The 72089-nt window shown below is 40.5% G+C and overlaps 1 protein-coding gene and 2 long non-coding RNA genes across 4 annotated transcripts in view; 2 read left to right on the plus strand and 1 right to left on the minus strand.

The window, feature by feature from the left end:
- Positions 1–1181: 1181 nt before the first annotated feature.
- On the minus strand, positions 1182–15950 carry LOC130737979 (protein RRP6-like 2). Its single transcript, XM_057589852.1, has 15 exons — positions 15221–15950; positions 14388–14543; positions 12694–12852; positions 12535–12618; positions 12073–12152; positions 11878–11928; positions 8859–8967; positions 7945–8027; positions 7654–7699; positions 6373–6460; positions 6104–6273; positions 2598–2660; positions 2366–2503; positions 2177–2275; positions 1182–2080 (listed from the first exon to the last, which is right to left on the minus strand). Exons 1-15 carry the CDS (start codon positions 15866–15868, stop codon positions 1439–1441), a joined length of 2616 nt encoding a protein of 871 aa, XP_057445835.1. The 5' UTR covers positions 15869–15950; the 3' UTR covers positions 1182–1438.
- Positions 15951–30638: 14688 nt separating this feature from the next.
- On the plus strand, positions 30639–32532 carry LOC130735374 (uncharacterized). Of its 2 annotated transcripts, XR_009018420.1 has the most exons (4): positions 30639–30682; positions 30771–31291; positions 32023–32165; positions 32473–32532. It is a non-coding gene; the product is annotated as an uncharacterized LOC130735374 (long non-coding RNA). The 2 variants fall into 2 exon arrangements; XR_009018419.1 differs by lacking the exon at positions 30639–30682 and having other exon boundaries at positions 30694–31291.
- A 38089-nt stretch (positions 32533–70621) lies between these two features.
- Positions 70622–72089, plus strand: part of LOC130735375 (uncharacterized) — a 1711-nt gene continuing 243 nt past the window's right edge. Inside the window, exons 1-3 of the long non-coding RNA XR_009018421.1 lie at positions 70622–70645; positions 71020–71084; positions 71999–72089. The exon at positions 71999–72089 is cut by the window's right edge and continues 243 nt beyond it. This is a non-coding gene — a long non-coding RNA (uncharacterized LOC130735375). The remainder of the gene's footprint in view (positions 70646–71019; positions 71085–71998) is intronic.

A 72089-nucleotide genomic window follows, 5' to 3' on the forward strand; every position in this document is an offset into this window, starting at 1 on the left:
GAAAGTGAGGGAGTTTCATAAAGTAAAAAAGTGAAAGGGTAAAAGAGGTTTTATAGGGGAGAAGAGGAGAAAGAATGAGTGGGATAGATAGCGAAGAGTCGTGGGATTTGAAATTTAAAAAAATTTTAAAAAGGTGCGAAGTGAAAAGGTATAACTCCTCAAGACAGACAAATGGAAACTGCATTCATGGCAAATGATGACGAATCCCGGAAAACAAGGATCGCGTGTGTCAGTTGAAAATACTTGATTGACGGTTGAGACAATGGCGACATATCTCTATAAACATGAAAAGTGGCGGCGTAACAACAAAACATAAAAAGTGGCGGCATATCAACGAGTACGGAGAGTGGCGATATAACAACAAGCGTGAAAAGGGGCAATGTAGAATAACCAATACATTCACAAATAACTTCGCCAAAAATCACTCAATGAGTAGTGAAGGCAGGCGACAAAATAGTATATTGAAGACATTTCAACTCAATCTACCTGAGCCTCATGTCTTGGGGGCATGTGGACTGGACGGGACATAAAGACCTCCATGCCCGCCCAATACAAACAATCAGCCGGACGGAGGAAGACATGGCGGGAACTGGCGGAATACCGAAGATTCTCGCCCTCCCCCTTTAAATGGACCTGCAAGTCAGCTGGAAGATTCTTTTGGATTTGTCTTATGTGCATAGGGATTTGGGCCCTGGTTGTCAGGCCCAAATGTAGGAAAAGTCAATATCATGACCATACCCTCTATAAAAGGGAAGGTCATCATCACCTTGTACCAAAAACTTTTTGACACTTAATGAGAATATATACCCTTTGATTACATCTTGACTATTTTAGTGCTCTGCTAGGGTTTGCTTTTTGTACCTTTTCTCACTTAAGCTTACCTTAGAACGCAACAACTTAATACAAATTTGACCACAGTCTGACAAACCTTGAAATGTGAATCGATGCATCAACCGGTTCAATAATTCATCCGGTTGAAAACGGTCCCTAACAAAGGAGGGGGTCAGGGGTGGATTGCCATTATTTCTCTTCTATCTCTACTTGTATTGGGTTGAAGTACCCCTTATAGTTCATTTCAATATATAAATTTCATTGCTTATAAAAATAAAAATAAAAACAAATGTCTATCCTGATATTTAAACTTAGTTTCAATTCACTGTGGCAAGACTTATTCGTTCATATTTTACGTCATTAAAAAAAATTAGCCTCTAATAATAATGTAAGATAATAAAAACATAAATGGACCATATGGTAAAATCACCTAATGTATAAATTAAATTACAAATTCAAATATAGATGAAACTGGCTTGTAGAACTTTTAGATTTTTCATACTACCCTACGATGTAAATTAATGGCTTTTAGAATTTTAAGCTCCCCTTGTATTCTTTATTTAGCAACTGTATGTTATCATTTTAAATAGCACTTATTTTCATTGTATCAGCGGAACGTTGCACTACGGTTCCCAGAAGCAGGAAACGCCTGACGTCTTCTACCTTGCGGCAGTGGTTTATTCAGATCATCCGTTGATTGTCCCTGTCCTCTGTTTGAACGCTTCTTCTTGCCACCTGAGTCCTCCTCTATCTCTATATGACCATCACCACTCCGGGAAGATGCACGTGCTGTATTTTCCCCAAACTTCATTGCTGCTTTATAATCAAATGGCTTTAACTGAAATAAGCCACTTGGATCAGTTTTCTGGGGCTGTCTGGTTTTAGTATTATGATTGTTTGACTGAAAGCACTTCTGAAAGTTTGATGACAATTCGGAGAGAGACATTGGCACATCTTCATCCTCTGTTCCGGAAGTTGACACAGTAGATCGGTTCTCCCTGTTCTCAATTGGGTCTTCTAGGTTACTCTGCTCCAAATCCTCCGCAGCTATATCAGAGTCTAGCAATATGATCTCATCTAGAGTGGAGGTGGAAACTGGATCAGAGGCAGGTTTGTGTAGGTCTGACATTTCTGATGCTAAACTAGGAGCTTCTACTATAGGTTTTGACTTCTCACTGCTACCCAAAAATGAATGGAAGGGAAGACTGACTGAAGATCTAATCTGCTCTAGTTTGATCTCTTCCATGCCCTAAGAAGAAATCCCAGAAAAGAACTATAAAAATTAGAGACAGAAATAGGGTTAGGACAAATTTACATACAGCAAATGTTTATGAGGAAAGCACACCTTATCAGGATCATGCTTCCTCTTTGAAGCTGAATTTCCCAGCAGTGCCCCAAAAGCACCAGCAGGCTTTTTTAGCACCTGAACTGTTGCTCCATTTCCCTATCAACAAATTAGCAAAAATTAGATTGATACTGCTCACTAGGAGGCCAAACATGGAAATAACATAGAAAGTAGTTTAAAATTTCTAACCTCTAACGTAGAGAGTGCACCAGTATTAGCATCCTTATTCTGCTCAGAAACAGTGAGACTGTCCCTTGGGAGCTCAGATGTGAGGCTATTGGACTTAAGTTTTATTTGTATATCTGTATCTTGATGCTGAAATGATTCCTGTTTATAGGTTAAAAGAACAAATGGTTACTTCTTAGAGATATTAATACCGGTTGCATTCAATTCTAATACTTCATCTAACTTCATTCCCAACCTTCGAATTTTGTTTATGGAGGGTACTTTCAGTTCCATTGAAGACAGGTACTACATCTGATGCCTGTATAGTGGATGTCATACAATTTAATCAACTGATCAGAAGTTAAAACCAAATAAAATTAAAAATTCAACCAACAAAGCCGTTTAAGTACTAATTAATTCCCACATAATTAAAACACCAAAGGAGGCCTTAATTCCCACAAAATCTAGAGCAGGATTTTAAATAAAGTAGTTAACTAATGTACATAATCTAAGCTAGCTCAATCATCATTTTTAACACAACTTCTGTAAAAGTTCACAGGATCACTATTAGTAATAAGTAGTAGTACAAGGACTATATTGTAATACTATAGAAGTTTATTGTAAGCTGGCATGAGTTTGTTAGGTTGTTAGATAATTAGCTAGTGTCTAATCTAGCTATAAATAGCTAAAGTGTTGTATCTTCATTCAGTTGAAATCTCAATATATCAAAGTTTCTTCTTCTTCAATCTCTCTCGATCTCTCTCAAGAGTTTTCACATTCTTTGAACTTCTATACAGGAGATTCATAGCAGAAGCTTAGTTGTGGATCCAAATGACGATCCATTTAAAATGTCACAGTTCATTGACAGTATAGGAGGCTTGTTGGGATGATAGGAAGAAGGTAAACTACTGCTGGTAGCAAAAACTGCTTTATTGACCCGAGGCTGTGAGACAAGGGCAGCCTGGTGATGCTGAAAGGAAAGTGCTGAAGAAGACTGACGGGAAGACAAAGAAGCTTGAGTGAGAGGTCTATCAAATGAGTAGAGACCATCTTCACCCACACTTCCTTTGAGAAGGAGCTCAGAGGTGTCCTGATTGCGAACACAACAGTAAGTAGCATGAAAGGAAAAATAAACATTGTTGTCCCTAGCAAACCTACTAACAGAAACAAGATTCTTTGTAATGGAAGGAACTAACAGCAGTTTATTAAGAATAAGAACAGCTTTAGGATTAAAAGTTTAGGGAAGAAAAGCTGAACCTATGGATTGAATAGGCAATCCCTGATCATTGCCCATGTAAATCTGTTCTGAATTGCTCACTGAACTTTTATCAACAAACACAGCAGGGTTATTGGTGACATGGTGGGTAGCACCAGAGTCAGGAAACCATTGTACTGTTACTGCAGCTGAGTAGAAGGAACCTGAGAAGGAACAGTAGCAAGCATTGCTTGAGGTGGTGCTGAGTGGTAGCATGTGGTGCAGTAGGAGGAGTAAAAGTGTAAAACCCCTGGGATAGCTCCTGACTGTTGTTGTGGTCTGCCAGAAAACTGAGCCCCAAGCACCATGTACAGTAGAAGGTGCACACCAAGGACCAAAAAGATTGGGCATTCCAGCTCCAAGTCCAGGATAGGGACCAAAACCCCCAAATTGAGCATTAGGAAATCCCAAATTTCCTCCAGGGAACCCTAAATTGAGTCCAGAAAATCCCAAATTTGCTCCAGGAAACCCTGAATTTGTGTAGGGACCAAAACCCCCAAATTGAGCATTAGGAAACCCCAAGTTCCCAAATTGAGCTCCAGAAAACCCTAAATTGGGTCCAGTAGACGAATTTCCAAAATTGGATTGACCAATAGCACCATTCAAGCCATTCGATGCTGACGCAGGCTTCAACCAGCATGAACTGACATCATGACCAAACTTGTGACAAAAAGTGCACTGGAGATTGCTGCGGCCTCTCCCGCAACCACGTCCACGGCCATAGCTACCTCCATAGTTGCCATTTGCGCTTCCTCCATTTTCGCGATCGTGCTCATCACTCTGCACCGCAGATTGCGACGCTGAAGGTGGCTGGCACGGCGCCGGTGGAGAAGGATTAGCCACTCGTGGTGGCTGCGCTACTGGCGTAGGAATCTGAGAAGGAACTTGAGCAAGAAAAGGAAATGCAGTGGAATCTGCATGGTGCTTCTTCTTCATTCGCTCAAAGCGTGCTTCATGAGCAATCACCATGGCCTCAACTTCAGAGATGGTGAAAAAGGTGTCACGACTGTAAATCACAGTCATCAACGCACTGTACTCATCTGGAAGTCCATCAAAGATGGCGATGATCGCAAAACAGAACAGGCTCACCAATCGAAGTCAGTGTATTGACAAAAGTCTTGATTCTCTTGAGATATTCTGTAGCAGTCTTTGTTCCTTTTGTGATTGTCTTCAATTCTGAACGCAGTTGAGTGGATTGAGCCTGGGAATGTGCGTTGAAGAAAGTGTGGATTTCCTCCCAGATCTGCCATGAATGTCGACACTGAACCACTGTAGGAAGAAGAGGCAGATAGTGTTGAAAGCAACCAAGTAAACAAAATAGAATCTTGTTGCTCCCATTATGAGTATGGTGGATTAACTGTTTCTGTCAATCGAACTTCTTCAGTCAAGAACTGATCTGGAATTTGCAGTGGATCTTGAATGAACTTCTGCAATTTGTGAGCCCTGATCACTCCTTCAACCAGTTGTTTCCAGGAGTAGAAATTTGTGTTATCTAACTTGATGACAGCATGAGTCAAAGCTTTCTCATGTGAGGAAGAAGAAGAAGACGAGGTTAGCGTGGAAGAAGAAGATGAGGGAAGCGTGGAAGAAGAAGCTTCTGCCATTGAACCTAAGCTCTAGATACCATGATAGAAACAAAGAAAGGGAAAGAGAGAGAGAGAGAGAGAGAGAGAGAGAGAGAGAGAGAGAGAGAGAGAAACTGTAACTGAATTTCTATTTTCATTATGCTGAGTATTACAATAGTGAGTAGATGACTTATATAGAGTACTAATAACTTGCTCTGCAAGCTAACTAATCAGTTAACAAATCCTAACTGTCTAACTGATAACAGCTGTCATTACAGCTGTGTCCAGCTGTCATGTGACAGCTGGCGATATTTACATATCCTATTCTACCCTTATACACTTATAGATGGAGGCTACATGAATGTGATTAGGCATTACAAGAGTATCTTCTGCTGGATCTTCTTTATTGAAATGTTTTATATCAGGACACTGTTTTTGGAGAAAGAAACTTAGTAGAATGGAATAGTGTATTGGGGTACTATACCTCAGTTTAGAAAATTAGGAAATAAGGTTATGCGTGTATAAAGTCTTATGGATCATATTTGGATGGGCTTCGAAAAGCTGAACAGCCAGCACTCCAACATCACTGTACCTGAATCAAAGTCAACATAGTGGCCAACTGCTATAATGATTTTGGGGTTGGCCACTATCCAGGACTGCAAACTATGCATGCGGCGCTAAAGGAACCCAATAATAATAATAATAATAATAATAATAATAATAATAATAATAATAATAACCCTAAATAAATATATAAACCTAAGATAACTCAAAAAACTCGCGCATTAATATCATGTGTGTTAGTCGTCATAAAGACCAATTCATTATCCTGTCAAGACTATCAATGCTCGATTGTAAGTGCATATGACAGTGCAGGCATAAAACACAGACTAATTCGTGCCCAGTCATTCAAAAATGAACATTGTTGAACATATTACTTACAGTGGCAGCATGCACTCCTTTCAATTCTTGAGCAGCTACTTCAAAAGCAGCAGCTTTCTGAATAGAATGCCTAATGATGTTGACGACAGTATCAAGATTGTGTTCCACATATGGGTGTTTTGATTTCACCAATCGTCGTAGCTTGCTTGGAATGATAGGCATCTGTTTAGCTTTTAAACAAGTAAAACAAAATAAGCTGGCATGTATAATAGCTAAACTGCTGCATTTAGAAAAAAGAAGATACAAAAGTTTGGACAAGTTTCACTTACCAATTTCAAGAACGGATTTGTTTGGCAGTACATATCCAGTACTCTCATCTTCTGCACGAGCAACAATGTCCCGCCATTCACACAGCCCCTGCAAGCCAAGTAATAAATAGAGTATAAGAACTATAATAGTTGTTGCAACTTAAGAATAAGAAAACCTGAAGTGAATACAATGCAATCAGTGCAATGCCTTTAAATAAAAACCTAATAACACAGAATAAAATCTGATGGCAAGTATGCTTTGAGGGCCATCGTAGTTGTTTTGGTGAGCAGCCCAAATTGGACGCTTCATTCAGTAAGTTAACTATTCTAAAGGGAGTAATGACAGAGATGATGGCACAGTGTTTGGAAAATGCAGCACTATCATAAAAGTAATTGTGCAAAGGTGATAGTGTGTTACAAACAGTAACGAAGGTGGTTAACAATGGCAGCAATAATCATGGTAGTAAGTATCGTACGATACACCGATACGATACGTTTTTGAGGTCTAGCGATACGAATCGTATGTGTGAATCGATTTCTCACTGAGTCGCACTTGAATTGTTTGTATCATATCATGAATCGCTTGAATCGTATCATGAATTGTTTGTATCGTATCATGAATCGCTGAATCGCGACTCCTCCCCTGATTATTTTGAACTTTGAAGTTTATTAAGTTGTAGGATCAAAGCATAGTTTAACAAGTATGGAAGCACTTTGCATTTGTCATGTTATTGATGATTTTGAAGGAGATGAACACTTTCACTTTGTCATCTTTTGATTTCTCTCTGTGTTTGTATCGCACGATGCATAAGACCATACGATTCACGAGTCAAAAGATATATCTTCTGATTCACAATACGATTCACGATTCAACTACCATGGCAATAATCACAATTGAGGTTTTGAAAATGGAGGTGGTAGTGGTCAGACCATCAGAAGAATGGACCACATTGTTTAAGAGACTTACCAAAAGAGATTAATCTAAATAATTCTATGAGGTAAAAGGTCGGGAATTGTTTACCATATTTGTGGGAAATTGAGATTCAAAAGGAAACCATGGCTTCCACGATGTTTAAATTGGATTTCAAAATGAAATATACAGAATTCTAGATTAGGATCATAGAATTGACCAAAATACTTCAAAAACCATCCACCACAATTCATGAACAGGATTGCTTAGTAGAAACCATTTTCCATAGGCACCACAGTAATGGTTGTTGGACAAACTAAAAACCAACAACCTTTTTTTCCCTGTACAAGTAAAGATTGGTACAACAAATAAGAAATTAAAGAGCAGCTTACTGAAACAATGGCAAGCTGTTGAGCATTAAAACCAGCCCCTTGCAACCTGCACAAAAACAGTCATTTGGTTTTGTTTTACATTTCTTGGCACCCATTATATGCAAAAAGGAGAATTAAACCACGAAATTTTTACATGCAAGAGATAAGAAAAAGTATAATAAATTATATATCCAAATTACCTAAAGCTTGTAAAACTTGATAATTACATGGAATGCTAAATTAATGAAAATATATCAATTGAAAGGTAACAAACAATATGACGGAAAGAATTCTCTGTCAAAAGTTTAATACCCATATATATGAAGGTAAGAGTTCTCGGTCAAAAGTTCCTTCTCATATAGCTGCATGCAGACATCATAACTGCGCTTGTAAACCTATTTGTAACAGGAATTCCAGCCCGTCAGACCACAAATAAAGCTCATTGAACAAAACATTTAGTCATGTCGTATCACAACTTGATTAAAGATTTAAGTCAAAATATTGTCCAAAAACACCTAATCTGTAGCAAGAAAATGTCACACAGGTCAAATCAGTAATTCATGATTGCAACATAAGTAAAAGTTCATATAGTTTAAAACTTTAAATAAAAACTGTTAAGGGAAGATTGTTTATTGAACAAGAAACCTCCTAAGCTTGGACTATAGTCTAAGGGAAAAAAGGAGCACCCAGATTGAAAGATGAAATGCTCGTCAAGTTATAGTTTGATCTCAACATGACATCTAGTCAATAACACAAGATTGAAGCAGCTAAAAACTACCACTATGTGCATGATTGGATTAGTCAATTTTGGGAGAGACTTCATCTGTCATTTGAGAGAGTTTTCGTGACAAAAGATAAACCATTATTCCCTTGGTATAAATATAAGCTTTTGCAAACGTGCACCGTACCAAAATGAACAGAAATAAATGAGAAAGCAGCAGAGCTCAGGAACCGAAATGTTACCCCCCGCAATCAGTTAATCTAAATATCTAATAATGCAAAGAACCTGCGGCCGTCAAAAATTACTAGACCTTGGAGAAAAAGGACTCATACAAAGTCATAGAACACAGAACACAGAGGAACATAAACCAGTCAGAATAAAGTTGTCAACTTCATAAAATGGATGCAAGACAAGACTAATGGTCAAGTGGTCAACCAAATCAATTTGATGGTTAACTTAATGCAAGCAATCTGACATCAATTTATTGGGGGTAGTAAATAGTTACCTCCACCAGAGGAGGATCAGAACTGTCAAACTCCTTTGGCAAGGAAAATAACTTGATCCTCATTGAATCATATATATACAGCAGATAGTGAGTATCTTCTCTGGCATATCTGTCATTAGAAACAATTCATTAGACTGTATTAATTACTAATTACTATTTAGCTAGCCCATGACAGTGCAGGAGTAAATATCAAGCTAAAATTATGTTCAAAGGTTAGACATTTCTTTGGAGGGGAGAGGGGGAATGGGGAACTAGACACAGTAATATATCAGCAATGCTTGTGAGTTGCGACGATTTCAATTTTCTTATTATACTGCAGGTTAAATTCAGCAGTGTATCATTTGTAAGATGTGCTATAGGTCAAATAAAATTAGAGGGAAGGGAGAAGAATATAGGGTAAAAGATTGGGAGGAAACTGAAGATTAAAGAGATGGTGAATCGTAGAGAAGGAAATATGAAACAAGCTAGTAATCTCAATTCCAAAACAAAAGTGAGACTCAGAGTAAATAACAATTTTAAAATAGAAAAAGCCTACATACTATGATACTTTTGACAATGGGTCATCAAGTACTACATTTGGTGCGAAGGAATGAAGCAAGTAAGAAAGAAATAACCTAGTTCGCCATTCCCCGAATAATTAAGGGCTTTGAACCCTATTTTAATTTTGATGCAGGTAATGTCTGGAATTTCAAAAACCACCTTGAAAATTTGAGAGGGGTAGTTCAAAAAGAGGCAAATCAAGGATTTATCACACTGTTAATCATACTGTCATCTTATTAAGCAAACTAGCACCACTCTACAAAAAAACAATGCTTCCTTCACTGTGGCATGGTCGCAATACACAATGCAATGCCACTTCCATTGTGGCCAAGATAATAAATCAAAGCTTGTGAAAGCGGCGCTTTTTGGGTGCTGAGGTGCACAGGGTGGTTGTAGGGGCGCAGATAGCCATCACGGTGGTTGCGAGTGAGAACGCGCCCTGAATCGCAGCCATAGTGCCGCTATTTTGCCACACATAGATTAGGGTTCGAGCAAAAGCGAAGGTTCCAGAAAGTCAAAAATGCCCTCACAATTAAAACTAACGGCTACTAGTTGGGGGTAATTTTTGTTTTACAGTTCCATTAGTTGGGGGTATTTTTGGTTTTTTCAGTTCTATTAGTGCCGGTATTTATGGTTTTTTGCATTCTTATAACCCTAGAGAGACCTTGAAAGTCGAATGAAGACTTGTGCTGTCCACCTTCAGCCTTTTTTCTCCTCCTCTTCTTCCTCGCCCTTCTACCTCCATCTTCTTCTTTGTTGTACAAGCCATCCCACTACACCACTATAGCAGTTTTGTGGGCCAGCCCAGTGATATTAAATAGCGGCTATAGCATAACGCTCCGAAGCTTCGCCACTATGTAGAAGAAACGTTATCGGCAAGAAAGCGATCGCAACGACGGATATAAGACTGGCAGAACTCGCGAAAATAGAGGTACTTCCTTCCATTGTATTTTTTCCACATAAAAAAAAACAAGCTCATGAGCTTTTTTTCACTATGAAACCTATAAGGATTCTATAAGTCACCGCATTACTTACGTCCCACAACTTCACTTGCGTAGTTGAGGCTTTCACTCTTCTTCCTCCATCAATGTCTTTCCTCTCCTTCCCCCATAAAATGGATGATCTAACATCCCCAATGGCTCTGATTTGTCTTCTCCAACAAGTATCCAGTGAGTTTTGTCATGCTCTGTTTCAGTTTCATCATGCTCTGTTTTAGTTTCGCCATGCTCTTTTTTTTGGTACTTCCTTCCATTGTATTTTTTTCACGTAAAAAAAAAAACAAGCTCATGAGCTTTTTCTCACTATGAAACCTATAAGGATTCTATAAGTCACCGCATTACTTACGTCCCACAACTTCACTTGCGTAGTTGAGGCTTTCACTCTTCTTCCTCCATCAATGTCTTTCCTCTTCTTCCCCCATAAAATGGATGATCTAACATCCCCAATGGCTCTGATTTGTCTTCTCCAACAAGTATCCAGTGAGTTTTGTCATGCTCTGTTTCAGTTTCATCATGCTCTGTTTTAGTTTCACCATGCTCTTTTTTTCTCTTTCTTTTCCTTCTTTTACGTTTTCCACTTTTTGCTATATTTTGTTTTTCATTTCTTTCACTATTCTTCCTTCCCATGTTTTGTTTCTTCTTTCTCTATTTTCTCTTGTCTTTAAGGTTAGTTTTCCGTGCCCTGCTCTTCTGTTTTGTTCGACAAGTTTTGTTCTTTTCAATACTCTGCTCTATCAATTAAACTTAAAATCAGGTTTGTTTTCTTTTCTATTTTTCGGTTTATTCCCCTCTTTTCGTTTCTGATTTCTATTTTCTCTTTAATGTTTTTCAGTTTTCTTTCTCTTTTGTTGTTAACTTGGTCTGTTCTCTGTTAAAACTTCACATTCTCTGTGTTAACAGCATGGCTGACTAATATAAATTCTGTTGTGACAAGCTGTTTTTATACAAATTTTACTTATTTAATTCGCTATGCGTCTTTAGCTTTTTGCCTGCAACACTATCCGCTATCATAAATAGCGGAGTTTTGGCTTCCAACTATTTTCTGCAATCTGCCATTAACAACACTGGGCAAGCTGCAATGCTCAGCTATACAGGATTGACAAGCCTTGGATACACCACTATACCATGCTATTTATTAACTACACACACATCACCAGTGTTGAAGCCTGAAGGTGCTAACTACAGAACAGAAGCTTCATTACGGATCATGAAACATATGCCTATAAGATCAAGAAACAGTGATTGTTCTTCTTAAAATATACACCAAATTCTTAAGTATCAAGTCAATTGAAGGTAAGCCACACCTAAATACAAGGGATATGGTAAACAGTCTAACCTAAGACAGCTAGAATCCATGTATTCTTTGTTAACAGAACAGTCCTACAAAGCTGGATTACTCATTCCTGGAACTGAACGTGTGCAAAATTTTGGAGATCAACAAAGGGAGGATCAAATGTGATAAATTGAAAATAGAATTGTACCTTATCATCTCATCAGGAAGAGGTCGAAGTCTCCAATCAGCATTCTGATATCTGCAAGGAGTTTACTTGTAAATTTTCCAGAATGTAGGTAGGGGAAAAAGGAAAATCATGCCAGAGGAGTAAAGCATCAGCTCAAACAAGAAAAGGGGGTGGCTAATTCAAAAAATTAAACTGACAAAATTGAAGACAACGTACTCTTTGTTTGCAGTAACCTCCACAAAATGATGCAGAAGATATTCCAAACTATTTCTATCCAATTTTAACACCTTTGAAGCCTAAGAAATGCAGTCAAAGTAGGTTAGTCTTCTTCTGTTCTAAGAAAAAGTAAACAGAGAGAAAGAGAGGAATATAGCCATAAATGTAACTGATAATATGGAACCAAAGAACATAGTTCATTCAAGGAGAGTCGATGGAAGAAAAATCAAAACCGTTTCTCTTTTTTTTTTCATGTCAACGAACAAATCAATTCATCTAGAATACCTAAACAGCTAAACACTAAAATCCTGCATGATACGCAGCATCAAAAAGTCAAAACAAATCTTTCACCCAAAAAAAAAAAAAAAAACTAACAGTATAACTGACTCAACAATTTGTTTCCATGACAAGTCAAAAGGGAATTAATCTCGGTATTGAATAATCAACACTTTTTAAACAAACCTGGCCAGTGTCAAACAAATTACAAATGTATATGCCAAAGTCCCGTTGAAGCCACAAAATATCTCTATCCGCACCATGCATGACCTAATTAACCATGAACATTGTTAACAAAATGAGGCATGTATGTTGAAGTAACAGGAAAACCAAAGTACAACAAACCTTCCTCTTGGTGGGGTCTTTGAAGACCTCCCTAAGATAGGGCCCAATATGAATGCGAAGCTTCAACGTGTCAACAACAAAATCTTCAGTCCTTGTTGAGATTTGCATCAGGCACGTCAAACCTTGGAATGAACGGTACTGATTATGCTCCAAATCTACCTAAGAATTTCAAGTCAAGACAAACAAACAAAATTCAGAATAATGCAACAAAAGGGGAATTGGGAAGTGACTACGGTTACGTTACGGGAGAGGTAAAATATTAGTCCGACAATCAAATGCAATGAAAACTGACATGAACCAATTATTCCGGAAGCATTAGCTGTTGGATAAAGATGCGTGAATGGTTTATACAATATTCTAATATGCCCCCTCATGGAAGAGCCTATTGGGCTTGAAGCATAGACAATGCACATGTCCACCTATCATGTGTTGAAGTTCAACTTTTTTATTAGAACAATGGAGGGCAACAAGGATTGAACTCTAGACCACTTGTCATAGAGACTGTGATACCATGTCATGAACCAACTATCCCAAAAACTTAAGTTGTTGGGTGAAGAGTGATGACACATAAATGGTATTATATTATATTATATTCTAAAAGAAATATACAGCACCCAGAAAAAAAAATTCAAGGGTTGCAGTTACACCTCCATATCTCAACACTAAAATTAACAAGATACACAGACACTAAACAATATCCTCACAATGAGCAGTAGAACACCATATCCAACACAGATTGTGATCACATGAGAAACATAAACAAATAAAATCAGCTACCGCATCATATTTCTTATACAAATTAAGCATACACTACCTTAACAGCTTAACCTGAATAACTTACTGTTAAAAGTAGAACATCAAAAAAATGGCACCCTGACAGTATGCTAAAAGTTCAAGTTATTGCATGAAGGCTGGTCAATGGCTACATTAACAACTTCATTTATGAAACATACAAATAAACTTGAAAGGCAGGAGCTTGAGGGTGCTTGTATTATTATTTGTTTTATAAAAAAAAAATTAATCAAAGAAGTTAAAAAAACACAAGAAACGTGTTTCAAAACAATCATGATAATCATATACAAACTTAAAGAGTAAAAATATCAATAAATATGAAAGTATAGCTTCTCCGAAAAACAAATATTTTAGAATTTATTCTAGCATGACTTAACACACTTGATCTTGAATATGTAAGCATTCATAAAATGTGATGCGCCGGTTGATAATATAAATAATACAGGCTATTTATCGAGCCCATATTGAACAATGTCAAACTCAACAAAATAGCAAGCCTTTTGATAACAGCTAGACAGAAAATCTATGTTGAAATCTCATCCTTAATCAATCTCTGGCATTGATATGCAAGTAAACCCCTGTAAATTCAATGAAAGATGAGCCTTTAACCAAGGAATGGCGACACAGTCCAGCATCCAATTTACATTTTATCCAAAATAAGAAGTTTCTAAGGGAATCTGAAAGTCAGTTGTCAAGAACTGTTCAACAGGCAAAATATTTGAATAACTCTTAAAATTTTCTTTACCTAATCTGAAAGGGGATAAACAGAGGTTTAACAGCGGACTGCCAAAAAATTCTGTTGCGTAAGATTAAGTTCTCAAGTCACTAAGGGATTCTCAATTTTTTATCATGTTATGGAAATAATTTCTGAGTAAAAGTTCATGAATCATGATCATATTTACCGCAAATTCATCAACAGAACGCAGCTTAGCAGCCAGGTCTTTCAAATCTTTGACTTCCTCCACAAGCTTGAAAGGAGTGCTTTCTATTGGGGGAGGCTTCTTTGGCAGAACATCCCCAGGATCTTTATCAACAAAATCCAATACAAAGATCTTTTCCTAGAACGACAAATAAGTAAATTGATTAATACGAGAAAGTAGAGAAGACGACAAAATAAAAAGAATACAGCTCAGTAAGACCACAGAACAACTGCGAGCGAGTTGCTGGTTTGATGAACTTCATGTATACTATGGAACGAGCCGTGAATTAGTTCCAAATATAGCTTAAATTTTTTCCACTTCACGTAAATTTCCCAAAACAAACAGGAAGAAGAAAATCAATGTTGATGGTCATTCACAATATCAAGTTACATCCACAACGCCATTGGGTGAATTATGTTTCGAAAGACTCCATCCCGCTCATTAAATCAACAACCCAATACTACTACATATTAAAAGGACGAAAATGAAAGGGTATCAACATGACAAGGAAAATATCATTCAACCCAAGCTATTGCTTTAAAGCATAACAACCCCAGCAAATAGTAGAGTCTGCACGATTGCTCTGGAGAGTACAAACATCCCACCAAAAAATGAAACTTCAATCGTATCTCCACTTGATTGAAAAGGTCATGCAAGCAAAAATTTGAAGTGACATTATCAAATGTCAAGGAAAATCTTATAAGAACTATCACTATCACAACAACTGCCAATGAAGTCAAATTAACCAGTTGTGAATCAATACACAAAAACAAAACATCAAATTTATATTAACACAGACAGTCTAGGGATCTAACCAGTGGATGAATAAACCTGTCACCATCCTCACTCCTCTGCAACCAAACATGTTCAAAAGGCATGTTGGTATTATTAACCAGAATGTTATACTCATCCTGTGGCCTCCTAATGGTCGGTATATGAAAAGGCACCTTAGGCTTCGGCCCAGTAGTCTTCTTATCTTTCACCGCCACCTTAACGCTGTCCGCCACTGCGGGACTCATCTCCGAATCCGCTTTCACCTTTTCCTCTTTCTTCTTCCTTCTGGAAACCAATTCAAACCCGTCCTCCACCACCGAACCCGACCTCGCTGCCGCTTCCTCCTCTTTCCGAACCCTCCGAAACTCATCGGTGGAGACGTCAAACCGCTCCAGAACGTCGTCGTTCACGCTGACCAGCCAGTCGTAAGCAGCGTCGTCGTCAGCGGGGAACGCCACCTGAGCCGCGGCGCCAATGGCCTCGAGCATCGAGTGCGATTCACGCGCGATTTCTTTGAGCGGGACCTTGAAGTCGTCGAAGTTGCGGTAGAAATAGAAGTCCCTCTCAGAAGGGATGCACCGCGAGGAAGCGGCGAGCTTGGCCACTGATGAGGAGAGAGGGCCCGCCGTAAGCGACTGTAGGGTCTGGGCCTCAGCCGCGGTGTGCGGTGGATCATGATCCACGTCCATGGCGTCGAGAGATTATGAATGTTTGAGATTAGGGATTTTTGGAGTCTGTGTTGAGTTAGGGTTTTAGGATCTTGAAAGGGACCCCACAACTTATTTTCCGTTTTTCCTTTTATGTGAAAACAAGTGAGAAAATTTCAGTATTGCGGCTGTCTTTGAACGTACCTACCTGCAGAGTTATAAAACTCGGCTCGAACCGGCCGGTTCGACCGGTTGAGCCGGGAACCGGACCCTAAGCAGGTTCGAGCCGAACATCGGATCGGCCATGCAATCCACCTGCTGCGAACCGGAAAAAACCGGCCGGTTCAGTTAAAAAATCGGTGACTCGGTCCTTACGGTTGGACCGGTTCGCTATTTAAAAAAAAATTGAAAACTCAAATTCTAAAACAGAACAAAACTACGTCGTTTCTTTTTCAGGATAAGGGTTTCAAACGTTCTCAGTTCTCACTTCTCACGTTCACGATTCACTCTTCTTCTTCTTCAAAGCCTTCCGCCGTCGCCGCCGTGTAAGCCCGTCGCCGCCGTTCACTGTTCGCTCTTCTTCTTCTTCGTGGTTAGCTTCTTCTCCTTTCTTGGTGATTTGATGCGTGCGTGCGTGTGCTATCTGCAGACCAAAATCCAATTTTGAAAGACCCTGTTTCTATTTTCTTCTTCTGCACCACGTTTCCTGTTTCTATTTTAATATTTTTCTCTATTTCAGAACCTGAACAAGAGAGAAGAAGAGAAGGTGTAAAAAGGGGAAGATAAGTAACTGATGGGAAAAAAGATTGGAATTGATTCCCATCTATGACCTGATTCCTTTCTTTCTTTTAAATTCTTTTTCTAAACATATGGAAACCGTTTTTGTTTGGCCTGCGAAAGAAAAAAAATCTCTCTATTTCAGTATTTTGTTTTGTTTTCATTAGTTCCTTTTTTTTCACTTGTATAGTTGTATTGCTTAGCTGCTGTATTATGTGAAGTTTGACAGTTTGATTTCTAATGAACCCGTATTGTAGATGTATCTTTTTCTATTTCAGTTAAATTTTCAATTGTGAAGTCTTGTATAGTTGTATTGTGATATTTTGTTATGGTATTTTGATTTTTTTTATTGTCAACCGAGTCAAACGGTTCAACTAGTGACCCAGTGGTTGAACCATTGACTCATTGACCCAGTGCCTCAACCGAGTCGATCACCGGTCCGAGTCTGATAACACTGCCTACATGTACTCACTTGAGACTATCTGGGGTGCGATCAAAATTGTGAGAGCTTAGAGGAATATTTTTGAGGATTTGTAGGTTTTTATCACACGTATTATTGATGAAATTCAAAAAATGTGTGTCCATAACTTAGAATAAAAAAATGGTGTGTCCATAACTTAGAATAACTTTAAAAAAAAAATGATGCACTGACGGTTAAAAGTTTTTTTACATCATCAACCAATCAGATAAGGATGTGTCACGTCAATTTAATGAAATTAAATAAAATGTATTTTCTCACATCCTTGAAATTTGATTGGTTGACAATGTAAAAAAACTTTACACCGTCGGTGCATAGAAATTAAACTAAAAAAAAAGGTGTGTCCATAACTTTTACTGGCACTAAATTTTTTTTTATTAGCAATCATGGATCTCGTTGAATAATATGGTTTTTTTTTACTACTATTGAACTCGTGTGTCATACACGACTAGAATATGAAGGGTACGAATTTATAATCACTACACCAGAAAAGGGCTTTTACAGCGCCCCTTTTACAGCGGTTTAGGTGGCAGCCGCTGTAACAACACAAATACGTAGCGGTTGATGGGCTATTACAGCGTTTTATTAAACTAACCGCTGTAAAAGCATTACCTTTTACAAGCGGTTCTCTTAGAAGGCGCTGTAAACACAAAAACACGGAGTGGTAATAGGCTTTTATAGCGGTTTATATACTGACCGCTGTAAAAAATAGGTTCCACTATTTACAACGTTTATTAAACTAACCGCTGTAAAAGTAACGTAAATAATAAAAATCAAGAATTCAGGTTCCGTGGATTGAACCCAGGTTCCCTTAATAAAAGGCAATAGTCTTTCCACTAGGCTAGATTCACTTTATGGTAGATATGTACAATTTATAGTATTAATATAAGATTTAGTTGATTTCTTTAATAATTGGTTCAAAAAATATTCTGTGTGGGATTCGAACCCGAGGCACCACAGAAAATATAATGAGTCCTTTCCACTGGGCTGTTACACGTTTTTTATCAGTTTGTTCGTTTTGTATATATAAGTATTATTTTCTTTATTGATTTTGTAAAATTACATCTGTAACTGCAAACCCTTATTTTTTACCAGTTACATCTTTCACCAATCTGCTACCTCACGACGTAATCTCGACCTGCTACTTCTCTCAAAGCCCTCGCCACCTCTGCCTCCGCCGTCCTTGCCGTCGCCGCCTCCATCCCTTCCGCCGCCGCCTCTGCCTCCGTCCCTGCTGCGCCGCTGCCTCTCTTGTTTTGGGTCGCTTCCTGCACGGTTGTTGCCCTGTTCTCATTATCATCCTTTCGAGACTGTAGCTTTGAAGAGCGTTGCTTCCACCGTGTAAATCATGATGTGGAGACTCCAGGTAGCTTCCATTGCTCAATGTTCATTATTGTTCTAACTCTTGATCTTGCTCTTTGTTCATCATCGCTCCTATTCTCGATCATGCTCTCTTTGCTGTTTGATCCTGGATTTAATGCTCTAACTCAATGGATCTCATAGGCTCTAACTCAATAGCTCTATTCGCTATCAAAAATCCCTCTTATGCAGTATTTCTCGCTCAATTTCATCAATCTAGGTCTTCTCAAGATCTGATGCCTTAGTTCAATAGATAGTTTAGTCGAAGCTTGTTGTGTTTTAGATTAATGTTAGGGTTTTTTTTTTTTTTTTGCTAGATTGACATTTCAATTAACATTGCTTTGTTACTTTCATCGAGGTGAACAATGTATGGTTAGAGGGAACACGGAACACCCATCAGTTCCCCTTTCAGCGCTCTGGAAGAGCGAATTGGCGAATGAGAAAACTAAGAACCGCAGATGGTAGAGGCTAGCGAGAACAAGAAAGGAGAGGATCTCATGCTACTAAAAATCGAATGCCAAAGGGTGGTGGGAGATGGAGTGTGTACATACTCTGTTTTTTTAGTATGTTTCTTTCTTGCGCCATCACCTCCTGCTTTTCTTTTACTCAGATTTGATAGATTGTGATTTTGATGCATCAAAAAGTCAATTTTTGTGTGATGTCTTATTTTTTAATACTAGCATGGCAAGATGATAGAGAAAAGTAAATGATTGAGTGAAAATGTTATCCTATGCTGCTTGATGCTGAGTTGCTTTATATTTGTCTCACCTTTGTTATTCAGTTTGAATTTTTAAATATTCTGAACTGTTGATGCTACACATGTATGCAGAGTGTAAGACCTGGATTTTCAGAACAAGCTAGTTTCCGACTCACGCGTAGAATCAGTGTAAGCGTGACAGGAGTTTGATATTTGAGGAAGATTAATGAAGAAGAAAGTTCAGGAATTGCTTGAGGAATGTTGCGTAGTTGTTTTCGGAGTTAGTGCGAGTCGTCTGCACACTTGCCTTAGGGCGAGCGTGTCCAGAATAGGCTATTTCGCTCTTAAAGCAACGTTTTGAGTGAGATTTCGAACTCTCGGAAAATTTAAAGATTCTCTTTATTTTTCCATCGACCAGCGTTTCATTTCGGAACTCTGGACTGTACGCACGATAGGTTTCACTTTTCGGATGTCCGCCGACGCTAATTTCTTTGCTTCGAAACCCTATTTTCGAGCAATGGATGAAGACTTTTTCTATTCGGGACTTCTAACGAAGATTCCGTCCGCGCTGCCAGATTTGTTTCGACGTTTCCAATCTTTCTTCAGAAGGAAGTTTTGTCGTCCGGCGATCACAGCAAAAAGTAGTTTTTCGGGACAGATTTAACTTACACCGCTTTTGAGATTTTCGATATCGTTTTTCCCATATCATAGATATTTGTTTTGAGTTCTGGATTTCTAACGCCAGAATCTCTCTTAGAATTCCTTGGTGAACGTGCTGCAAAAATCGGAATCGCGAAATTTTCATTTTCCCGCGATTTCACCCGCCTATAAATAGGCGAAAAAGCAAAATATCTTTCATTTTCCTCCATTAGTGGCCCAAATTCGTGGAGAGCAAGGGGGGAGGAGATTTTCGCGAAAACTTGACCAATCTTCGTGCAGTTCGTCCCTACTTCTAGGTATCAAGGTAACTAACACGATTCCTACCTCTGATTGTTGTTTCTGTTGCGTTTCTGAAGTCGTTTCTGTGCTCTAAGTTTTGAGCTTTTTCTAAAATTGTCTGATTTCTCTGATTTCTCGCTTGGGTTATGTTCCTTATGTTCCCCTGAGTCTAAAACCTCTGTCAGTAAACTCTGATTGCGATTCAGTTGTCCAGGATCTGAAAAATTGACTCAAAACTCTTTTTGTCTCACATTTCGAAACTTTATTGTCGTAAAGCTATAATCTGACTTCGTGCCTTTAGGATTTGTTGTCACGGATGTCATGAGGATCGTTGCTGTCAAATCTGTTTTCAGAACTGATAACTTTGAAGTTTTGAGCCTTTATTTTGGACCAAAATGCCCCTGCGTAGTCGTATTTCGACCCGATTGTCCGAAAATTGTTCTGACAGTTTCTTTGCCTTAGTTTTACCCTAAAACTACCTTGTAAACTGGTTTGATCGAAGAAAAAGAGCCAAAGCCCTTTTCTCCTTATGGCCGTGGGTTTTTCCTAAGGGGGGGGGAGTTTTTCGTTTTCGAAAACTTGTCCTTTCGTACCCGTTTGTCGTATTCTGAAGCTTTGATGCTTTGTCTATCGTTTATGTATTGTTTTGCGATCGAACTAATCGATTTTGTTTGAATTCTGCTTTGTTTTTCTCCGAGGTTCAGTTGAAGGAACTTTGGAATATTCAGAGCAACTGTTTGAGGACAACCTTGATTTCGAAGCTGGAACAGCTCGAGGTTAGGGCAACTTGCTATATTTAGCTATGATTTCATGATAGGCGTCGATAAACTCGACCTATGCTTTATCTGATGTTGTATATGATGATGATTTCTTGTTATGATTGTTTCATAACTTATGATATTGATGATGTGTTGAATTGAGCGTTTTGACGCAACTTCGGAGTGGAGGTTCATTGATCCGGTGATCTTTGACATTTCGGGTTGGATGAACAAACCTAGGCAAGTCCAAATGTGGGGTTTGAGACTTAGCCATTTGTTGGGATTCGTTGGAATTCCTAGACTTTCCCCGGGAAATGTATTTTGGGTGGTTGATTTTTGGAAACTTAGAATGATAGAGCTTTCGAAAAATAAAGACTTGGGAAACTTAGACTTTGAGAAATAAACTCATAATTTGACTAATTTGAATTGAAATCATTTTTATTAACGTTTCAGCATAGGAGAACTGAAGGGGAAAAATATTTACGAAAGGCGGGGGAAAAGTCGACCTTTGTTGTGGGTTTGGAGAGTTATCGGAATTGGGAAAGCCACTAAGGTGAGCTATGGTGATGATTGAAAGTCACCGAGTACTCTAGTACTCTTGGGAGTGTTGTTCGAGTCGTGCTGTATTGACCGGCACAGACTCTGGGCTTTGTTTGTGGGTTTTGTGGTGGGAGTTGTGTTGTATTGACCGACACTAACTCATGGTTTTGTTGGGATTGGGTTGTGAGCTAAACACTTCCGTGGTAAGGGCGATTCGTTGTTTGGCTAACCATATTGCATCAATCGGGTGAATAACGGGAATGGTTCACCTGTGCATATCATATGGTGAATAACGGGAATGGTTCACCAAGGATGAATAACGGGAATGGTTCATCCAGGATGGATAACGGGAATGGTCCATCCATAGTGAAGAACGGGAAGCTTCACTGAGGCGTGAGACTTCGTGAAAGCATGGAACTTCACTGAAGCGTGAGACTTCGTGAAAGTGAGTAAGCTTCACTGAGGCGTGAGACTTCGTGAAAGCAGAAACTTCACTGAGGCGGGAGACCTCGTGGAGACGGGAACCTTCGCTGAAGCGGGAGACTTTGCGGAGGCGTACACCTTTGCTGAAGCGGGAGACTTTGCGGAGGCGTGCAACTTCATTGAAGCGTGAGACTTCGTGAAGGTATGGAACTTCATTGAAGCGGGAGACTTCATGAAGGCGCGAAACTTCACTGAAGCGTGAGACTTCGTGAATGCGTGAAAATTCACTGAAGCGTGAGGCTTCGTGAATGTGTGAGATTTCACTGAAGCGTGAGACTTCGTGAAAGCCTAAGACCCCATTGAAGCGTGAGACTTCATGGAAGCGTGAGATTTCATCGTCGTTTACCCTAGGGCAACGACAGGGAACATTGGTTTAGTTGGATACGTGTGTGTTGGGAGGACGATACATTGTTTGACTAACCTTATCACCTAACTTCCTATGTTGAGATTATGATGATTTGATGTTGATGAACATCGTTAGGTATTAATGATTGAACTGTGTAGGAGATTCGAGAACATGCTATGTATATACCTTAGAGTAGGCAATACATAACTTATATGTATATATATACAACATATGTATATATCCCCTTTATCACAAGTTGATTGTATATCTATTGTATTCTGTAAGTTGACCCTAGCGCCTTGGCTTTGTTTGTATGTTTGTGTTTGGGCGGTCGGCCTGCTGCCTGGCGTCTGTCAGCCGGTTCGTGATGATTCGTTGTGCGGGAAAGACCCGGAGCGGAACGACTATTACTAAAGCTTTCGACGAGGACCCGGACTTCATGCCTGATCGAGGGAGGGTCGATGATAGTAGTGTGGGGTATGGGTGGTTAGAGTCTTTTGGAGTTGGTTGTTACTGTAATAGCTCTGATTCGTTTTGCTTTTGGGACAGGGTAGGTTCCCGATGCATGGCTTTTTGTGTGGTTCTCTTACGGAGGGATCACAGTGAGTCAGTCGGACCATAGGGGTCTTTGCTTAGGCCATTTTGAGGCCGACTTTCTCCTAGTGGTTTGTAATTATACTTTTTCTCACTCACACTTCTGGATCTGTAAATATTTGCCTACGGGCACACTACTTTGGAGTCACCGCGAGTGTGTGTGACGTGGAAGTGCAGCTGAGGCTGTACATGTTTATATTTGATGTATATCGGTTAGTTTAGTAGTTGGGTTTTGTCTTTACTTCCTTATCGTTTTGATTTAAAGGAAAGAAAACGAAAAAAATTACCTGTTTTCCGCGTAAAGATTATTTTTGGTTACTAAAGTGACACCTGGAAATCGGGGTGTTACATTGTGGTATCAGAGCTTAGTCGAGTCTTTTGGGAGTCTTTGGGGAATAGGTCTTCTGTGCTAGGTTGTGTGACTCTGCAAAGAGTGAAAATTGATTGTCTGCAGAGCGATTTTCGCTCTAATTGTTTGCGTTACTACTTAATCGGATTGAGTGGTTTGTCTAGTGCTACCGTATGGCTAGTACTAATCGGACGTTTGATGAGATATAGGATGGTGGACCTTAACCGGATGGCGGGGGCAATAGCTACACTGATCGAGGCAATGATGAACCAGGCTGCGGAAGACGCTTATATGCGCGCTGAAGAGGCTGCACGTGAGCATCACCAACGATTGATGGCGACGGCGATGTATCAACAAAGAGGAATGAACCGAACAGGAGCTGGGGGACCAATAAGGTCAGGATCTCAAGGCTACAACAGAAGGGAGAGCTACCATCAGTGGGGACCGTATCAGCGTTTCAAGGGAAGAGATCTTATCTCAAGAGTCTACAAACCAACGACTGCTGATACTGGAGGGGAGCCAGTTGGTGACAAAGGTGTGACATGTACTCGTTGTGGAAAGTTTGGGCATTTTGCTAACAAGTGCTCAGTGACTGGATGGAGATGCTTCAAGTGTAACCGAGAGGGGCATCTAGCTGTGAACTGCAAGACACCCCAGGAGGAAACGTCTGATAGTAAGATGAAAGGGAATGATGCTACCGAAGGAACATGAAACAAGACTTCGGGAAGAGCAGTGACGTGTTACAGGTGCAGGGAAGTAGGGCACTATGCTAGTAAGTGCAAGATCAAGGGAAAACTATGCTTTAATTGCAACCAACCGGGACATTTCTCCAGAGATTGTAAGGCACTCAAGGGCGAATCATCAGGGAATGTTGGGAAAGGAAAACAATTTGCTACAGAGGAAAGGATTCATACCAAGGAGGGGGCAAGAGCTGAGGAGTTGAACGAGGAAGAACGTGGGAACGATGGTAATATTTTAACTGTTCTTTTATTCTAGAATAACTTACTCTTTTCTCTTCGAAGCGAGTGTGACGCGCCTAACTTGTATTTACGACCTAGACTATGATCTTATGATTATTATCCCTAGTAGGACCTTATTCGAAGTTGCTCGTGTTTTAACTATAGGAGTTACACGAGGTTGGGAATAGCACACTAAGTCTAGAAAGTAGCCTTCCACCGATGCGATTGTGAGGAAGCTAGTAACTGAAGAACGAATCTTAGGGAGATTCCGTATGGGTAGTATACGTGTCATGTTGAGGGTGTGTAGTTCCGTAGCGGGATCATTAAAGGATTTAGTATCAGGATATTTGTGACTACTGGAGGATAGGAACTCATTGACTGTTCCAGTGGGTTTTTCTAAATTTCCACCTTCGATGTATTAGGCCTGATCAACCTAATATTGAGGGGGTGATATTCGGAATCACAGCTGGTTATGGACTTTGATAGAAGGACGGGTAAGATGAATTTGAATTGATTGAGGATTAGTCGGATTTGGGAGGAAAGTTCGTGTTAAGCATTTGATTGTAAAAGATTAAGATTTGAATCTGTGGAAGTCGATGAGTGTCGTATAGACATTGATTGGTTAGTTCGTGTGATTACTCCAAGTAGAGGTAGACTAAGTCAAGAGGTTTAATGCCGGAAAAGTATTAAGTAGTTTCTCGGAAGTTATGAAGTCATAGGTTATGTGATTGCTGAGGGGAGTTGTTAGAGACTAAATAAGTTGGATTTAATCATGTTTTAGATGATACCTTGATGGTAGCGAGATTGAGAAGAATTAGCTCTGAACTAGATTGTTATAGTCGAGTTCGAGGAATAAGTTTTGCTAAGCGTTTGATTAATATGTGGAGACATTATAGTCTTAAGAGATGAATTTTCGCTTGAAAAGTGTTGAATTAATGATTAAGTTGGAGAAAGAAAGTTTTAGCATAAGTTGAATACTTGAGGTTGTTGATATGGATTCCAAAGAAATATGCTGAGATTACTAAGTGAGATATACTAAGTTGGATTGAAATCTTAGGGTTAAGATTGAATCTTGAGAGCCGAGAATCGCGTACGAGTAGGAGATCTTATGGTTGTAGGTGTGACAATAGGAGTTGAATCTTAGAAGATTGAAGACCTGAAGGTGAGTTTCGGGTTAAGACCATTGATGTATAATATAAGAGTGATCTTGAAGTAAAGGAATTCTGGGTTGTGTAGAGTGTTAAGGTTGGTTATAAGTTGGTGATCGATTGATGTTGATTATGAGGTTGCGGACATAATGACCATGTGATAAGATTTGAATGATGTTGGCATAATAAGTTGTGAATGTGAAAGCATGACGACACTGGTCAGGTCGTTTGGGTAAGTGAAGGAGTTATAGTTTTTAAGAAACGGATATCCATTTAAGAAGTATTGAAGGATTAAAGGTCATTAGAGGACCAAACTTGGTGAAGGTTTAGGTTTTAAATCTATGAATGTCTGTCTAAGGTGTGTAGGACTCGAAGTTTGTCAGAATTTGATTGAGAGATTAAGAAGTTGAGTGACGAGATGGTGATGGAGTGACAAAAAGGAAAGTGTTAGTATTAAGATGAATACTTGAAGTTGTTATGTTTGGACAAGTTCCTCAGAGTCTAAGAGGGAATGAAACTTTGTTATGGATTTTGATGGTGCACATTACGGGTAACAAGTGAATTTTGCTAAAGTTGAATAAGAATCCTAGGGCTAAGGTTGTCCTAGAGAGCTGAGATTCCTGTACACATAAGAGATTTGGTGGTGTTAGCGGTTACGGTAAGAGTTAAATCTCAGAATGTTGAAGGATCGGATGATAAGATGGCTAGTTAAGTCCCTTGAGGTATAGTTATGATTTAATCTTCTAGAGGATAAGTCTCGATTGGTGCGAAGTGTTAGGGATTTCAGTAAGTGTAAATAGGTTTGAGTGAGGGAAGTTCTAAGGAAGAAGACGATAATAATGGATTGTTAGATATTAAGAAGAGGATTATCTTATAAGTTGTTGATAACTTGATGTTGAAGGGGATAAGATTAGTGAAGGACAAGAAATAAGGACATAAGTCGATTTTTAATTCGAATGGTGACTAAGTAGGAGATTGATTTCATTGTGCGAGTGATGATAGTTACGAAGTTGGATGTGACGTTAATGGACTATTAGATTCCAACGCAATATTTCGTCTAGGAGTTATCGAACGGACAAGTGGAGTTTTGGACTGTAGATGAAGATCACGAGGACGAGTTGAGTATTTACCTTGAGATGACAGAGAGACACCGAGTTTAAGAAGAATTTCGGACGACCGAAAGTAAAGAAGTAAGTGGCTAAGGTTGTGCGACTGCACGGAGTGCCAACCGGTATCATTTCAAGCAGAGATCCGACGCAAAGTGATCGAGCCAGACGACATGAAGTTGAATGATGGTTTGTCTTTTGAGACACCGACAGTTAGCAGTGAGGATAGAAGAGTGAAACAGTTAAGGGAAAAACAGCTTGCTTAAGTAAAGGTTATGAGGAACAATGACACGGGCAATGCTACATGGGAATTGGAAGACCAGATCAAGGAACTGTATTCCGGAATTTTCTCAGAACTCTGAGTTTCGAGGACGAAACTTTCTTTTTGGAGGGGAGTATTGTAAGACCTGGATTTTCAGAACAAGCTAGTTTCCGACTCACGCGTAGAATCAGTGTAAGCGTGACAGGAGTTTGATATTTGAGGAAGATTAATGAAGAAGAAAGTTCAGGAATTGCTTGAGGGATGTTGCGTAGTTGTTTTCGGAGTTAGTGCGAGTCGTCTGCACACTTGCCTTAGGGCGAGCGTGTCCAGAATAGGCTATTTCGCTCTTAAAGCAACGTTTTGAGTGAGATTTCGAACTCTCGGAAAATTTAAAGATTCTCTTTATTTTTCCATCGACCAGCGTTTCATTTCGGAACTCTGGACTGTACGCACGATAGGTTTCACTTTTCGGATGTCCGCCGACGCTAATTTCTTTGCTTCGAAACCCTATTTTCGAGCAATGGATGAAGACTTTTTCTATTCGGGACTTCTAACGAAGATTCCGTCCGCGCTGCCAGATTTGTTTCGACGTTTCCAATCTTTCTTCAGAAGGAAGTTTTGTCGTCCGGCGATCACAGCAAAAAGTAGTTTTTCGGGACAGATTTAACTTACACCGCTTTTGAGATTTTCGATATCGTTTTTCCCATATCATAGATATTTGTTTTGAGTTCTGGATTTCTAACGCCAGAATCTCTCTTAGAATTCCTTGGTGAACGTGCTGCAAAAATCGGAATCGCGAAATTTTCATTTTCCCGCGATTTCACCCGCCTATAAATAGGCGAAAAAGCAAAATATCTTTCATTTTCCTCCATTAGTGGCCCAAATTCGTGGAGAGCAAGGGGGGAGGAGATTTTCGCGAAAACTTGACCAATCTTCGTGCAGTTCGTCCCTACTTCTAGGTATCAAGGTAACTAACACGATTCCTACCTCTGATTGTTGTTTCTGTTGCGTTTCTGAAGTCGTTTCTGTGCTCTAAGTTTTGAGCTTTTTCTAAAATTGTCTGATTTCTCTGATTTCTCGCTTGGGTTATGTTCCTTATGTTCCCCTGAGTCTAAAACCTCTGTCAGTAAACTCTGATTGCGATTCAGTTGTCCAGGATCTGAAAAATTGACTCAAAACTCTTTTTGTCTCACATTTCGAAACTTTATTGTCGTAAAGCTATAATCTGACTTCGTGCCTTTAGGATTTGTTGTCACGGATGTCATGAGGATCGTTGCTGTCAAATCTGTTTTCAGAACTGATAACTTTGAAGTTTTGAGCCTTTATTTTGGACCAAAATGCCCCTGCGTAGTCGTATTTCGACCCGATTGTCCGAAAATTGTTCTGACAGTTTCTTTGCCTTAGTTTTACCCTAAAACTACCTTGTAAACTGGTTTGATCGAAGAAAAAGAGCCGAAGCCCTTTTCTCCTTATGGCCGTGGGTTTTTCCTAAGGGGGGGGGGAGTTTTTCGTTTTCGAAAACTTGTCCTTTCGTGCCCGTTTGTCGTATTCTGAAGCTTTGATGCTTTGTCTATCGTTTATGTATTGTTTTGCGATCGAACTAATCGATTTTGTTTGAATTCTGCTTTGTTTTTCTCCGAGGTTCAGTTGAAGGAACTTTGGAATATTCAGAGCAACTGTTTGAGGACAACCTTGATTTCGAAGCTGGAACAGCTCGAGGTTAGGGCAACTTGCTATATTTAGCTATGATTTCATGATAGGCGTCCATAAACTCGACCTATGCTTTATCTGATGTTGTATATGATGATGATTTCTTGTTATGATTGTTTCATAACTTATGATATTGATGATGTGTTGAATTGAGCGTTTTGACGCAACTTCGGAGTGGAGGTTCATTGATCCGGTGATCTTTGACATTTCGGGTTGGATGAACAAACCTAGGCAAGTCCAAATGTGGGGTTTGAGACTTAGCCATTTGTTGGGATTCGTTGGAATTCCTAGACTTTCCCCGGGAAATGTATTTTGGGTGGTTGATTTTTTGAAACTTAGAATGATAGAGCTTTCGAAAAATAAAGACTTGGGAAACTTAGACTTTGAGAAATAAACTCATAATTTGACTAATTTGAATTGAAATCATTTTTATTAACGTTTCAGCATAGGAGAACTGAAGGGGAAAAATATTTACGAAAGGCGGGGGAAAAGTCGACCTTTGTTGTGGGTTTGGAGAGTTATCGGAATTGGGAAAGCCACTAAGGTGAGCTATGGTGATGATTGAAAGTCACCGAGTACTCTAGTACTCTTGGGAGTGTTGTTCGAGTCGTGCTGTATTGACCGGCACAGACTCTGGGCTTTGTTTGTGGGTTTTGTGGTGGGAGTTGTGTTGTATTGACCGACACTAACTCATGGTTTTGTTGGGATTGGGTTGTGAGCTAAACACTTCCGTGGTAAGGGCGATTCGTTGTTTGGCTAACCATATTGCATCAATCGGGTGAATAACGGGAATGGTTCACCTGTGCATATCATATGGTGAATAACGGGAATGGTTCACCAAGGATGAATAACGGGAATGGTTCATCCAGGATGGATAACGGGAATGGTCCATCCATAGTGAAGAACGGGAAGCTTCACTGAGGCGTGAGACTTCGTGAAAGCATGGAACTTCACTGAAGCGTGAGACTTCGTGAAAGTGAGTAAGCTTCACTGAGGCGTGAGACTTCGTGAAAGCAGAAACTTCACTGAGGCGGGAGACCTCGTGGAGACGGGAACCTTCGCTGAAGCGGGAGACTTTGCGAAGGCGTACACCTTTGCTGAAGCGGGAGACTTTGCGGAGGCGTGCAACTTCACTGAAGCGTGAGACTTCGAGAAGGTATGGAACTTCATTGAAGCGGGAGACTTCATGAAGGCGCGAAACTTCACTGAAGCGTGAGACTTCGTGAATGCGTGAAAATTCACTGAAGCGTGAGACTTCGTGAATGTGTGAGATTTCACTGAAGCGTGAGACTTCGTGAAAGCCTAAGACCCCATTGAAGCGTGAGACTTCATGGAAGCGTGAGATTTCATCGTCGTTTACCCTAGGGCAACGACAGGGAACATTGGTTTAGTTGGATACGTGTGTGTTGGGAGGACGATACATTGTTTGACTAACCTTATCACCTAACTTCCTATGTTGAGATTATGATGATTTGATGTTGATGAACATCGTTAGGTATTAATGATTGAACTGTGTAGGAGATTCGAGAACATGCTATGTATATACCTTAGAGTAGGCAATACATAACTTATATGTATATATATACAACATATGTATATATCCCCTTTATCACAAGTTGATTGTATATCTATTGTATTCTGTAAGTTGACCCTAGCGCCTTGGCTTTGTTTGTATGTTTGTGTTTGGGCGGTCGGCCTGCTGCCAGGCGTCTGTCAGCCGGTTCGTGATGATTCGTTGTGCGGGAAAGACCCGGAGCGGAACGACTATTACTAAAGCTTTCGACGAGGACCCGGACTTCATGCCTGATCGAGGGAGGGTCGATGATAGTAGTGTGGGGTATGGGTGGTTAGAGTCTTTTGGAGTTGGTTGTTACTGTAATAGCTCTGATTCGTTTTGCTTTTGGGACAGGGTAGGTTCCCGATGCATGGCTTTTTGTGTGGTTCTCTTACGGAGGGATCACAGTGAGTCAGTCGGACCATAGGGGTCTTTGCTTAGGCCATTTTGAGGCCGACTTTCTCCTAGTGGTTTGTAATTATACTTTTTCTCACTCACACTTCTGGATCTGTAAATATTTGCCTACGGGCACACTACTTTGGAGTCACCGCGAGTGTGTGTGACATGGAAGTGCAGCTGAGGCTGTACATGTTTATATTTGATGTATATCGGTTAGTTTAGTAGTTGGGTTTTGTCTTTACTTCCTTATCGTTTTGATTTAAAGGAAAGAAAACGAAAAAAATTACCTGTTTTCCGCGTAAAGATTATTTTTTGTTACTAAAGTGACACCTGGAAATCGGGGTGTTACACAGAGGATCAGGAGGTATTCGCCGACTGAAATTGAAGGCATACACAAGTATTTTTATAACTTCGTATATTAAGAGAACATATTGAGTACCCTCTCTGGAAGCTAAATATTTGCATGTGCTTGACAATTTTTTCAGGAATATATACGAGATGGCATTGACTGGGCTAAAGTTGAATTATACCTGTACCCTTCCTTGGATGCTGTCATTTCGGTTCAAACTGATTTACGGAAGGCACACTTCCATTAGCAATGGATTCACTCTTCTCCTTATCTCTCCATGTGGATAATGATGTCTTATGCTTGATTGTGTTGTGTTTATTAGGGTTTCATTTCGATTACATTTCAAATTTGTTGTTTTGTATTTGATTTAGGTTTGAAATTGATATTGTTAACTTATAATTTTTATTTCAGATCTTTCTCTCTTTGAATGCTGCAATTTAAGATTTGGATTTGTGGGAGATGGTGATTCCGGTGTTGTGTTGCAGGTTTTGGATGCATGTGTCGATCATAAGATGCGTTCAGTCTCTCATACAATACTTTCTTGATTCTTCACTCTACTCCACCCTCACAACATCGATTCTCAGAATTGAAGGGAATATGAAGAACACCTCTGTCCAAGCATAGTTGCCTATGCTACAGTCCCCGGAAAAGAAGCAGGTACCACCAGTATAAATAATAATGCTAGGAAATCATCTTGCTCCTGTTCAGGTTTCTATTTGTCTATTCGCTTTGTGTATTATTCCTAATCTAAAGAAATTAAAGCTAGGAAATTCCAGAAAAATTTTGTTATAGATGCATGTGTCTCTTAGTTGGATAGTGAGTCTAAATTTTAGATGTTAATGTCCTATAATGATAATTCCTATGATTTCCATCTCAGCTTACATCGTCTTGTGACTTAAATCATAAATAGGTATTGATTTTGCAGCAATATATTTTCTAAATTTGGATAATTTTCATATAAATAGGTAACTTTTGTTTGTAATCAATGTATGGTATTGGTGAAATTTAAACCGTGCATTTTTTATTTTTCTATTGAGGGGCTTGTGTAGGGTGTCCTGCAGGTGAAGAAGGAGTATCCGATTCATTTTCTTTTCTTCTTTTCTTTACCTTTATTGTCTTAATTTCTTATCATGAGCTCATGTGCGTCTATATGCTCAAGTCGGTGTATATTGCTCATGTTTGTTCAATGTTTATGTTATTGTTTAGGTTTTCATTTGTCACCACTAGCCAATAATATGAGAAAACTGATGTGTGTGTTCTCTAAAACCACACAAGAAACTGTTAATTGCATTTCATTCTTAAGTACTTTTTCTGATAATATAGTATGTCGGTGTATATCTGCATAGCATGTTGATTTCACTAATCTTGTAGGTAACATGTATATGCAGGTAGCTTGTACCATCCACTTCACAAGTGACAAGAAGAACCAAATTAACACCATCTTCTTTTAATGTGACAAAGTAATGTGAGAAAGTCTTGATTTGATCATTTATGTGAATGACAACTTCAAAGGCCATCTCTGTTTCTTAATGTAAGAACTGCACATTCTCTTTTTGCTTCCCTTTTCTTTTCAAATAGTTAGAATTAGAATGAACTAATGTTGTTAAGCTCATTTTATTAGCTTTCAATTTTTCTTTTTAATTTGGTTTTAGTTTAAATATGTACTTAGTTATCTATTATGTGAATAAAGGATGATTTGTTGTAATCATGGAAAATCAATCGTTATTCTTTTTTGTTCGTGTCCATTTTATTCTATATTCCTTTATGAAATGCTGACATGGGCTCACCAGTATAGTATAATAGTCCTTGCTTCTATTGTAATACCTGTTGTTGGACAGTGAACACCAAGGTGGACATGTGCTTCAATGTTAAAAATGCATATTGGCTAAGTGACGGGTGAAGGTATGAAAAACGGTAGAAAGGGGGGTTTGAATAACGTTTTCAGTACAAAACTACCACCTTAAAGATTTTGACAAATCTTTCGAGAACTTAAATGCTAAAGATAAGAGATAGAAAAGCACACAAGGATTTTATCCTGGTTCACTTGATAAATCACTCAAGCTACTCCAGTCCACCCGTTAAGGTGATTTCTTCCTTCTTAGAATGAAGGCAATCCACTAATCAGGTAAGAGTTACAACTGCACTTGAAACCTACAAGTGACTAACAATTACACTGACTTAGCTCACACTAAGATTCACTCTCTTAGTCTTCTCTAGGATCCGATCAACCTTGATCTCCTAAAGGAACTACCACTAAGATTCACTCTCTTAGTCTTCTTAAGGATACTGACCTACCCGGTCCCTTAAGGAAAATCAAACAACTGTTTGAGGTTGGTGTTTACAAAGGTTTGCTTCTAAATAAGCTGAGTGTAAACTAAATAAATTACAAGATGAAAGAAAGCTTAGAATATTTTTGAATATGTCTTGCGCGTGTGTATTGCTTCTTGCTAGTTTCTTCTCGCCGCTTCTTTCAATCTTCAGCCTCTATATATACTCCAAGGATTAGGGTTGAGCGTTGCATGGGAAATGCTACCGTTGGAGGGCAGTTCTGGAAAATCCAGCTTCTGCTGTGGCTGAGAACGTTAGGTAGGTCGTCAGGAAGGTACACTTGCTTTTGTACTTGGATAGCGACTTGACCTTTTAACCTAGGAGACTTCTGATCAGAGGAATACTTCATATTGGAACTTGTGAAGCCGGTTGATCAGAGTCAGAGGGAAAGCACAGATCCTCTGACCATTGTATCTTCTGATTCTGAACTCAGAGGGAAGAACATGGCCTTTAGAGTTTCTTGCTTCTGGATTTCAGAGTTTCCACTATTCAGCTTCTGGATCTTCAGAGTCTTCTACACCATCAGAACATCTGAACCTTCAGTGTTTCTTGGTTATCAGAACTTCTGGATCTTCAGAGCTTCTAGCGACTGAGTCCACATCAGAGTTTGTATAGCTTCAGAACTTCTGAAGCTTTTCCACTGTTCATACTGAACATGGTGAATGCGAAAGCGTTGCTTGGGTCACTCTTTATACACAGTGCTTCTGATTTGTGTGAGATTGAGTTGAGGTCAGAGCCTGTAAATAGCACACTCAGAAAAACACGTTAGAGTACCACAATTGTTCATATCAAAAGGTTAACTTGTAATCATCAAAACATAGAGTTGTACTACTAGATCAAAACTTGATCTTACAATCTCCCCCTTTTTGATGATGACAAAACTAAGATTTTTGATGAACAATTCTTAAACAATAAACTGAATTCACTCAGAGTTTAGAGATATAGAATAAGACTTATCCTGATGTGAATAGTTTATCTTGCTCATTCTGAATTCAAGTCACTGCTTGATTCTGAGCTTAGCTCCCCCTGAATCTAATACTTGATGAAAACGTTAGTAAAGTCTAGATTCTGAGCTAAAACATATAAGAGTTCAGAGTGAAAAGCTTATGACATAGATGAAAAACGAATAATCAGAGCGCATAAGTGATCAGAGTCATGGACAAGGTATCAGAGTCTTGGGTATCAGAGTCAACTTAGAATCACTTCAGAAGAAGTGAAATGTATTCCTTGTATTTGCCCAGTGACACATCTATGGTCATGAAGGTGGAACTCTTAAAATCTCCAAAAGAAAAATAAGTCACACTAACACATCTTACACATCAAAAACTGGGTTTACTCCCCCTTTTTGTCATAAGCAAAAAGCTTGGGGTGTGAAAAACTTAGCTTGAAGTACAAGGTACTCCCCCTTAGAGAAGGTCTAAGTTTAAAGAAAATGAAAACGATGTAAGAATCAGAGTTAGGCGAAAATAAATAGAAGAGTTAATGCAAGGGATGAACGTTTACCACCGGTCAAGTGAGTAAATAGAAGGGTCAGTTACCAAGAACTTAACCTCGAGAAACTGTAATAGCATTAACTTTCAGAGAGAAAGTGAAGCCTATAAAGAGCGTTGGAGAGAAAGGTAAGCTTCACACCTCGAATAATTTTCAGTAAGAAAAAAAATGACATCATACAGAATGGCATTAGAAGAGCTCAGAAGGAAGGCTTTTGAGGAAGATATGTTCCTCAATATTAGGCATCCCGATGGTACAAAGACCATACAAGAGCTGACGAAGACACTGCTGGAAGAAGATCTTGGTCCAGAGATGGAGAAAGATCTGAAGGAGTTCCTCTGCTTCGTGGAGGAGATTCAGGAGCTTTGCCAGCGGGAGCTGAATCTGCTGGAAGAGAAGGAGACTGTGGAAAAGAGACTCAAGACGACAGAAGATAGTCTAGAGAGAGATGAGCTGAGCATCAAACTCGGCAACATAGAGTATACACTGGATCGTCTGGAGAAGGAAAGAGTGGAGCAGCGCCAAGAATGCAGAAGAATGAGGAAGGATCCTCCATTCTAGAGGTAGGGAATAATGTATGATGTAAAGAATGTGATGTAAACATAGAACAATTATGAATAAAACAAGTTTTGCAAACATATGTGACACAAATATATATAGATATATGCATATAGAATCACAAACGAATAAGTAAATAAAAAAGAAACAGAGTTTAACAAAAAGGAAAACAAAGTAAACGAAAGAAGAAAAAGAAGAGATCCTAAGACTAAGGTTTGTCAGTGCGTCGCAGAAGTTCCATCATCATTTGCTTCATCTCAATCAGCATGGATTCATGAGTGTCAAGACGTTGTTCCATGATGTCGAGTCTGGATGAGCTTGTCTGAGTAGAGCTGGAAGGAACGTTCTGAGCAGCTTGAGGTTCTGGAATGGAAGCAGAAGCAGCAGGAGAAAACACAACTGGTGCAAGTCGCTCTGCCTCAGCCTCAGCTTCAAGACGCTCTGCCTCAAGTCTGGCTTGTTCAGCCTGAGCTGCTGCTTGACGTGCAGCTTCTTCTTCTTGTTCTTTCTTTCTCTTGGCTTCTTCAATAGCTTCAAGAAGCTTAGTTCTCTGTTCTAGTTCGTGAAGAGCCACCCGTCTAGCAAACCTTTGCTTGGCAGCCTCAATCCTCTGACTTCCCTCTGCATGCAGGAGCTGCAACATGATTGGAAACTGAGCCACTAGCCAAGTGCTCAAATTGTTCCACTCATCAGCCACATGTTCAGCATTCTCACTGAGATCAGTCTGACCGTGCACATTGCGGAGCCTCAAGGAGGCTTCATGATAGAAAATATTGATGCACTCAGAGAGAGATGTGGGTTGGAGGTGAGTATAGGGAATGATGGAGAGGTTGGTTTCAGGAAAGGCTGGGTGATTGCTGCTATGAGCTTCAGAGGCACCTTGTGGAGAACCAATGTGAAACATGGGAGCATGGGGTTCAGAGGTTCCAAGGTGTGGGTCTGAAGTTTCAACCAGAGGGTGAGGTGATCTAACCGAGGATTGGTTAGACACTGATTGTTCAGGTTCAGGGTCTGGTTGAATGGGCTCTTGTTGGTCAGGGACAGGATGAGCTTGTTGAACTAAGGGGTCTGCCTCTTGGATAGGATTGGCCAAGATAGGTTCATCTGGGTCAACTAGACGTTCAGGTCTAGGGCCAGGATATTGCCTAGGGCTTGGACAGGTAAGGTAATATTCTTCCAAGGCAGATACCTTTTCTTTTCTAACCTCCATGAATTTTCTAATTGATTCAGAGGTATTGGAGGGAGGAGAGTCAATGACATTGGTTGGGAAGGATACAGGTGTGAAGGCTGATGAAGAGTCTGTATCCGTGGTTCTGACAGCAGGACGTGCTGATGCTCTGGGAGCAGGGTGATCAGACGTTCTGGGTTGTGGTTCTGTTTGGTTGGGCTCGGGTTGGTCATGGATGATGGGTTCAGAAGGTAATGGGTCGTATGGAATGGTAAGGAGAGAGGTTGGATCTTCTGACCCAGAGGTTTGGGTCTGAAGCAAATTCCAGAGAGGTGCTTCAGTAGGAGAAGGTTGAAAGAAGGAAGATCTTGGGGAATGTGGTGGAGTGGTGGTTTGTGCGGCTGGCTGGGATTCAGGAATAGGAGTGAGGGGATTTGAGGAGTGTTGAAGTAAGGCAGAAATAGGAAGTGCATCAAATAAATTCAAATCATCATCAGAAGCAAGTGCAGGCTTACTTGTATGTGCTGATGATCGAGTCACTCTGGCAGGAGGTTCAGTCCTTCTGACCACTGCAGCAGCTGGTTCCACCCGAGTAGGCTTCACCACGATTCTGACCTTCTTCTGCTTCTTCTTTGGAGGACCATCCTCACTATCATCACCATCATCATCATCAGGCTTGCTCTTCGGCTTCTTGACTAGAGGGACATCAGATTCCTCTGAGGATTCGTCCAGAACCATCTTCCTCTTGGTTTTCTTCTTGGGAGGAGAAGGAAACTGGTGCTGGTGGAAGTCTGCTGACAAAATCATCAAGGTCAATCTCGAATCCTTGAGCCCTGAGGTCTTCAACATAGCATCTGATGGCGTCAGGATGGTCTGCTTGAGTCCACAGAGGGTAGTCATTCAGAGGCATTCTTCTTCCTCTGATCTCAGAAGATGTGTCTTCATGAGCAGGAGCAATCTTCTTCTGGATTAAGCCCATCTTCTTCAAGGAGTTTGCAGTGAAGACATCACTGACAATTGTGCTTAAATCCTCTGTGCAACCAGCATCGATCAAATCTTGCACCAAGTTGCTTTCAATGAGAAAGTCTGAGAGCAGCCTCCCAAAAGGGATATATTTGATTGCAGACTTGATGGAGGCGGTGGTGCGAGACTTCCGGATGCATTCCTTTAAGTAGGAGAACAGGAAGTAGGGAAGGCAGATCTTCTCCTTGTTCTGAATGAAGAACAACATCGCCTTCTGGTTGAAGTTGATGTAGTCTGGAGAACTGCCCTTCGGTCTCTGGTTTATGCAGTTGAGCAGGATCTTGTGCCAGATTCTCAGTTTGGGGTGAAGGTCCATCACCTTGTAACTCGTCTTGCCCGGTTTGAAAGTGGTGTACAGGGCCTTGTTGACGATGTCCTTGGTGCTGGGTTTCAGCTTGGATTCCGTCAGTTGGAACCGATACCCATAAGCAGTTTCTGCTCCTAGCAGATTCACGAATGACTTCTCAGTGATGATGATCTTCCTGCCAAGAATGTGAGAGACCACCTGAGTGTCATCGCAGTCTGCGTGCTTCCAGAATTCCTTTACCAATTTCTCATACACCGGTCCTCGAAGACGATTGAAGTAGTTTCCCCAACCTTGAGCTTGGACTTCAGGACGAAGATCAAACCCATTTGCAGCCAAGTTGTCGAGGTTGAATCTCCATTCTGCCAGGACTTGGAGTTCCTCAGGAGGAAATACACAGTGAACGACACAGCCCCGTTCTGCAATAGGAACAACCTGCTCTTGAGCTTGAACTTGTTCTTGTGCCGGGTTCTCAGAGCCTCGTTGACCCGTTGCCAAACCGACTACCATGTGAGGGAACTGAGGTGCATCTGCAGTAGATCTTCTGGTTTGTCTCACCATTTTGAAGAGGTTGAAGGTTTGAGGTAGAAGATGAAGTTTGAAGGATGAAGAGAGATCGAGAGAGAAATCAAGAAGGATGCGGTTTTGAAAAGCAGAGAGTGCGAGAGTGAAAACCGGAAGTGAGAGAGAACGTGTGTGTATAGTGGGTTTTATCAAATAACCGTTGTTGATTCAAAAAGCACTTTAAGATCAACGGTTGAAAATTAAAGATAGATAGTAACAGTAAAATACACAATCACACACAGGAGATAAGCATATCTACACGCAATCATAACAGACTGTCACACGGGCACAAGGAACTATGCATCAGAAATTCTGACGCACGTGTTGTTGTCTCAGCTTCAGAGTCAGTACCAGTGGGCACACACACTCTGATTGAGTTACCTTCTGGACTAGACATCTTCTGATCAAGATGTATCATAGTCAGAGGTTCTGATCCATCTTCACTCTGGACAAAAGTCCATGTTTAGATTTTTCAGAATAAAATTAAATCTATCTTCAGCTAAGGGCTTTGTAAAGATATCTGCCCATTGATGGTCAGTATCAACAAACTTCAGAAGAAGTACGCCCTTCTGTACATAATCTCTAATAAAATGATACTTTACCTCAATGTGCTTTGCCCTTGAATGCAAGATAGGATTCTTACTCAATGAGATTGCAGCAGTGTTATCACAATAGATTGGGATATTGCTCTCAAGGATCTGATAATCCTCCAGCTGATGTTTCATCCAGAGCATCTGAGTGCTGCATATTGCTGCTGAGATATATTCTGCCTCTGCAGTTGATAGTGCAATGGTTGATTGCCTCTTGCTTGCCCATGAGACTAGATTGCTTCCCAGAAATTGACAATTTCCAGAAGTAGTTTTTCTCTCTGTTCTATCTCCAGCATAATCAGCATCACAATAACCTGAAAGCTTATACTCTGATGTTTTCTTATACATCAAGCCAAGGTTAGTGGTGCCTTTCAGATACCTTAGGATCCTCTTAACAGCAGTTAAGTGAGTTTCCCTTGGATCTGATTGGAAACGAGCACATAAATGAACACTAAATAATATGTCTGGCCTAGATGCAGTTAAGTATAGAAGTGAACCTATCATGCCACGATAGAGCTTCTGACATACTTTACCACTTTTATCTTCTTTCTCCAAAATGCATGTAGGATGCATTGGAGTCTTGGCCACTGTAGATTCCAGCATATTGAACTTCTTCAGAAGTTCTTTAGTGTACTTGCTCTGATGGATATATGTTCCTTCTGGTGTTTGATCAACTTGTATTCCCAGAAAGTACTTTAATTCTCCCATCATACTCATCTCAAATTCAGCCTGCATCATCTCAGAAAATTCTTTGCATAGAGATTGATTAGCAGAACCAAATATAATATCATCAACATAAATTTGCACAATTAAGATATCATCTTTATAAGTCTTGCAAAAAAGAGTTGTATCTACTTTACCCCTTACAAACTCATTCTCCAGAAGGAATGAGCTAAGTCTCTCATACCATGCTCTGGGAGCTTGCTTCAGACCGTAGAGTGATTTCTTCAATTTGAACACATGGTCTGGTTTCTTTTCATCTTCAAAACCTGGGGGTTGATGAACATAGACTTCCTCTGAGATATAACCATTTAGGAAGGCACTCTTTACGTCCATCTGATGTAGAACTATGCTGTGATTTACTGAGAAGGAGATCAACAGTCTAATTGCCTCCAGTCTTGCTACCGGAGCAAATGTTTCAGTGTAGTCTATTCCTTCCTGCTGGCTGTAGCCTTGAGCAACTAGCCTTGCCTTGTTTCTGACTACATCTCCTTTCTCCTTAGGATGAGCTGCAGTGATTCTGCTCTTCTTCAGAGTTTGTGAGTTAGAGGGACCAGCTTCTCCTCTGGTTCATCTTCCTCTGGCTCAACTTCCTCTGGAGCTTTGCCTTTGTCAGAAACATTAATGCTTAAATCTGCAAACTTTTCAACTAGCTTTGACTGGTCAGAGTCAAGCTTATCATCAAATCTAACATGAATAGATTCTTCAATAGTCTTAGCATCAGTATTATAAAATCTAAAACCTTTAGATCTATCAGAATAACCAAGTAATAGACACTTAGAAGACTTAGCATCAAATTTATGCAATCTATCCTTAGTATTGAGAACATAACAAACACAGCCAAAAGGATGAAAATAAGAAATGTTGGGTTTTATGTTCTTCCACAATTCATAAGGAGTCTTATTCAGAATTGGTCTCACAGAGATTCTGTTCTGAATGTAACATGCTGTATTTACTGCCTCTGCCCAAAAGTGCTTAGCCATGCCAGTTTCTTGGAGCATGGTTCTAGCCATCTCCTGAAGAGTTCTGTTCTTCCTCTCAACAACACCATTTTGTTGAGGAGTTCTGGGACAAGAGAAATCATGTGCAATTCCATAGGAATCAAACAGACTCTCAAACTTGTCATTCTCAAACTCTCCACCATGGTCACTTCTGACACGCACAATCCTACAAGCCTTCTCGTTTTGCACTTGAGCAATGAAGGTAGAGAACACAGCATGAGACTCATCCTTGCGGGTTAGAAACTTTACCCATGTCCAGCGGCTATAGTCATCAACGATAACCATCCCATATCTCTTGCCACCTATAGACTCAGTTTTCACTGGTCCAAAAAGGTCGATATGCAGAAGTTCCAACGGCCTTGAGGTTGAGACAACATTCTTTGCCTTGAAAGGGACTTTTGTGAATTTGCCTTTCTGACATGCTTCACAAAGAGCGTCTGAAGCGAACTTCAGATTGGGTAAGCCCCTGACAAGGTTTAGCTTGCTCAGCTGAGAAATCTTTCTCATACTGGCATGCCCTAACCGTCTATGCCATACCCACTGCTCTTCATTAACAGACAGAAGGCACTTCACATTCTGAGCCTCCAACTCAGATAATCTGATCTTATAAATGTTGTTCTTCCTCTTGCTGTTAAACAGAACAGAGCCATCGATTTGACTTACAGCCCGGCAGGACTTTTGATTGAATATAACATCATAACCCTTGTCAGCTAATTGACTTATAGACAATAAGTTATGTGTTAAACCGTCTACCAATAAAACATTATCAATGCATGGACTACTATCTACACAAATAGTACCAGTACCAACAATTTTACCCTTTTCATTTCCTCCGAAGCCAACTTCGCCTCCAGGCTTAAGTTTCAGCTCTCGGAACATACGCTTTTCTCCCGTCATGTGACGCGAGCATCCACTGTCCAGATACCATGATTGGTGTTTCAGTGGAGCTATCAAGGATATCTGCAACATAGATGATCTTGTCCTTAGGTACCCACTTTCTGGGTCCTCTTTTGTTAGTTACCCCAGAGGTTCTGATCACCTTGGGTGTCTCAACATAATATTTTAAAGGAATATTTGCATGATATTTAGTCATAGAGAAAGATCCCTTTTTAAGAGGATGTTTAGCAACTTTAGCAGGTACAGGATCAGGCAATATGGTACCAGAGGGAACAAAGCATTCATACAAGGATTTAGCTTTAGACACAGAAGGCTCATTTCTAATTGGTTTAGAATAGCCAATGCCATGCATTCCATTTCTGCTTACGCCATAGATCATTGAAGCCATTAAGCTTCTATCTACGCTTTTAGCCAGGAATCTTTGAAAAGATTTTTCATACTTAGATTCATGCTTACTATCAGAGGCATCGCAGGCAATAACTTCTTCTAACTTAGCAATTTGATTCTTAAGCACAGAGTTAGAATTAACTAAAGCATGGTTATCATTTTTCAAATCAGATATGATTTTCTCATGTTCAGAAGGAGTTTTAGAAACAGCAGATAAGTTCTTTTTTAGCTTCTTATGCTTAGACAACAAGGAGTTATACTTATCCATGATATCAGACAAAGCATGTTTCAGTTCAGAGGTAGAGAAGGAAGCAAATACCTCATTTTCATCGTCAGAGTCTGGATCTCCTTCTGATTCTGAGTCAGAGTCAACAGCTTCCTTTGACTCTGCTCCTTTGTCTTTGACAATGGCCATGAGTCCTTGGACTTCACCATCAGAGTCAACATCCTCTGACTCTGATTCATCGAATGTCACCATCAGACTCTTCTTGGTCTTGAAGTGCTTCTTTGGCTTCTTGTCTTTCTTCAACTTTGGACAATCACTTTTGTAGTGCCCAGATTCTTTGCACTCAAAGCATGTGACTTCCCTGATTGAAGACTTCTTCTGGCCTGAGGACTCATACTTGCCTTTTGCCTTTCCAGAGCCTTTGAGCTTGCTCTGCCTGTGCTTCCAGATGCGGTTGAGTCTCTTGGAGATCAGAGTCAGCTCATCTTCACCAGAATCTTCTGATGCTTCTTCAGATTCTTCTTCCTCAGCTTGAAGAGCCTTTGACTTCTCAACCTTAGCCTTTTCAGATTTGGATTTCAAGGCTATGGACTTTTTCCTCAGATCTTGCATCTCTGAGCGTTTCAGCTCATGGCATTTCAAAATGCTGATGAGTTCTTCTAAACTCATATTCTCAACGTCTCTCGTGAGCTCTATTGAAGTCACCAAAGGCATCCAACTTTCAGGAAGACACCTGATGACCCTTATGACATGATCTTTTGTTGTGTAGCTCTTGTTGAGAGGACGTATGCCAGCTACAAGCAGTTGAAATCTGGAGAACATTTCTTCAATGGACTCATTTGGCTCCATGATGAAGGATTCATACTTTTGGATCAAAGACAATGCCTTTGATTCTTTGACTTTCTTGTTTCCTTCATGAGACATCTTCAGAGAATCAAAAATGCCTTTAGCAAACTCACGATCTGTAATCTTCTGGTACTCCTCATAGGAAATAGCACTTAGAAGAATTGCTCTTGCTTTGTGATGTTGTGAGTACAACTTCTTTTGATCTGCAGTCATCTCTGACCTTGGGATCTTCTTGCCATCTGCATCAACTGGACGCTCGTAGCCATCCACAATAATATCCCAGAGATCTGCATCGAAACCCAGAAAGAAACTTTCCAGTCTATCTTTCCAATATTCGAACCTTTGACCGTCGAACATAGGAGGCTTTGCATTGTAACCATCTCTTTGAGTTTCACTAGTGGTGGCAGCCATTGTTTTTCACACCGGCCCGGATCACTGAACACTGTTAGGTGTGGTAATCAGAACTTGCGCTCTGATACCAATTGAAGGTATGAAAAACGGTAGAAAGGGGGGTTTGAATAACGTTTTCAGTACAAAACTACCACCTTAAAGATTTTGACAAATCTTTCGAGAACTTAAATGCTAAAGATAAGACATAGAAAAGCACACAAGGATTTTATCCTGGTTCACTTGATAAATCACTCAAGCTACTCCAGTCCACCCGTTAAGGTGATTTCTTCCTTCTTAGAATGAAGGCAATCCACTAATCAGGTAAGAGTTACAACTGCACTTGAAACCTACAAGTGACTAACAATTACACTGACTTAGCTCACACTAAGATTCACTCTCTTAGTCTTCTCTAGGATCCGATCAACCTTGATCTCCTAAAGGAACTACCACTAAGATTCACTCTCTTAGTCTTCTTAAGGATACTGACCTACCCGGTCCCTTAAGGAAAATCAAACAACTGTTTGAGGTTGGTGTTTACAAAGGTTTGCTTCTAAATAAGCTGAGTGTAAACTAAATAAATTACAAGATGAAAGAAAGCTTAGAATATTTTTGAATATGTCTTGCGCGTGTGTATTGCTTCTTGCTAGTTTCTTCTCGCCGCTTCTTTCAATCTTCAGCCTCTATATATACTCCAAGGATTAGGGTTGAGCGTTGCATGGGAAATGCTACCGTTGGAGGGCAGTTCTGGAAAATCCAGCTTCTGCTGTGGCTGAGAACGTTAGGTAGGTCGTCAGGAAGGTACACTTGCTTTTGTACTTGGATAGCGACTTGACCTTTTAACCTAGGAGACTTCTGATCAGAGGAATACTTCATATTGGAACTTGTGAAGCCGGTTGATCAGAGTCAGAGGGAAAGCACAGATCCTCTGACCATTGTATCTTCTGATTCTGAACTCAGAGCGAAGAACATGGCCTTTAGAGTTTCTTGCTTCTGGACTTCAGAGTTTCCACTATTCAGCTTCTGGATCTTCAGAGTCTTCTACACCATCAGAACATCTGAACCTTCAGTGTTTCTTGGTTATCAGAACTTCTGGATCTTCAGAGCTTCTAGCGACTGAGTCCACATCAGAGTTTGTATAGCTTCAGAACTTCTGAAGCTTTTCCACTGTTCATACTGAACATGGTGAATGCGAAAGCGTTGCTTGGGTCACTCTTTATACACAGTGCTTCTGATTTGTGTGAGATTGAGTTGAGGTCAGAGCCTGTAAATAGCACACTCAGAAAAACACGTTAGAGTACCACAATTGTTCATATCAAAAGGTTAACTTGTAATCATCAAAACATAGAGTTGTACTACTAGATCAAAACTTGATCTTACAACGGGGTCAGAGAGAAGATTATACAAATGGTTAGTTTGCTGCCACTTATCATTTCTCATCCTTATAAAATCAAATGATTATCTGATTATTTGTTTGATGTAAAACCATTATCTACACTTTCTCCTACATGCTAAACTTTTTGAACTAGTTGATTTATCATATGATATATGCTCATTACTCACAGCTCATCTAGCTTATAGTTTAATTGTTTTGAATTCCTTAGCATGATAAAAACCATATCAAGATGGATGAGGAGCTTGAGATTTCTTCCACCAGAACTAGAAAGCAGAAGTTTGTCTTCTCACAATTGTTGTCTGCTTCCTTCTATATATTGTAAGATTGATCCTTATGCTATCATTTTATCTTCAAGGGTCTTTTATTAAATTCTTTAAAAGCATGCTTAAATTTTTTAACTTGATCGAATTTAGCATTATCAGAATGTGTTTGTTTGATTATTGACCTTATTTAGGTATATATGTTGTTCAATTGTTTGGTATGGCTCTTCTCGGTTATCCATACAAGCAGCTCAATGATGTAAACCATTTGTGCATTTTATTTATGTTATTTACTGGCGGTTTGTTGCTAACCAGTAGGCACAATGAACTGGCAAAAATTCATGTCAATGGCCATCTGATTAAGGTATTACATCAATGAGATGTTACTGTGCTTATATGCTATACCTTGTTTTAGCTTATGTTACTGTGTTATACCTTGTTTTAGTTTGGTGATGTGTATTGATTTTGCAGTCAGCTTTCATAGCTTTTGAAATGTGTACCCTTTCGGTTAAATTATGATCAATATATCTTATTTTTAGAAAAAAAAAATGTTGATCTTTTGGCTGAACAGGTGTGGTAATTAATTCAACCAAAAAAAAAAAAACAAATTACAGCGGTTCCACCACGGAACCGCTGTAATATATATAATCAAATACAGCGGTTACCGCCTGAAACCGCTGTAAAAGAAGACTCAAGTACAGCGGTTATTTTAGAGAACAGCTGTTGTAGGTATGTATTTACAGCGGTTTTATTAAATCAACCGCTGTAAATAATGAGTCTTTTACAGCGGTTAGAACCGCTGTTAAGGCTTTTACAGCGGCAAGATCTACAGCGGTTCTGGACCGCTGAAAACCGCTGTAAAAGGACAAAAAAAACTGCTGTAAAAGCCATTTTTTGGTGTAGTGAATATAATAATGGAAAATGAAGTGCATGTACGTAATAAACACATTCAAATTTAGTTAAATCAAATCCTAGTAAAGATTTCAAAAAAATCCTAATAAAAACATCTTTGTAAACTACAATCGTTGTTGTTGAATATGTCTTTCTTTCATCATCAATTGCAAGAATTTTCAACCTTTGTGTTGCTAGTAACTCTTGAAAGCGCCACACACAATTAGTCGTGACTAAATACTGGTCTTTGAAGGTATATATCTGGATTGGGCGAGACCCCAGGGTCCCTCGCCCAGGAGCGCCAACTTAGGGTGACGAGCGGACCAGGGACTTGGGCCACCTCCCAGGCCCAACCGGCCCATTATGAAGGGTTAGAGGCGTCAAGCCCAACTCCACATCTATAAATAGGGGATGAATGTAACGCCCCGATTTCTCGAGTGTCACACAGTAAACCAAACATCACCATTTTCGTAAAGGATTTTCGTCATTCGATTATCAATCTTTATTTAATGACAAAAGTTCAATTAATGCGAAACTCTTGAAAACTTTACGATATAAATTTGCGGAATAAATAAGACATGCATTTCTGAATAAAATGACTTTATAATAAAAAGAAACCACCATAATTCAAAGTACATAAATGGAAACCTTGGGCTAAAGCCCTACATCAACAGTACATCAAAAACCGGAAAACAAACTGATAAATAATAGTCCAGCACGATGAGTCACTCGACCCCCCAACAAGACAACATCAATCACTCATCGAGCCAACCACACTGTCCACCAGTCCGATACTTCTGACTTCTGGTGCAGCAACCTCCGCATGCTCAGAAGGAGTACTGGAAGTGACTCTAAAGGCGGGACTGGAATGTCGCCAACATGTTGAAGGTATGAAAAACGGTAGAAAGGGGGGGTTTGAATAACGTTTTCAGTACAAAACTTCCACCTTAAAGATTTTGGCAAATCTTTCGAGAACTCTTGCAAAAGATAAGAGATAGAAAAGCACACAAGGATTTTATCCTGGTTCACTTGATAAATCACTCAAGCTACTCCAGTCCACCCGTTAAGGTGATTTCTTCCTTCTTAGAATGAAGGCAATCCACTAATCAGGTAAGAGTTACAACTGCACTTGAAACCTACAAGTGACTAACAATTACACTGACTTAGCTCACACTAAGATTCACTCTCTTAGTCTTCTCTAGGATCCGATCAACCTTGATCTCCTAAAGGAACTACCACTAAGATTCACTCTCTTAGTCTTCTTAAGGATACTGACCTACCCGGTCCCTTAAGGAAAATCAAACAACTGTTTGAGGTTGGTGTTTACAAAGGTTTGCTTCTAAATAAGCTGAGTGTAAACTAAATAAATTACAAGATGAAAGAAAGCTTAGAATATTTTTGAATATGTCTTGCGCGTGTGTATTGCTTCTTGCTAGTTTCTTCTCTCTAGCCGCTTCTTTCAATCTTCAGCCTCTATATATACTCCAAGGATTAGGGTTGAGCGTTGCATGGGAAATGCTACCGTTGGAGGGCAGTTCTGGAAAATCCAGCTTCTGCTGTGGCTGAGAACGTTAGGTAGGTCGTTAGGAAGGTACACTTGCTTTTGTACTTGGATAGCGACTTGACCTTTTAACCTAGGAGACTTCTGATCAGAGGAATACTTCATATTGGAACTTGTGAAGCCGGTTGATCAGAGTCAGAGGGAAAGCACAGATCCTCTGACCATTGTATCTTCTGATTCTGAACTCAGAGGGAAGAACATGGCCTTCAGAGTTTCTTGCTTCTGGACTTCAGAGTTTCCACTATTCAGCTTCTGGATCTTCAGAGTCTTCTACACCATCAGAACATCTGAACCTTCAGTGTTTCTTGGTTATCAGAACTTCTGGATCTTCAGAGCTTCTAGCGACTGAGTCCACATCAGAGTTTGTATAGCTTCAGAACTTCTGAAGCTTTTCCACTGTTCATACTGAACATGGTGAATGCAAAAGCGTTGCTTGGGTTACCCTTTATACACAGTGCTTCTGATTTGTGTGAGATTGAGTTGAGGTCAGAGCCTGTAAATAGCACACTCAGAAAAACACGTTAGAGTACCACAATTGTTCATATCAAAAGGTTAACTTGTAATCATCAAAACATAGAGTTGTACTACTAGATCAAAACTTGATCTTACAATCTCCCCCTTTTTGATGATGACAAAACTAAGATTTTTGATGAACAGTTCTTAAACATTAAACTGAATTCACTCAGAGTTTAGAGATATAGAATAATACTTATCCTGATGTGAATAGTTTATCTTGCTCATTCTGAATTCAAGTCACTGCTTGATTCTGGGCTTAGCTCCCCCTGAATCTAATACTTGATGAAAACGTTAGTAAAGTCTAGATTCTGAGCTAAAACATATAAGAGTTCAGAGTGAAAAGCTTATGACATAGATGAAAAACGAATAATCAGAGCGCATAAGTGATCAGAGTCATGGACAAGGTATCAGAGTCTTGGGTATCAGAGTCAACTTAGAATCACTTCAGAAGAAGTGAAATGTATTCCTTGTATTTGCCCAGTGACACATCTATGGTCATGAAGGTGGAACTCTTAAAATCTCCAAAAGAAAAATAAGTCACACTAACACATCTTACACATCAAAAACTGGGTTTACTCCCCCTTTTTGTCATAAGCAAAAAGCTTGGGGTGTGAAAAACTTAGCTTGAAGTACAAGGTACTCCCCCTTAGAGAAGGGCTAAGTTTAAAGAAAATGAAAACGATGTAAGAATCAGAGTTAGGCGAAAATAAATAGAAGAGTTAATGCAAGGGATGAACGTTTACCACCGGTCAAGTGAGTAAATAGAAGGGTCAGTTACCAAGAACTTAACCTCGAGAAACTGTAATAGCATTAACTTTCAGAGAGAAAGTGAAGCCTATAAAAAGCTTTGGAGAGAAAGGTAAGCTTCACACCTCGAATAATTTTCAGTAAGAAAAAAATGGCATCATACAGAATGGCATTAGAAGAGCTCAGAAGGAAGGCTTTTGAGGAAGATATGTTCCTCAATATTAGGCATCCCGATGGTACAAAGACCATACAAGAGCTGACGAAGACACTGCTGGAAGAAGATCTTGGTCCAGAGATGGAGAAAGATCTGAAGGAGTTCCTCTGCTTCGTGGAGGAGATTCAGGAGCTTTGCCAGCGGGAGCTGAATCTGCTGGAAGAGAAGGAGACTGTGGAAAAGAGACTCAAGACGACAGAAGATAGTCTAGAGAGAGATGAGCTGAGCATCAAACTCGGCAACATAGAGTATACACTGGATCGTCTGGAGAAGGAAAGAGTGGAGCAGCGCCAAGAATGCAGAAGAATGAGGAAGGATCCTCCATTATAGATGTAGGGAATAATGTATGATGGAAAGAATTATGATGTAAACATAGAACAATTATGAATAAAACGAGTTTTGCAAACATATGTGACACAAATATATATAGATATATGCATATAGAATCACAAACGAATAAGTAAATAAAAAAGAAACAGAGTTTAACAAAAAAGAAAACAAAGTAAACGAAAGAAGAAAAAGAAGAGATCCTAAGACTAAGGTTTGTCAGTGCGTCGCAGAAGTTCCATCATCATTTGCTTCATCTCAATCAGCATGGATTCATGAGTGTCAAGACGTTGTTCCATGATGTCGAGTCTGGATGAGCTTGTCTGAGTAGAGCTGGAAGGAACGTTCTGAGCAGCTTGAGGTTCTGGAATGGAAGCTGAAGCAGCAGGAGAAAACACAACTGTGCAAGTCGCTCTGCCTCAGCCTCAGCTTCAAGACGCTCTGCCTCAAGTCTGGCTTGTTCAGCCTGAGCTGCTGCTTGACGTGCAGCTTCTGCTGCTTGCTCTTCCTTTCTCTTGGCTTCTTCAATAGCTTCAAGAAGCTTAGTTCTCTGTTCTAGTTCGTGAAGAGCCACCCTCCTAGCAAGCCTTTGCTTTGCAGCCTCAATGCTCTGACTGCCCTCTGTATGCAGGAGCTGCATCATAATTGGAACTTGAGCCACTAGCCAAGTGCTCAGATTGGTCCACTCATCAGCCACATTGTTAGCATTCTCACTGAGATCAGTCTGACCGTGCACATTGCGGAGCCTCAAAGAGGCTTCATGATAGAAGATATTGATGCACTCAGAGAGAGATGTGGGTTGAAGGTGAGTATAGGGAATTATGGAGAGGTTGGGTTCAGGAGAGGCTGGGTGATTGCTGCTATGGGCTTCAGAGGCACCTTGTGGAGAACCAATGTGAAACATGGGAGCATTGGGTTCAGAGGTTCCAAGGTGTGGGTCTGAAGTTTCAACCAGAGGGTGAGGTGATCTAACCGAGGATTGGTTAGACACTGATTGTTCAGGTTCAGGGTCTGGTTGAATGGGCTCTTGTTGGTCAGGGACAAGATGAGCTTGTTGAACTAAGGGGTCTGCCTCTTGGATAGGATTGGCCAAGATAGGTTCATCTGGGTCAACTAGACGTTCAGGTCTAGGGCCAGGATATTGCCTAGGGCTTGGACAGGTAAGGTAATACTCTTCCAAGGCAGAAACCTTTTCTTTTCTAACCTCCATGAATTTTCTAATTGATTCAGAGGTATTGGAGGGAGGAGAGTCAATGACATTGGTTGGGAAGGATACAGGTGTGAAGGCTGATGAAGAGTCTGTATCCGTGGTTCTGACAGCAGGACGTGCTGATGCTCTGGGAGCAGAGTGATCAGACGTTCTGGGTTGTGGTTCTGTTTGGTTGGGTTCGGGTTGGTCTTGGATGATGGGTTCAGAAGGTAATGGGTCGTATGGAATGGTAAGGAGAGAGGTTGGATCTTCTGACCCAGAGGTTTGGGTCTGAAGCAAATTCCAGAGAGGTGCTTCAGTAGGAGAAGGTTGAAAGAAGGAAGATCTTGGGGAATGTGGTGGAGTGGTGGTTTGTGCGGCTGGCTGGGATTCAGGAATAGGAGTGACGGGATTTGAGGAGTGTTGAAGTAAGGCAGAAATAGGAAGTGCATCAAATAAATTCAAATCATCATCAGAAGCAAGTGCAGGCTTACTTGAATGTGCTGATGATCGAGTCACTCTGGCAGGAGCTTCAGTCCTTCTGACCACTGCAGCAGCTGGTTCCACCCGAGTAGGCTTCACCACAATTCTGACCTTCTTCTGCTTCTTCTTTGGAGGACCATCCTCACTATCATCACCATCATCATCATCAGGCTTGCTCTTCGGTTTCTTGACCAGAGGGACATCAGATTCCTCTGAGGATTCTTCCAGAACCATCTTCCTCTTGGTTTTCTTCTTTGGAGGAGAAGAATACTCTGGAGCTGGCGGTAGTCTGCTGATGAAATCATCAAGGTCAATTTCGAAACCTTGAGCCCTGAGGTCTTCAACATAGCATCTGATGGCTTCAGGATGGTCTGCTTGAGTCCACAGAGGGTAGTCATTCAGAGGCATTCTTCTTCCTCTGATCTCAGAAGATGTGTCTTCATGAGCAGGAGCAATCTTCTTCTGGATTAAGCCCATCTTCTTCAAGGAGTTTGCAGTGAAGACATCACTGACAATTGTGCTTAAATCCTCTGTGCAACCAGCATCGATCAAATCTTGCACCAAGTTGCTTTCAATGAGAAAGTCTGAGAGCAGCCTCCCAAAAGGGATATATTTGATTGCAGACTTGATGGAGGCGGTGGTGCGAGACTTCCGGATGCATTCCTTTAAGTAGGAGAACAGGAAGTAGGGAAGGCAGATCTTCTCCTTGTTCTGAATGAAGAACAGCATCGCCTTCTGGTTGAAGTTGATGTAGTCTGGAGAACTGCCCTTCGGTCTCTGGTTTATGCAGTTGAGCAGGATCTTGTGCCAGATTCTCAGTTTGGGGTGAAGGTCCATCACCTTGTAACTCGTCTTGCCCGGTTTGAAAGTGGTGTACAGGGCCTTGTTGACGATGTCCTTGGTGCTGGGTTTCAGCTTGGATTCCGTCAGTTGGAACCGATACCCATAAGCAGTTTCTGCTCCTAGCAGATTCACGAATGACTTCTCAGTGATGATGATCTTCCTGCCAAGAATGTGAGAGACCACCTGAGTGTCATCGCAGTCTGCATGCTTCCAGAATTCCTTTACCAATTTCTCATACACCGGTCCTCGAAGTCGATTGAAGTAGTTTCCCCAACCTTGAGCTTGGACTTCAGGACGAAGATCAAACCCATTTGCAGCCAAGTTGTCGAGGTTGAATCTCCATTCTGCCAGGACTTGGAGTTCCTCAGGAGGAAATACACAGTGAACGGCACAGCCCCGTTCTGCAATAGGAACAACCTGCTCTTGAGCTTGAACTTGTTCTTGTGCCGGGTTCTCAGAGCCTCGTTGACCCGTTGCCAAACCAACTTCCATGTGAGGGAACTGAGGTGCATCTGCAGTAGATCTTCTGGTTTGTCTCACCATTTTGAAGAGGTTGAAGGTTTGAGGTAGAAGATGAAGTTTGAAGGATGAAGAGAGATCGAGAGAGAAATCAAGAAGGAGGCGGTTTTGAAAAGCAGAGAGTGCGAGAGTGAAAACCGGAAGTGAGAGAGAACGTGTGCGTATAGTGGGTTTTATCAAATAACCGTTGTTGATTCAAAAAGCACTTTAAGATCAACGGTTGAAAATTAAAGATAGATAGTAACAGTAAAATACACAATCACACACAGGAGATAAGCATATCTACACGCAATCATAACAGACTGTCACACGGGCACAAGGAACTATGCATCAGAAATTCTGACGCACGTGTTGTTGTCTCAGCTTCAGAGTCAGTACCAGTGGGCACACACACTCTGATTGAGTTACCTTCTGGACTAGACATCTTCTGATCAAGAAGTATCATAGTCAGAGGTTCTGATCCATCTTCACTCTGGACAAAAGTCCATGTTTAGATTTTTCAGAATAAAATTAAATCTATCTTCAGCTAAGGGCTTTGTAAAGATATCTGCCCATTGATGGTCAGTATCAACAAACTTCAGAAGAAGTACGCCCTTCTGTACATAATCTCTAATAAAATGATACTTTACCTCAATGTGCTTTGCCCTTGAATGCAAGATAGGATTCTTACTCAATGAGATTGCAGCAGTGTTATCACAATAGATTGGGATATTGCTCTCAAGGATCTGATAATCCTCCAGCTGATGTTTCATCCAGAGCATCTGAGTGTTGCATATTGCTGCTGAGATATATTCTGCCTCTGCAGTTGATAGTGCAATGGTTGATTGCCTCTTGCTTGCCCATGAGACTAGATTGCTTCCCAGAAATTGACAATTTCCAGAAGTACTTTTTCTCTCTGTTCTATCTCCAGCATAATCAGCATCACAATAACCTGAAAGCTTATACTCTGATGTTTTCTTATACATCAAGCCAAGGTTAGTGGTGCCTTTCAAATACCTTAGGATCCTCTTAACAGCAGTTAAGTGGGTTTCCCTTGGATCTGATTGGAAACGAGCACATAAGTGAACACTAAATAATATGTCTGGCCTAGATGCAGTTAAGTATAGAAGTGAACCTATCATTCCACGATAGAGCTTCTGACATACTTTACCACTTTTATCTTCTTTCTCCAAAATGCATGTAGGATGCATTGGAGTCTTGGCCACTGTAGATTCCAGCATATTGAACTTCTTCAGAAGTTCTTTAGTGTACTTGCTCTGATGTATATATGTTCCTTCTGGTGTTTGATCAACTTGTATTCCCAGAAAGTACTTTAATTCTCCCATCATACTCATCTCAAATTCAGCCTGCATCATCTCAGAAAATTCTTTGCATAGAGATTGATTAGCAGAACCAAATATAATATCATCAACATAAATTTGCACAATTAAGATATCATCTTTATAAGTCTTGCAAAAAAAGAGTTGTATCTACTTTACCCCTTACAAACTCATTCTCCAGAAGGAATGAGCTAAGTCTCTCATACCATGCTCTGGGAGCTTGCTTCAGACCGTAGAGTGATTTCTTCAATTTGAACACATGGTCTGGTTTCTTTTCATCTTCAAAACCTGGGGGTTGATGAACATAGACTTCCTCTGAGATATAACCATTTAGGAAGGCACTCTTTACGTCCATCTGATGTAGAATTATGTTGTGATTTACTGAGAAAGAAATCAATAGTCTGATTGCCTCCAGTCTTGCTACTGGAGCAAATGTTTCAGTGTAGTCTATTCCTTCCTGCTGGCTGTAGCCTTGAGCAACTAGCCTTGCCTTGTTTCTGAATACATCTCCTTTCTCATTTAGCTTGTTTCTGAATACCCATTTCGTTCCAATAACATGGACATTCTCAGGCTTCTTCACTAAGCTCCAAACATCGTTCTTGGAGAATTGATTCAATTCTTCTTCCATGGCCAGAATCCAATCCTTGTCCTGAAGAGCTTCATCTATGGACTTGGGTTCAATTAAGGACACCAATCCTTTCAGACTCAGCAAGGTCTCTTCAGAGGGTCTGAAGGCAGATCTGGTTCTGACTGGTTCATCTTTGTTGCCCAGAATCAATTCCTTAGGATGAGCTGCAGTGATTCTGCTCTTCTTCAGAGTTTGTGAGTTAGAGGGACCAGCTTCTCCTCTGGTTCATCTTCCTCTGGCTCAACTTCCTCTGGAGCTTTGCCTTTGTCAGAAACATTAATGCTTAAATCTGCAAACTTTTCAACTAGCTTTGACTGGTCAGAGTCAAGCTTATCATCAAATCTAACATGAATAGATTCTTCAATAGTCTTAGCATCAGTATTATAAAATCTAAAACCTTTAGATCTATCAGAATAACCAAGTAATAGACACTTAGAAGACTTAGCATCAAATTTATGCAATCTATCCTTAGTATTGAGAACATAACAAACACAGCCAAAAGGATGAAAATAAGAAATGTTGGGTTTTATGTTCTTCCACAATTCATAAGGAGTCTTATTCAGAATTGGTCTCACAGAGATTCTGTTCTGAATGTAACATGCTGTATTTACTGCCTCTGCCCAAAAGTGCTTAGCCATGCCAGTTTCTTGGAGCATGGTTCTAGCCATCTCCTGAAGAGTTCTGTTCTTCCTCTCAACAACACCATTTTGTTGAGGAGTTCTGGGACAAGAGAAATCATGTGCAATTCCATAGGAATCAAACAGACTCTCAAACTTGTCATTCTCAAACTCTCCACCATGGTCACTTCTGACACGCACAATCCTACAAGCCTTCTCGTTTTGCACTTGAGCAATGAAGGTAGAGAACACAGCATGAGACTCATCCTTGCGGGTTAGAAACTTTACCCATGTCCAGCGGCTATAGTCATCAACGATAACCATCCCATATCTCTTGCCACCTATAGACTCAGTTTTCACTGGTCCAAAAAGGTCGATATGCAGAAGTTCCAACGGCCTTGAGGTTGAGACAACATTCTTTGCCTTGAAAGGGACTTTTGTGAATTTGCCTTTCTGACATGCTTCACAAAGAGCGTCTGAAGCGAACTTCAGATTGGGTAAGCCCCTGACAAGGTTTAGCTTGCTCAGCTGAGAAATCTTTCTCATACTGGCATGCCCTAACCGTCTATGCCATACCCACTGCTCTTCATTAACAGACAGAAGGCACTTCACATTCTGAGCCTCCAACTCAGATAATCTGATCTTATAAATGTTGTTCTTCCTCTTGCTGTTAAACAGAACAGAGCCATCGATCTGACTTACAGCCCGGCAGGACTTTTGATTGAATATAACATCATAACCCTTGTCAGCTAATTGACTTATAGACAATAAGTTATGTGTTAAACCGTCTACCAATAAAACATTATCAATGCATGGACTACTATCTACACAAATAGTACCAGTACCAACAATTTTACCCTTTTCATTTCCTCCGAAGCCAACTTCGCCTCCAGGCTTAAGTTTCAGCTCTCGGAACATACGCTTTTCTCCCGTCATGTGACGCGAGCATCCACTGTCCAGATACCATGATTGGTGTTTCAGTGGAGCTATCAAGGATATCTGCAACATAGATGATCTTGTCCTTAGGTACCCACTTTCTGGGTCCTCTTTTGTTAGTTACCCCAGAGGTTCTGATCACCTTGGGTGTCTCAACATAATATTTTAAAGGAATATTTGCATGATATTTAGTCATAGAGAAAGATCCCTTTTTAAGAGGATGTTTAGCAACTTTAGCAGGTACAGGATCAGGCAATATGGTACCAGAGGGAACAAAGCATTCATACAAGGATTTAGCTTTAGACACAGAAGGCTCATTTCTAATTGGTTTAGAATAGCCAATGCCATGCATTCCATTTCTGCTTACGCCATAGATCATTGAAGCCATTAAGCTTCTATCTACGCTTTTAGCCAGGAATCTTTGAAAAGATTTTTCATACTTAGATTCATGCTTACTATCAGAGGCATCGCAGGCAATAACTTCTTCTAACTTAGCAATTTGATTCTTAAGCACAGAGTTAGAATTAACTAAAGCATGGTTATCATTTTTCAAATCAGATATGATTTTCTCATGTTCAGAAGGAGTTTTAGAAACAACAGATAAGTTCTTTTTCAGCTTCTTATGCTTAGACAACAAGGAGTTATACTTATCCATGATATCAGACAAAACATGTTTCAGTTCAGAGGTAGAGAAGGAAGCAAATACCTCATTTTCATCGTCAGAGTCTGGATCTCCTTCTGATTCTGAGTCAGAGTCAACAGCTTCCTTTGACTCTGCTCCTTTGTCTTTGACAATGGCCATGAGTCCTTGGACTTCACCATCAGAGTCAACATCCTCTGACTCTGATTCATCGAATGTCACCATCAGACTCTTCTTGGTCTTGAAGTGCTTCTTTGGCTTCTTGTCTTTCTTCAACTTTGGACAATCACTTTTGTAGTGCCCAGATTCTTTGCACTCAAAGCATGTGACTTCCCTGATTGAAGACTTCTTCTGGCCTGAGGACTCATACTTGCCTTTTGCCTTTCCAGAGCCTTTGAGCTTGCTCTGCCTGTGCTTCCAGATGCGGTTGAGTCTCTTGGAGATCAGAGTCAGCTCATCTTCACCAGAATCTTCTGATGCTTCTTCAGATTCTTCTTCCTCAGCTTGAAGAGCCTTTGACTTCTCAACCTTAGCCTTTTCAGATTTGGATTTCAAGGCTATGGACTTTTTCCTCAGATCTTGCATCTCTGAGCGTTTCAGCTCATGGCATTTCAAAATGCTGATGAGTTCTTCTAAACTCATATTCTCAACGTCTCTCGTGAGCTCTATTGAAGTCACCAAAGGCATCCAGCTTTCAGGAAGACACCTGATGACCCTTATGACATGATCTTTTGTTGTGTAGCTCTTGTTGAGAGGACGTATGCCAGCTACAAGCAGTTGAAATCTGGAGAACATTTCTTCAATGGACTCATTTGGCTCCATGATGAAGGATTCATACTTTTGGATCAAAGACAATGCCTTTGATTCTTTGACTTTCTTGTTTCCTTCATGAGACATCTTCAGAGAATCAAAAATGCCTTTAGCAAACTCACGATCTGTAATCTTCTGGTACTCCTCATAGGAAATAGCACTTAGAAGAATTGCTCTTGCTTTGTGATGTTGTGAGTACAGCTTCTTTTGATCTGCAGTCATCTCTGACCTTGGGATCTTCTTGCCATCTGCATCAACTGGACGCTCGTAGCCATCCACAATAATATCCCAGAGATCTGCATCGAAACCCAGAAAGAAACTTTCCAGTCTATCTTTCCAATATTCGAACCTTTGACCGTCGAACATAGGAGGCTTTGCATTGTAACCATCTCTTTGAGTTTCACTGGTGGTGGCAGCCATTGTTTTTCACACCGGCCCGGATCACTGAACACTGTTAGGTGTGGTAATCAGAACCAGGCTCTGATACCAATTGAAGGTATGAAAAACGGTAGAAAGGGGGGGTTTGAATAACGTTTTCAGTACAAAACTTCCACCTTAAAGATTTTGACAAATCTTTCGAGAACTCAAGTGCAAAAGATAAGAGATAGAAAAGCACACAAGGATTTTATCCTGGTTCACTTGATAAATCACTCAAGCTACTCCAGTCCACCCGTTAAGGTGATTTCTTCCTTCTTAGAATGAAGGCAATCCACTAATCAGGTAAGAGTTACAACTGCACTTGAAACCTACAAGTGACTAACAATTACACTGACTTAGCTCACACTAAGATTCACTCTCTTAGTCTTCTCTAGGATCCGATCAACCTTGATCTCCTAAAGGAACTACCACTAAGATTCACTCTCTTAGTCTTCTTAAGGATACTGACCTACCCGGTCCCTTAAGGAAAATCAAACAACTGTTTGAGGTTGGTGTTTACAAAGGTTTGCTTCTAAATAAGCTGAGTGTAAACTAAATAAATTACAAGATGAAAGAAAGCTTAGAATATTTTTGAATATGTCTTGCGCGTGTGTATTGCTTCTTGCTAGTTTCTTCTCTCTAGCCGCTTCTTTCAATCTTCAGCCTCTATATATACTCCAAGGATTAGGGTTGAGCGTTGCATGGGAAATGCTACCGTTGGAGGGCAGTTCTGGAAAATCCAGCTTCTGCTGTGGCTGAGAACGTTAGGTAGGTCGTCAGGAAGGTACACTTGCTTTTGTACTTGGATAGCGACTTGACCTTTTAACCTAGGAGACTTCTGATCAGAGGAATACTTCATATTGGAACTTGTGAAGCCGGTTGATCAGAGTCAGAGGGAAAGCACAGATCCTCTGACCATTGTATCTTCTGATTCTGAACTCAGAGGGAAGAACATGGCCTTCAGAGTTTCTTGCTTCTGGACTTCAGAGTTTCCACTATTCAGCTTCTGGATCTTCAGAGTCTTCTACACCATCAGAACATCTGAACCTTCAGTGTTTCTTGGTTATCAGAACTTCTGGATCTTCAGAGCTTCTAGCGACTGAGTCCACATCAGAGTTTGTATAGCTTCAGAACTTCTGAAGCTTTTCCACTGTTCATACTGAACATGGTGAATGCGAAAGCGTTGCTTGGGTTACCCTTTATACACAGTGCTTCTGATTTGTGTGAGATTGAGTTGAGGTCAGAGCCTGTAAATAGCACACTCAGAAAAACACGTTAGAGTACCACAATTGTTCATATCAAAAGGTTAACTTGTAATCATCAAAACATAGAGTTGTACTACTAGATCAAAACTTGATCTTACACACGTGTCCACCAGTCCGGTACCTCGAGCGCCCGTGAAGCATCCTCCTCTACTGCAACCAACTAGGGAGAGTTCGAGCAGGAACCCTCATTTTCTGGGTGCAAAAAGCGACATGGTGCAAAGGGCATCTTGACCTTGCCCCATTCCATCCGCTGAGCTCAATGACGTTCCCGTGTCTGTCGCGTCCCGTGATCGTAGCACTGCCGACATAGAGGCGACGTACCTGGGCAGAGTCGGACTGCCAGGCATTGTCCTTGTGCTGGTCATGTAAGGCGATCGTCCAAGAGGTCACTGCACTCTTGACCTTCACCATCTGCCCCCCCCTAGAATAACACATAAACACATAACAGGGTCAGATCTCATGTTCTCATATAAACATTCACATAATCATGTAATTCTCATAAATAACAAGATTAATAAGGAAAATCTTTAAGTTATATCACAGTTAGTCACCTAAGTTCAATTAGGCTAATGACCTCACCATTCACACAACCACCTCAACACCATGGTCAAATCACGATCATCCGCAAATGAACAATTCTCGGAGGGGACACACAGTACAACCCTCAATCACGTGGAGCCGCAATGATCCACAAAATCACAAGGTGACCGCAGTCAACCAAAACACGTGGAGCCCCAATGATCCACAAAATCTCCCTCGCGTGCAAGTAACCGTTTGTCTCTAACGGTACCATCGTTCTCATGGTCCATAGTCATCACTAGACCTATGTTCCAATTTCATCACATTTTAGTTGCAAGCGATTAAGTCTCATTTCTCTTTGTTAGGGCTCTATTAGTCATCCTAGAGTCTTAACATTTTCACAATAATTAAACACTTAACCACAGTAATAATCACAGCACCAAAAGGAATTACAGCTGGATGAGTGACCTTTTGGCAATATCCAAATCAGGCATCATATAAGTTATACTAAGCACTTAGTCATGTTCTCATGTATAACAATACTTCAGTTATGACAACTTCATCAATCAAGCCATAACATAAACTTGTGCTTGAAATGGAAGTAAGAAAACTTGCCGACAACCACAAAAATGGCTTGGCCGATCCCCTAAGGGCTCTAGGGTTTTCTAAAACTCTTTCTTCCTTCCAAATCAACTTCACAAGCCTATGTCCAGCCCTCAACAATAAGCATATTCTCACTAAAAATTCCAGAACTGATCATGTCTCAATTTCATGTTATAATCATATGAAAACCTAGTCAAACTTGACATAAATTCATAGATTTCATGCATAAGATTTAGGGTTATTTTCCAAACATCAACATTCTGATCATGGCATCATACAAGCATCACAAATATGATAAAAATCCAGTAGCAATCGGCAGCAAACAATGGCTCAAAAAGCCAAAGAAAAATCCACCAAAACCCAAGATTTTGGGCATGGCCGAGAGCACCTTTGCTCTAGGGTTTTGCTCTTTTTTTTGAAAAACGTTTTGGCCATTCTCTAGGCCATTGTACAGCATCAAGACATCATGCTAAACATCATCATACTCATCCCTAAGCATACAAATCAACACAGAATTCGTCCTAGTAAAAAACATGGCAAAGTAGACAAGTTTTGGCAATTATGGCACATAGCATGGCATCAAGCTTTGATCATGTTTGTGGCTACATATATCAAATACCCTAAGCATGTTCTCTACCCTCAACCTTCATACATCATCACTCTAATCAGATTCAGATCAAGGACATGCTAATCAAGAAAAACCTCAACATAAAGAATCCTAGACACTACCCACTAGATCCACCCCTTACCTTAGTTGTTGGGTTTGGAAAGGATGAAAGATTGAGTTCTGGAAAAGATGAATGGGAGAGCCTTCTCCTTGTTGCACCCTCTGCCTTGTCCTGATCTCTTCCTTTCCCTCTTGCCCTCTCTTGCTTTCACTCTTTCCTCTTCTCCTTTCTTTCTCTTTAGCCACCACCCTCTCTCACTCTTTCTCTCTTTTTTTCTTTCTTTTTTTTCTGAGTATGTGAGTGTGGAATGAGAATGTGCATTCAGGTTTCTAACTTAGCCTCTTTAGGGTTCACAAAACTGAAGCAACATCCCCCTTTTGCCCCTCAAACCCACGGCCAAACATGCACATGAAAGGGCATTCAGAATTTCTCTAATTTTGAATTGAGACAAGGCATTTATGGCACTTCATTTCCCTTTAATCACTTGTCCAAAAACTGATCAGCCTTGATCATGAGCCATAAACCCTTATTATTTTCCCTAAACTCATGCTAATTAGTCAAACAATCAACCTCCACTCCATCTCCTTTCACATACTCGGCCATAACCCTATTTCTTGGCCTCCAAGCAACTCAAATTCATTCATCTTGGGATCCTTGACCTTATAAATGACTATACCCTAGCCCTCAAGTATTATCACTTCCAAATTAATAATACTTCACACTTCAAAACATCAAAGAAATTCAAAAATCATAAGCAAGTCACACTTTATTATTTATTCAAAAATAAATGATTTCATACATCAAAATAGGGTCTTACAATGAATACCAATTGTAAAGGGCTCTGAGCTCATTTAAGAAATAACAAGATTGAAATTCAGTTACTTTCTCTCTCTAAAGCGGTTACGCTCTCATTCTCTCTAGGAATCTCGCATCACGTTCCTTACACTCTAGGTACTATACCTCATCTCAATGTTCTTGGATAGAACATTTGGCGACGTCTGTGGGGAACGGTAGATTTCGATTCCCGGACTACGTGGATTGCGATTTGGACCAGAGAAGTTCGATTTTCTGTGGGTTATGTGTTGTTGTGAAGAATGTGTCTTTTGTCGCAGAATCGACTTTACCTTAGGGTAAGCTTTTAGAGACTTTAATTTACCTAGAACACGTGGCGACGTGTCGAGTGAGATTCGGAGACGTTGTTTGACTAATCATCCTGTATTCATGCAACATTAATGAGGTATTAACACAGGACGTACTTTGGACCTCGTCGGATTCCAAAATGGTCATAAGACCCGGATTTCCGTGTAAGAGCGTCTATAGACGTCTCTTGTAGCAGACCGAAATGGCAGACCTACGGGTTACGGCTGATCTGGCTACCTTGGTTTGGTGTAAGAGACATGCGGGCAGAATGGTCCCACCGTTGCTGGTGCTAGGATTGATCCGTTTGATGTCCATCCCAGAGGCACGCGAGCAGAAATGGTCCCACCGTTGCTGGTGCTAGGATTGACTCGTTGATGTCCATACCTATGTTTGGTGTAAGAGGCACGCGGGCAGAATGGTCCCACCGTTGCTGGTGCTAGGATTGATCCGTTTGATGTCCATCCGTTTCCGGAATGCATTTGGTTAACTGGGTTAACCGCCATATCATCTCATGCAACATGCATTCTGACTTAGTTGATGAGTGTGTTTGATACTTGTTAGTTCTACTTGATGCATGTTAACTGTGATTTACAGTCGTTATATTCTTTGTGGAATAATGCAACCCTAGGATGTTATCCCTAGTTATAAGCCTAAGTGGCTAATCTTTTATCGGTATCTATTGGTGGTATTATTTATATAATTCTTTGGAGTTGACCCTCGCGTCTTCTGTGTGTGCTTTGGCGGACAAACGCCCTTTGTCAGATGTCTTTGGCGGGCTAGTTCATGATGGTTCACCCTTCGGGGAGACTAGGTTGGGATGCTGGAACAGGAGCGCGTCGCGGTAGCGAGAGGAGGACGGATGGTGTACATAGACTAGGTCGTTCTGGATTTCAAATTCGGACGACGATCACGCTAGCATGTAGGAATGAGTGTTAGTGTGAGCTCCTCGAGATGGGATTAGTGTAGGAGTAGAGTCTTAGCTCTGAACATCATTTGTTTCTTTGGGGACAGGGTAGTTTCCCACCTATAGCTTTTTGGTGTGGTTTCCTTACGGGAATCACAGAGAGTTGGTTGGACTTAGGAGGTCTTATTTTCAGGCCATTGGGTCAGCTGATTCTCAGTTTTGAGGGATAGTGTTGCGGGCACTTCACCTTTTCATTTGGTTTGTATATATTGCCTACGGGCGTTGCACTTTTCTTTCCGTCACTAGAGGTTACTCGTGACGAGGTTGCTACTACAGCGGGGGCTGTTTATATATTGTATATTAGTTCTGATTTTTGTTATTGTTGGGTTTTATTTAATCCCGTCTTGTCTTAGTTATTATTATAAAAAAAAAATATTCCCGTTTTTTCCGCATTAAGTTTACTTTTGGTTACTAAAGTGACGCCACCGAAATCGGGGTGTTACATTGTGGTATCAGAGCACGGTCGAGTCTTTCGGGAGTTGTTGGGGAATAGGTCTTCTGTGCTAGGTTGTGTGACTCTGCAAAGAGTGAAAATTGATTGTCTGCAAGCGATTTTTCGCTTAAAAATTGATTGAAGTTATTGCTTAATCATATTGTATAGTTATACTAGATGCTATCTTATGATGAGTACTAACTGTTTGTTTAACTTAACAGAACATGGTGAATACTAATCAGCTAGCTGAGATGATGGCCACTATGGCCCAAGCTGTGACAGCGCAGGCGAATGACAATGCGATGAGGCGTGCTGCTGAGGAGGCACGTGATCAGCATCAGCGCCAGAGGGAAGTAACTCTGGACCGGAACAAAGGCCTGAATGATTTCAGGAGGCAAAACCCACCAAAGTTCTCTGGTGGTACTGACCCGGATAAAGCAGATCTCTGGATTCAGGAGATCGAGAAGATATTTGGCGTGCTGCAGACTGTTGAGGGTGCCAAAGTGGGCATGGCGACTTATCTACTGCTCGGTGATGCTGAGTACTGGTGGAAGGGCGCCAGGGGGATTATGGAAGATAATCACGAGGAGATTAACTGGAACTCATTCCGGACCGCATTCTTGGAAAAGTATTTTCCAACAAGTGCTCGGGATGAGAGGGAGGCACAGTTTCTGACACTCCGTCAGGGAGGTATGTCTGTACCGGAATTTGCTTCGAAGCTGGAATCTTTGGCGAAGCATTTTCAATTCTTCCATGATCACGTGAATGAGCGCTACATGTGCAAGCGCTTTGTAAATGGACTGAGGCCTGATATTGAGGACTCAGTGAGGCCGCTGGGAATCATGCGTTTCCAATCCTTGGTTGAGAAGGCCACGGAAGTGGAGCTGATGAAGAACCGGAGGTTGAACCGTACCGGAACTGGAGGGCCGATGAGATCAGGTTCTCAAAATTTTCAAGACAAGGGGAAGTTTCAGAGCAGGAAACCATATCAGCGTCCTGCTGGAGGAGGGATTACTTCAGGATCTTACAGACCCATGACGGGTACTGCTGGTGGTTCTGGAGATCGGACTTTGAACAGGGAGGTGACCTGTTTCAGATGTGGGAAGCCGGGGCACTATGTTAATGCTTGTCCCGACACGAGGCCCAAATGCTTTAATTGTAACAGAATGGGGCATAATGCCGGTCAGTGCAGAGCACCCAAGACGGAGCCAACCCTGAACACTGCTCGTGGAAAGCGTCCTGCTGCTAAAGCAAGAGTCTACACCATGGACGGTGAGAGAGCCGAGGGGTTTGTCAGAGGCGAGCGCAAGAACGATGGTAACTTTCTAACCCTTCTTTCTCATTCTATTATAATATGTTCCATTACTCTCGTAGCGTGTGTAAACACACCTAACTTACTTATATTGTCTGAGCTTTAGCCTTATAGTTAGTACACCTATTAAGACTTTACTCAGTTATTGCTCGTATTTTAACTATAGAAGTACACGAGGTTTAGGATAACATGCTAAGCCTAGGAAGTAGTCTTCCATCGATACGTTTAAACGGAAGTATATTGTGGAGCCGACACATGCTATTGAGCTGTATGACAGTAAGTTGAAGGATGAGATGACGAAATGACTGGTTAAGTCCCTTGAGGTATAGTTATGATTTGATCTTCTAGAGGTTAAGTCTTGATCTGTGTGAAGTGTTTAGGATTTCAATACGTCGAAATTGGGTTGAGTGAGGAATGTTTTGAGGACGAAGACGACAATAATGGATTATTGGATATTAAGAAGATGATTAGCTTATGAGTGGTCAATGAATGGATGATTAAGGAGATGAGTCTTGTCATGCACGAGGTATTAAGACTCAAGTCGAGTTTTAGACTTGAACGGTGACTAAGTAGAAGATTGATTTCATGGTGCGAGTGATGATGATCACGAAGTTAGAAGTAACGTTAATGGACTATTAGATTCCAAGGCAATAGTTTGACTAGGAGTTATCAAGCGACCGAGTTGAGTTTGGATCATGAGCGAACATCACGAGGACAAGTTGAGCATTCACTCCGGAACACAGAGAAGTACCGAGCTTCTAATCAGTAATTTGGACGAACAAAAGCAAAGGAGCAAGTGGTTAAGGTTGTGCGATTGCACGAATGCCAACAAATATTATTTCCAACGGAGACCCGACGCAAGTGGTCGAACCGGACAACATAGAGTTGGAAGATGATATGTCTTTTGAGACGCCGTCGGTCAGCATTGGGACTAGAAGAGTGAAACAATCAAGGAGAAGGCAGAGTGCTTTAGTGAAAGTTATTTGGAATGAAGACACGGACGGTGCTATATGAGAATTAGAGGAAAAGATCAAGGAATAATATCCAGAACTATTACTGACCCTTAAGTTTCGAGGACGAAACTTTCTTTTTGGAGGGTAGTAATGTAAGACCCAAGATTTTAAGCTTAGGATCAGTGGAAGAGATTTCCATTTACGATTAGGGTTGATGTATTGTGAAGGGAAACCTGAACTAGAGTTTACCAAATGAAATAAATTTATGAAGGAGAAAGTTCAGGAAAAGTCAAAGGATTACATCATGATCGATAAAAGTTATAGTACGATCGTTATACGCTTAACCTAGGTCAGAAACCCTAGTATATAGCTAATTTTCACTTTTAGGCACGATGGAAGTTAATTCCAAAAATCTTCAGAGAAATGTTAGAACTTCTCTTTTTCCATATATCACAATCGTTTCGAGGCGAAACTCTAGGATCTACGAACGTCCGATTCCAATCATCGGATGTTTGCCGAAACCGAATCCCTGGTATTTCAAAACCCTAGAATTTCTCGACAATGAAGACTTTATCTATTCAGAGCTTCAAATGAATATTCTACACGCGTACACCCATTTCTCTTGATGATTTCAATCTTTCTTCCGAAGGAAGTTTTCTATTCCGACATTCGATGCAAAAAGCAACTTATCGGGTAAAATAGTTTTATACCGACTATGCTTTAGTTGCCAAAAATACAAGGAGACCTCTTTATAGTTTTGGAATTCTTTTGCCAAAACATATCTATTAATTCACGGAGAATGACGCCGGAAAAATCAGATTCGCGAAACTTTCATTTTCCCGCGAATTTCCAACCTTTATATATAGCAAAGAAAGGAAGAAAAACTCAAATTTTCCTCCATTTTCTTCATCAAGGCCGCGAGTTCTACAAGGGAGGGAGAAGAGAAGATTTTCTTCATCGTTTGCTTGATCGTCGATCAATCAGTTGCTACTTCAAGGCTTCGAGGTATAGTCGCTAATCCTTACCTCTGATCGCTTTTTCCATAGCTTTTCTGTAGAGTTTTCTGAGCGGATAGTTTATGGGTTTTTGCAAAACTATCCTGAATCTTTCATTTCTGATTCTAAACCTCTTCTATATGTGCCCAAGATCACTTCTGCCGGATTAGATTTTCCGTTATGTCGCCGGAATTCCGCCGGAATCAATTTTAGCCTTAAATACCCATTTTTGGAGTTTTTGAGGTAAAGCTTCAACCTTTAGGCTAAAAACTATCACCTTAGCTTAGTGTTAGTAGGATTAGTTGTCATAAACGTCGTTAGTAACGTCGATGCAAAATTTGGTTTTTGGGATTTCAGTTTTGAAATTTCTAAGTTAAAAATCATGACCAAAATACCCCTGCGACAGTTTTTGATCCGATAATTTTTCCGAGTTCAGAATACCCTTAGTTACGGCTAATGAAAGCATAGGAACCAAGTTTGATCGAAGAAAAATTGAGCCCCACAATTGTGAAAAGTGGCCGAGCCCTATAGGGGAGGAGGGGGAAAATTTCCTTTTCCGAAAACTTGTCTTTTCGCGCTAGATTATGGTACCTTAGAGTATAGATTACTTCGAGTAACCTTAGTAAGTATCGATAGCTTAGTTTTCGATAGATTCTGATAGTATTTCTGTGGTTTTGCTCTAAAGGTGATTTTGAGGAATTCCCAGAGGAGCAAGCCTTTGATTGTGAACAAGTGTTAGGAGATCGTCCTGGAGAATCTACAGGTGAGGGCTACTCACTGAATCTCTAGTTAATGCTTAGGGTCGATGCTTTCGACATTGTTTACTGTTTATGCAATTGTTTGTGCTTGATTGGAAACACGTTTTCTGAGGCTTCGGCTGACAATGTAGATGATGCATCTACTGAATGCTTTTGAGATTGAATCTTCATGCTAAGTGCTAATTGGGTAATTTAGGATGTGTGGTGCATGCCTTATATGCTAAGTGCTATGTGGTTATTGTTTAATATATTAATATATGACATGTTGATTGGTTGTGCTGAGTTATTTATACTTATGCAATGAGATCTGAGATTCTGAATGGTGAGAATAGCGGGCAGGTCATGCCGATTTTATTTTGAGAGTTTTGAGAAAGTTTGATAGGACGAATGAGATTCGGGCCTTGTTATGATGTTTGTGAATCGAGACATTCTCTGGAGTCATTTGGGGATTAGGAGATCCCGAGAACTTATAGGATTTGCGATAAGACTAAAAAGGATATTATTTTGAAAAGAAAACTCATAAGACATTAAACAACCTCTAAATCTTTAAATAAAGATAATAAACTCGAAAGGAAGCTTTGGATGCAAATCTTAGTTTTTGGAAAACGAGAAGTGTCGTCGGATCCAAGTGTTGAGAAAGTTGAGAAGTGTTGAGTATGTTGATACTCTTGTGCTGTTGGAGCAGCTATGTGTTGTTGGGCTATCCTGGGGATAAGTCCGGGAAACCGTTAGTTTCCGAGAGTGTGATACTCTGTGCTCGTTGAGCAGTTGTGACCATCGGATTGAGATGAGTCGGATGATTTGGAGATCATCGTGGGTTATGTGTTGTTGTGAAGAATGTGTCTTTTGTCGCAGAATCGACTTTACCTTAGAGTAAGCTTTTAGAGACTTTAATTTACCTAGAACACGTGGCGACGTGTCGAGTGAGATTCGGAGACGTTGTTTGACTAATCATCCTGCATTCATGCAACATTAATGAGGTATTAACACAGGACGTACTCTGGACCTCGTCGGATTCCAAAATGGTCATAAGACTCGGATTTCCGTGTAAGAGCGTCTGTAGACGTCTCTTGTAGCAGACCGAAATGGCAGACCTACGGGTTACGGCTGATCTGGCTACCTTGGTTTGGTGTAAGAGACACGCGGGCAGAATGGTCCCACCGTTGCTGGTGCTAGGATTGATCCGTTTGATGTCCATCCCAGAGGCACGCGAGCAGAAATGGTCCCACCGTTGCTGGTGCTAGGATTGACTCGTTGATGTCCATACCTATGTTTGGTGTAAGAGGCACGCGGGCAGAATGGTCCCACCGTTGCTGGTGCTAGGATTGATCCGTTTGATGTCCATCCGTTTCCGGAATGCATTTGGTTAACTGGGTTAACCGCCATATCATCTCATGCAACATGCATTCTGACTTAGTTGATGAGTGTGTTTGATACTTGTTAGTTCTACTTGATGCATGTTAACTGTGATTTACAGTCGTTATATTCTTTGTGGAATAATGCAACCCTAGGATGTTATCCCTAGTTATAAGCCTAAGTGGCTAATCTTTTATCGGTATCTATTGGTGGTATTATTTATATAATTCTTTGGAGTTGACCCTCGCGTCTTCTGTGTGTGCTTTGGCGGACAAACGCCCTTTGTCAGATGTCTTTGGCGGGCTAGTTCATGATGGTTCACCCTTCGGGGGGGACTAGGTTGGGATGCTGGAACAGGAGCGCGTCGCGGTAGCGAGAGGAGGACGGATGGTGTACATAGACTAGGTCGTTCTGGATTTCAAATTCGGACGACGATCACGCTAGCATGTAGGAATGAGTGTTAGTGTGAGCTCCTCGAGATGGGATTAGTGTAGGAGTAGAGTCTTAGCTCTGAACATCATTTGTTTCTTTGGGGACAGGGTAGTTTCCCACCTATAGCTTTTTGGTGTGGTTTCCTTACGGGAATCACAGAGAGTTGGTTGGACTTAGGAGGTCTTATTTTCAGGCCATTGGGTCAGCTGATTCTCAGTTTTGAGGGATAGTGTTGCGGGCACTTCACCTTTTCATTTGGTTTGTATATATTGCCTACGGGCGTTGCACTTTTCTTTCCGTCACTAGAGGTTACTCGTGACGAGGTTGCTACTACAGCGGGGGCTGTTTATATATTGTATATTAGTTCTGATTTTTGTTATTGTTGGGTTTTATTTAATCCCGTCTTGTCTTAGTTATTATTATAAAAAAAAAATATTCCCGTTTTTTCCGCATTAAGTTTACTTTTGGTTACTAAAGTGACGCCACCGAAATCGGGGTGTTACAGTTTTCCGCCCGTAAAACCAAGCAGGTGACAATTGAGGATCTGTACAATGTCCGCCAGTCCGAGGGCGAGACTCTGAAGCAGTACGTGAAACGATTCAGCGCGGCGTCCGTCAAGATTGAGGAATCAGAGCCGCATGCATGTGCGCGTGCCTTCAAGAACGGGTTGCAGCCGGGGAAGCTGAATAGCATATTGAGCCGTAAGCCGGCTCGGTCCATGGCTGTAAGACCCGGTTTTATGGCATATTATTTTAATAAAAATATTAAATAATATTCTGGGAATTGTTTGTGTGATATGTGATATGATGCCTTTATAAATGACAATTATTTTATTAGGGACATTATTAGACCTTAATAATGTCTAGATGATGATGTACTCGTCATTACGAGCATTTTGACTGTAATATTGCTAGGGTTCTGCGACGGTGACTTTTAGGTCAAAATCGGCCCGACATGAGCGATGTGTTGGCGAATCGAGTCGACGAGGACGATTTCGTGGGCCACACCTTATGGGGAGGTGTTGGGCATGATTTTAAGAATATTCTATGAGGAAATATTCCTTACTTTGGTTTTTGAAGGTTTTATTTAAATAAAATGAGTTTAAATAATTTTAACCTATGGTTTAATATCAAAATTAATTCTGAAAATGTTTTTGAGGTATTATGGAGCTGATGCACGAATTTTTGGAGCCAAAATTATTGATAAGAATTTTTTATTTTAAATTTGAAGTTTATTTTACACAGCATTTAGGAGGGAAATGATGCATCTAATGCATTAATTATTTTGGGATTTTTATTTAAATTATTATTTTAAATAATTTTTGGAGAAAATCTGATCATGGAGAGTGTGATGGGCGGCCAAGGCTTGTGGTGGAAGGAAAATGAGACTTTTTGCAAGTAATTTCCTTTTCTAGCTAGGTTTTATGAAGGAGAGATATTAGGGATTTTGATTCTTTGACTTTCAATTAATGGGGGATTGATTTCTGAACTTTTAAAACCTCCAAGGATCTTTTCACATCTGATTTAAAACCCTTTGGATTCAGATTTATATATTCAAAAAGATTAAGGATTTAAATGATAGTTTTAAAAGGGATTTAATTAGGAAATAAGCCAAATTTTGAGGACCAAATCAAGGAAGGTTGGAAGAGTCTAGAAACACTAAAATGGGCTGGAAATTTCGTGGGTTTGAGCTTCTTCTTGGGGAGAAAGAAAAACATTTAATGCTTGGCTCTCACCCCTCACTATAAATAGAGCCTTTCTCCCTCTCATTTCCTCACAACAAGCTCATTTGCTTTCCCCTCTCTCTAGCCGTGAGCTTCTCCTCCCTCTCTTGTCTTTATTTTATTTTTATTGCTTTAGTTTCTAAGCCTTGAGCAAGGTCATTCTCAATATGCTCTGTGGTTGCAGCTTAAGCTGATCTGCCAAAACCAAAAGAGAATGATCTTGATCGGGTTGCTTAGGAATGTTTATGATTTTGGGGGTTTTTCTTAAGAAAATTCATGATGTTCTTATAGTGTTCTTATGATCTTCAAACAAGTATTTTAGAAAAGAGGTTTTGATCTTATGAAAGAGAAAGTTTTTATTTTTCGAGGTTTTTAAGATAGTATTTTTGAAACGACGGGGAAGGGATATATTATCGCTAAACGACTATTAATTCATACCGTTACTCTTTCCACATGACTAGGAAGTTCAGAGCGAGCGTGATCCCGCCAAATCCGAAGTCCTAGGACGTGTTCTGCTGTGACTAAGGTAAGGGCACTTCGGCTATGATTGATTGTGATGGTATGATTGTGAAATGCTAAGGACCTTATGATTTTCGAATATGCTAGTAAGGGCACTTCGGCTATGATTGATTGTGATGGTATGATTGTGAAATGCTAAGGACCTTATGATTTTCGAATATGCTAGTAAGGGCACTTCGGCTTCGGCCTAGATAAATTGGTTGTGATTGTGATTGTTAGAAAGCATGATGCTAGGACTATCGATGATATATGTGCTAGATAAGAAATATGATGATGATGCAATAAATGTTAGCTAGTGTTATTATGAACATGCCTATATGCCTAGGATGTTAGCTACTTTTATTGATATGCATGCAAGTTACTATGTTACGATATTTTGTTCATATGAGATGAACCTGATGGGCTTAGGGCCTAGTGATGATGACTGACTTGCATGGCATGCCATGCATTTGTGGGCCAAGTGACCTGGATTGGGCTTGGTTGGCCACGGCTGGTGACCTGGACTGGGCTAGTCAGTGGTGACGTTCAGGGGATGGACCTGAACAAAGGACGAATGTGAAACGGCAGTGCGTTGGACAGGTCCAACCCCGATCATCAAGCTGTTGGGCAGCGGTGCGTTGGAGGTGTCCAACCCCGATCGTGGAGTCGTGTTCGTCCTGCCTTTCCATGAGGGATTGGCTTATGGATATCCAAAGCGTCTGCATGCATATGCACGAGCATTGACTAACAATAACTTAGAGCTACGAGATAGATTCCCATTCTTGTGCAACTTAGAGCTTGATATAGTTTCCCTATTTGTGAATGTTAGCTTAGGGAAGGACTTGTGATTGATAGGGTAGTATACCCTACTTATGATATATGTGTGTTAGAAGTTGACCCTTGCTTGTTTGTTGTTTGTTGTTTGGGGTGCTTAACGCCTAGACAACAAGCATGCGTGTGACCAGTCGAGGTGCGGCCATACACCTGCTTAATGTGGACGACGGGAAGGCTCGAGACATCGACCGTGCGACTG

This window comes from Lotus japonicus, chromosome 2 (assembly GCF_012489685.1).
Source record: "Lotus japonicus ecotype B-129 chromosome 2, LjGifu_v1.2".
Classification (NCBI taxonomy): domain Eukaryota; kingdom Viridiplantae; phylum Streptophyta; class Magnoliopsida; order Fabales; family Fabaceae; genus Lotus; species Lotus japonicus.

Bases quoted from the DNA above. Each gene is read 5' to 3' on its own strand.
- LOC130737979 (XM_057589852.1), bottom strand. From the start codon at position 15,868: ATGGACGTGGATCATGATCCACCGCACACCGCGGCTGAGGCCCAGACC. The intron at 14,544-15,220 runs GTTAGATCCCTA...TTGTCGTTCTAG, and splicing joins ACAGGTTTATTCATCCACTG to GAAAAGATCTTTGTATTGGA. The intron at 12,853-14,387 runs GTAAATATGATC...TGAAATTCTTAG, and splicing joins GTTCTGTTGATGAATTTGCG to GTAGATTTGGAGCATAATCA.